Source organism: Oncorhynchus clarkii, chromosome 23 (assembly GCF_045791955.1).
Source record: "Oncorhynchus clarkii lewisi isolate Uvic-CL-2024 chromosome 23, UVic_Ocla_1.0, whole genome shotgun sequence".
Lineage (NCBI taxonomy): Eukaryota > Metazoa > Chordata > Actinopteri > Salmoniformes > Salmonidae > Oncorhynchus > Oncorhynchus clarkii.
This window is the reverse complement of record NC_092169.1, coordinates 18,265,993-18,338,081: the sequence shown is the minus strand read 5'-3', so window position 1 is coordinate 18,338,081 and position 72,089 is coordinate 18,265,993. Positions and strand designations below refer to the sequence as shown.

Genomic DNA, 72,089 nt, shown 5'->3' with positions numbered 1-72,089 from the left:
GTTTGAGTTAAGTAATCGCTGTTCTGATGTCCAGAAGCTCTTTTCAGTCATAAGAGACGATAGCAGCAACATTATGTAAAAAAACGAGTTACAAACAATGCGAAGAAAACAAACAAAATAGCAGTTTGTTAGGAGCCTGTAAAATGGCAGCCATCCCCTCCGGCAACCATTATCAGATCGCAATGACTTTGATAGACATTTCAATTGTTTTTTTTGTATGTATATTATACAGAAGATTTATGGAGAATTGCTATGGGAGTGCTATTTCTATCCCGTCTATTACTGACCATTCATCCATACTGTGTGTCCCCCATCATTGCAGCTTTGGAAATAAATGATCTATCCATCCATTGCTCCTTCCTGTGTTGATTTACTGACATGAGGGACAGGACCAGGACGGTCACATTACATCATGTGCTTTCTGTCCTGTTTCCTTCAGAGGGAAGAACTAGGCAGTTACACCAGCAAATGGATACACAAATTGGAGGAAACAGGCACAGTGGGGTGAGTTACATAATCATGGTTTGTCTCTCATTCCTTTCCTCATGTTTCCTCTATCCTTATGTTAAAAAAAATCTAAGTAATGTAAGGTACGTTATTCAACTGAGAATAGTGTTGACTAAGCAGAAACGGACTGGGTATGTTTTGACAATCTAAAAAAATTATTGCAGGGGGGAAATATTCTAATTTTAGATCAATGGCTAATACAGTGTTATAAATGTGCTTTCATCAGGTGCTTCAGACGTGTCCATGCATCATGAGGGGAAATACCTTTGCTGGCTTTGAAGTGGAGGGAAGGATCAGAATCATACTGCTTCTTATCAAGAAGTCTATTTATTTTCTTCCATATTGTTTTATTCCCTATCTACACTTACCCTGCAGCAATATATTTTAAGTTAAAGCCTAAACCAAAGTTTTAAACTAACTCTGGTACTAGAGATAATGTGTGCAGGCTTTTGCTCCAGCCCATCACTAACACACATTCAAAGAATCATGGTCTTAAAGAGCAACTGCCTTTAAAAAGCAATGAATCCCTTTGAAAACAGCCTTTGTGGCATCGATTCGAGTCAGAAACAACTATTCTAGTGTCAAAATTAACTACAAAGTATAAATAGGATAATTTTGGTCATAAAGTCAGTCTCGTCTTAAACAGAGTTTGGAACATCCGTTCATCACAGCGGGTAAATTTAGGTTGGGTTTTGATTTGATGAAGTCCATTTGTCCACTAACATGGGGTGAACAGCTGCGGTGATTGCTCTCTATCTAATAGCATAGACATAGAGACAGATCTGTCCAGCAGCTCCGACTTTGTTAACATATGACAATACGTTGCACATTTTTTAACTTGAGAAATACTGCACCAAACACCTTAGTTAGATGTACATTTGTATAACTAAAACATCCTCGACAAAAACGAAAAAAGAAATCTGTAATTATTTTGATCTTAGATTCATTCTAGGGATTTTGAGGAAATTAAATAGGCTTCAGTGTCTACAGTGTCTCATGGGGGACAAATATTATTAACCAAACGAGGAATCGGTCAGAAAACACACCTCCAAGACTGAAATCTATTTTTTTCTAATGAGCAACGGAAAAACATACATGCCAATTAGCGTGTTCAGTGGCTTTTTAAGTCTGGTCTATGATAAGCTGAATCAAGTGTGTTACTGCGGGGCAGGAAAGAAAACCTATACAGAGTTGCTTTCCAAGATCAGTGTTGGATACCCCTGGCCTACACACTATTAACTCTGTAATTTACATCTGACAGCTATGGTAGAAAATTACAAGGTTATGTTTTAATTCTGTTTATGCATCGAATAAGGTTTCTCAGTACTCTCTCATCTGTGTCTGTGTGGACTTGGGCCTCTGGGGCTTGGCGCTGGCAATTGATTTATGATGATTTGGTAATAAAACCTACAGCCTGCCTTCCATAGAATGAGTTGGTGTTTGTGTACTATGAGGAGATGTCTCTGGTATGGACAGCTGATAAGAAGAACCTTGTCTTTGGGGCCAACCCCTGGTTTCTATACAATAAGAACAGTCTTCACAGCAAATGCTATATGACTGGGGGGTTATTACTTTCCTACATACAACATTTCACCTTTAGACCCATTACACACATCTGTTGTTTGTCACGAAGATTCAGGAGGACGTAGGGCTTTTAACAATCTCCATTGCGTGACTGTTAATGCTCCATTATTGCAATAAGTATTAATAAAGTTTGATGGTTTTGAAGAAATCTAAAACTCTCTCTTTTGGTTAGAAGAATTCCACGACACAGCTCATGACCAGAAGCTGAGAAAGAGAAAAGGATCTCTGAAGATTAACCTGGACCGGAATACTCCACATCTTGGCATTACTTAGGAATAAAACATTACTTTGTTTGACTGCTTGAGCCAGACCAGAGGTGATGCATTTCCATTTAAGCGTTAACACTGTATTGCCCTTTCCAGAGCTCTTCAATATCAAATTAAGTATTTTGTTCTGTAAATAAATGTACTTAGATTTTATTTAGGCAACACCTTTTCCTTCTTTATTTGGGTTGTTGGAGGTATAGATTGTGATTTGTGAAATAGGTTTGTGTCATTTTTGTTATTGTAAACAAATGCAATATTAGTCAACATAATACAATTGTTGGCTTTAAATTTGATTGTGTACTGTCAATGCATCAAGTACAGTATGCCTATGACTTAAATGTTGTAATTTGATTGAAATATTTTCTCCTTTTAAAGACCAGTGTGCATCCACATGGCGTATATGATACTGCTCTACATGTGAACATTTAATTGATTCGTTTTAGACCTGTTTACACGTTTAATTAAAAGATGCACTAATCAGAAATCTCTCCGCCATTTCCTAGTTGATAAAATGTTAATAGTTCGCCTAATTTTAGATTATGTGACAAAACGAGCATTGTATTTTCAGCTATTTGAACCTGGTATGCAAAAGAAGCAAAAACGGGATGCATAGAAATAGCGCACATAGAAAAGTTCTACCGCTTCTTAGACTTACTTTCAATGGGAATGTCCTATTCCCCCTCAGGAGACTGAAAAGATTTGGCATGGTTCCTCAGATCCTCAAAAGGTTCTACAGCTGCATCATCGAGAGCATCCTGACTGGTTGCATCACTGCCTGGTATGGGAACTGCTCGGCCTCCGACCGCAAGCCACTACAGAGGGTAGTGCATACGGCCCAGTACATCACTAGGGCCAAGCTTCCTGCCATCCAGGACCTCTATACCAGGCGGTGTCAGAGAAAGGCCCTAAAAATTGTCAGACTCCAGCCACCCTAGTCATACTGTTCTCTGCGCTACCACACGGCAAGCGATGCTGGAGCGCCAAGTCTAGGTTCAAAGGGCTTCTAAACAGCTTCTACCCCCAAGCCATAAGACTCTTGAACATCTAATCAAATGGCTACCCAGACTATTTGCCCCCAGCCTCCACCCACTCTTTTACGCCGCTGCTGCTCTCTGTTATTATCTATGCATAGTCACTTTAATAACTCTACCTACATGTACATTACCTCAATTACCTAGACTAACCGGTGCCCCCGCCCATTGACTCTGTACTGGTACCCCCCCCATAGTCTCGCTATTGTTATTTTACTGCTGCTCTTTAATTACTTGTTCCTTTATTTCTTATTTGTATCTTTTAAACTGTGTTGTTGGGTGGGTGCTTGTACGTAAGTATTTCACTGTAAAGTTTACACCTGTTGTGTTTGGCGCATGTGACTAATACAATTTGATTTGATTTGAGATCTATAACTCACATTTCTATGTTTTGTGTCCCAGATGGGTCAGAATGTGTTAATTGAGTCTGACACAATGTTGTCCGTTTATTGGTGTGTCCAAATGTTGATATGGTCTGTATCAGACCTGGACACATTTGGACACTCATGGACATACACTGACTGTACAAAACATTAAGAACACCTGCTCTTTCCATGACATAGACTGACCAGGAGAATCAAGGTTAAAGCTATGATTCCTAATTGATCTCACTTATTGATGTTAAATCTATTTCAATCAGTGTAGATGAAGGGGAGGAGACTGGCTAAAGAAGGATGTTAAGCCTTGACAGTTGAGACCTTAACTGTGTATGTGTGCCATTCTGAGTGTGAATGGACCAGACAAAGGATTGAAGTGCCTTTGAAAGGGGTATGGTAGCAGGCAGAGTATGTGAGCGGAGCTGGAGCAGAGTGAGCAGCTAGGCATGCCCAATTTGACTGGAGCACAGAACAAGTTTCCCAAAGGCTGGAGCATTGGTCTTCTCATGGGCAGCAATCTTTCCAGTAGCGCTTACTTTGATTCACCAGCTCAGGACATGCCCGGCCCAGCATGCATTTGTAGACTACTTGTGTGCTGCTATAGCCATTTGCTGCAGCTACTGTCGTTGAGGTGGCTAAATATTTTAATAAAGAAACAGTTAAAACACACAGGTGCAAAATCAAGGTGACTTAAAAAGATGAGGAGGACCAAGAACAAAAGACAGAGTGCAGTGATGTAATGTCCACAACTAAAGAATCACTATGGAATCTGAAAAAACGCATATCCCGAAAGCATGATGTACTACATGCACATGCTAACAGAAAGAAATGAGGTGGGTAGCTAGCTAAGTGTGTCATTGTAGCAGAATATTTAAAAACAAAAAATCTGATATTTAAAACGTTTAGTTCATTTTCGTTCAATTATCTATATAATAGGCTATCATTGATTTTGGCCCAATAGGACTGACATATTAACTCTTAAATACAGTTTTCTGTTTTGATAGTGTTATTTTGCCTAAAAACCCTTTAGGCCTACACACACACATATATATATATATATATATATATTTGTATATATATTTATATATATATATGTATGCATCCCTGCGTAGTCTGGTAAGAGTGGCCCAAAGGGTGTTAAGCATCCGCATTGGCTCTCCAAGCACGGAGAGAGTATTCTCCACTTCTGACCTGCTCTCCGGCACCATTGTTTCTAAAAGTGAATTCAAAGGCATTGTAGACTGAGACTAATAAGGCATTTTTCATAAATAAATAAATTCTAAGTAAGTCACAGCCTATATGGACAATTTATAGACTATAAGAATTTAATACAGCGAAATGTTGTTCAAATGCTGAGCGCTTAATGTTCCTGCCAGCCTAATGTGTAGCACTTGCAAATGCTTCACAGTTTATTTCTTTGTAGGCTATAATCTTGAAATAATTTCAATAACAGGCTAATCATATAGCCCAAATAATTCCTTTCTACCTGTCTGGCACCTGACCTATTAAGAGTGTTTTATATGATGTTTAATAGCACCTTTTCATGTTGTTTAATAAAATACTTTTCAATCAAATTACATGGTTTGGTTTCAAAACTTTAAAACCAAATGGTAGGTCCAGGTAGTCACAAATAGTTGGGTCTTGGTTAAATTGTTATTTTAATGAATGGAATGAATTTGGAGCTGCACTTTTCTTTTCTGTGAGCAAGGACTGGTTTTAGCAGAAGAGTTGGAAAGCATAAGTGCTCTCTACTGTTACAAGGAGATACAAGCTTAATTTCACTATGAAATCCCCCATTTTCTACTGGGTTCTATTTTCAGTAACCAACAGCGACTTGATAAAAGTCCCCGCCAAACCCGGGCCCCGTGGCAGCCCATTGGTCACTGCAACTTGCCCAGCCTCACAGCAGGCAGTGGGGAAACAAGCTGGCCTTGGAGGACCAAAACCCCCGGTGACACATTAGACTGCCAATATCCATGTTAAGCTCTTGAACCAAAGCAAACCTGAAGGTAAACAGTCCTTTGCTACGGCCACAGCAAGGTTCTGCCCTCTTAACACCCCTAAGGGGGGCAAGAAGGATCGGCCAATCTAGGGCACAGCCCTAAGCGACCCTCTTTTCGGGTTTAACATGAGCCAGCCATCTATCCCCTCTTCAATGGGGAAAAAAAAATTGAAAAAAATATTCCCTGTATAGCAGCGCACTTTCATGACATTGCTCACATGGTAAAATGGAGGATATGCACTCTTACCCCCAAGTGCCATCCTCCCTTGGACTCTCCCCTCTGCATCTTCTAGCTAGGGACGAAACTCAGCATGTGCGCTCTCCCTCCGGTCTCTTATGACATATGGAGCAGGATGACAGATTGCCATTTGCCATCATCCTTCATGGCCCCTTTTGACTGTCTAATGTGCAAGCAAGTCAGTAGAACAGGATCACAAGTGCGCCTCCTCTGAACTACCACCAGGAGGGGCCATAACTCTAGGTCCGTGTTTCCCAACTCCAGCCCACTATAGCACACATTTTTTCGTTGCCCCTGACAAACTCACCTGATTCAACTCATTGATGGCTTGATAATTAGTTGACAAGTTGAATCAGTTGTGCTTGTCCAGGGCTACAACAAAAATGTGGGCAGTTCGGGATCCTTAAGGATTGGAGTTGGGAAACACTTATCTAGGTGAGAGAGGCAGGAAAAAGACCTGACACAATTCCCCGTTCATAAACGATAAACTGGGAAACAGCTTTTTTTGTAATCTCATGGCAACTCTGAAAACCCTTTCTATTGAGCTAGAGGACAGTCAGTACGATATTTCTTTACCATTACTTTTTGGTCAGTTGAAGCCCCAGACAGCTATCTGGTACACGCAATATTTGGATGATGATTTCTACTTCAACAAGTCATACTGCTCACCCCGGACCAGGCCCTAAACCCAGAGATTCTAAAAAGATAAATGTGGCGTAAGAGAGGCCCACGCGCGGGCACCCTGACAACTACGTCGGTGAGTACATAAACCGCCTTTACCCTCTATTCTATTGGCGAATGTACAATCACTGGAGAACAAACTGAACAAGCTCTGTTTGAGACTATCCTATCAACGGGACCTGAAGGACTCTAATATTCTATGTTTCTTGGAGTCGTGGCAGAACAAGGACATGGATAATATACATCTAGCTGGTTTTTCTATGCGTCAGCAGGACAGAGCGACAGCGTCGGGTAAGCTCAAAGGGGGAGGTGTGTGTCCCTTTCTTAACAACAGCTGGTGAGCGATATATAATATTAAGGAAGTCTTGAGGTTCTTTTCACCGGAGTTAGAATACCTCATGATAAGCTGTGTAGACCGTACTATTTAGCAATAGTTTTAATTTATGTTGTTCGTAGCTGTCTATTCACCACCATAAATCAATGTTTGCACTAAGACCTCACTCAACAAGCTGTATAGGGCCATAATTAAATAACAAAATGCTCATCCAGAAATGTCGCTTGTAGTGGCCATTGGATTATAATGCAGGAAAGCTTAAATCAGTTTTAACAAGCATGTCACCTGTGCAACTAGAGACAAAAAAACTCTAGATCAACTTTACTCAACACACAGAACCGCATACAAAGCTAACCTTCCCCTTTCATTTGGCAAATCTGACCATAACTCTATCCTCCTGATTCCTGCTTAAAAGCAAAATACCAGTGACGTGCTCAATACGGAAGTAGTCCGATGAAGCGGATGCTAAGCTACAGGACTGTTTCGCTCATACAGACTGAAATATGTTCCGGGATTCATCCGTTGGCATTAAGGAGCTTACTACATCAGTCACCAGCTTCATTAATAGGTGCATCAACAACATCGTCCCGAGAGTAACCATACGTATATATCCCAACCAGAAGCCATGGATTACAGGCAACATCCGCACTGATCAAAAGGTTAGAGCTATCACTTTCATGGAGCAGGAAACTAATTGGGATGCTTATAAGAAATCCCACTACGCCCTCTGACGAACCATCAAAGAGGCAAGAATCCTACTACAACGGCTCTGACACTCGTCGGATTACAAAGTTAAACCCAGCCAGCGGCTGCCCAGTGACATGCGCCTACCAGATGAACTAAATGCCTCCTATGCTTGTTTTGAGGCAAGCAACACTGAACCATGCATGAGAGCACCAGCTGTTCTGGATGACTGTGATCATGCTCTCTGTAGCTGATGTGAGTAAGACCTTTTAAACAGGTTAACATTCACAAGGCTGTAGGGCCAGACAGATTACCAGGGCGTGTTGGCAAGTGTCGTGCTGGCAAGTGTCGTCACTGACATTTTCAACCTCTCCCTACCCCGTTTGTTACACCTACATGTTTTAAACAGGTTACCTTCACATTCTTGGGCACAGTGACTATCGCCCTGTAGCACTCACATATGTGGCCATGAAATGCTTTGAAAGGCTGAGCATGGCTCACATCATTACCATCATCCCACATCCTGGACCCACCCCAATTCGCATACCGCCCCAACTGATCCACAGATCTCTATTGCACTCCACACTGCCCTTTCCCACCTGGACAAGAGGAACACTTACATGAGAATGCTGTTCATTGACTACAACTCAGCATTCAAAACTATAGTGCCCTCCAAGCTCATCACTAAGCTAAGGACCCTGGGACTGAACACTTCCCTCTGCACCTGGATTCTGGACTTCCTGGCGGGCCGTCCCCAGGTGATGAGGGTAGGCAACATCACATTCGCCACACTGACCCTCAAAACAGTGGCCCCTCAGAGGTGTATGCTTAGTTCCCTCCTGCACTCTCTGTTCACCCACGACCGCGTGGCCACGCATGACTCCAACATCTTTAAGTTTGCCGACGACACAATGGTGGTAGGCCTGATCACCGACGATGATGAGACAGTCTATAGGGAGGATGTCATAGACATGTAAGTGTGGTACCAGGACAACAACCTCTCCCAAAAACATCAGCAAGACAAAGGAGCTGATCTTGGAATACATTCAAATGTACAGGGCTGTAGTGGAGTAGGTCAATAGCATCAAGTTACTCTGTGTCCACATCACTAAGGATCTATCATGGCTCACACGTAACAACACAGTCATGAAGAGAGCCCAACAACACCTCTTTCCCTTGAGGAGGCTGAAAAGATTTGGCATGGGCCCTCAGATCCTCAAAAAGCTCTATAGCTGCACCATTGAGAGCATGTTGACTGGCAGCATTATCGCTTGGTATGGCGACTGGTTGGCATCCGACCGTAAGGCGCTACAGATTGTAGCGTGTATAGCCAAGTGTATCACTGGGGCAGAGTTCCCTGCCATCCAGGGCCTCTATACCAGGAAGTGTCAGAGTAAGTCCCTAAAAACTGTAAAAGACTCCAGTCACCCAAGTCATAGACTGCTCTCTCTGCTACTGCACTGCAAGCGGTACCGATGCACCAAGTTTGAAACAAACAGGACCCTGAACTGCTTCTACCCCCATTCCATAATACTGCTAAATAGTTAACCAAATAGCTACCTGGACTATCTGCATTGACCCTTTTGTACTAACTTCTTTTACTCATCACGTACTCTGCTGCTACTGTTTATTATCTGTCACTTCATTCCAAGTTACATGAACATATCTACCTCCAGTTACCTCGTACCCCTCCACTTCGACTAGGTACTGGTACTGTGTATATACTGTATAGCTAAGTTATCGTTACTCATTGTGTATTTATTATTATACGTTTTACTTTTCTATTATTTTTATTTTTTCTTCCTTTCTGCATTGTTGGGAAGTAAGCATTTCACTGTTAGTCTAAACCTGTTGTTTACGAAGCTTGTAGCCATCGTTACACAGGGATCTTCTGACCCAAGTGTAGCAGGAGATTTGCCACCCTCACCCCGTAACAATGACCCTCTGAATGTGACAAGCCTATCACTCAAGATCATTGACAATCTAGAGTGCCAGTGAGCCTTCTACATGCTCACTGTTTGGAAAAAATAGGCATTTTTGAAAAGTGGTGTGACCTACACAGATAATTCCTTAAATGCTCTGTATCGGAGGTTGCTATGCTTCATTTCAGTACCTTTTTGGACAGGGGGAAGATCTCCACTGCAGAGTCCATCTAGCCACTATTATTGACCGTTACTCAGTAGGGTAACACCCTCTGTTATGGCATTGCTGAAGGGTGCGCTTCACTCCAAGCCTCGTCATTGGGACCTGTCTATTGTGCTTGAGGCTTCCTCGCAGCAGTCTCTTGAGCTGCTGGAAAGCGAGGAGATATACTTCTCCTTCTTTATCGCTTTACCATTTGCCCTTAAGCCTGCAAAGTGAGTGAGTGGGCTCCAAACAGTCAGTTTGTCCAATGTTTGTGCCTACAGTTTGCCCCAGGGTTGTCCTAGGTACCTTGTTAACCAAAACCTGCCTTTATGCCAATGCAACTGTGGTTGTTGCGCCCTTGTGGTTTCCACCCACCGCTCTTCCTGTTTACAGAAGAAGAGGCTCTCCGCCGATTGTGTCCAATATGCGTTTTTCAAATTTGCTTGGATGAATAGGCCTAAAGAGTATTACGTTACAGACAAAAGTGAACTATTCGCTGCTCTCACTCTAGTACGCGATGATCATCACATGAAAAAAATCCTCCTACTGAAATATTTAGTTAACAGAAATAAGGGAAACATTTCTGAAAACCTCATAATGTTCTCCAACTAACGTATCTGGTCCAACTCGTATTGCATTTGGATTGGATATAGATTTTTTATTTTTTATTAAAGGACCCTATCAGGGCCAGGTAGGAATTCAGATCTCAATTTTGGGATCTGAGAAAACCTCTACCCAGTCTTAGGGATGATGTTGTTGTCACTACCTTGGCTTCGGAGAGCATGTCTGCGATACGGCAGTTGACATATCCAATGTGAGTCATCAAATCAACTATTATTTTGGTAACTCCAGTTCAATGATAACACGACTGAGATGTCTCACCTTTTCTCCCTGCTCACAAGAGCTCAAGGAAAAGAGGCATGTTTGAGAATGACCAGGGCAAGTGGCACCTTATAATGAGGAGAAGGGCTCACCTCATTTGCCACTCGTCCTGTCTGTCTCCAACAGATGCTGTGTGATTTGGTTCTTCAAGTCCAGAGATCCGCCAAGAGAATCCCAATGTGAGACATCTCACTCATATTATCATAGAACTGGGGTTACGCAAGTAGCCCTATATTTCCATTCACCCCTTGTTCTCCTTCTCAGATATGTCTATGCTAGGTCTCTCTGTTCCCACAACAACAATACAATCAAAAGCAAATACTTCAGATATTTGGAGTCAAATTCATATGATGAAACAAGTAAATGTGTTACAAAAATTTGAACACATCACATTACGTATACACGCAAATCTCACTTAGGGCCCCCAAAAGGCTAGAGGCGGCACTGCTCAGGCCTTACACAAGGGCTTCAGAGGTACCCTTACCCTCCTGTGTGGCCTTCATCATATCCACAGATCCTTATGGTTGTGGTGCTAGCTTTTAGCCATTAAATACAAGGTGGGCTGGAGGAGCAGAGAGGCAACAGAAGCAAACCAGCAGGGGATGTGTTTGGGAGAGTACCCCTCACTTCTTCCAAATGACTACAGGCTTTATGTTTGTATAGCTTCTTGCTTTCAGCTCTATCAAAGCAAGCACCCATTGTAATGCTGTGGTTTGGTGAGGATTAATTAAGAAGTAGTAGTTGATACATTGGTTGTATGCTTGTCTTCTCTTCTCTTGGCTTTAGTCCTTTAGTACCAATGCAAATTGACTCTCATTGGATTATATTTGGCATAACCAGCAGACAAGTTTTTCAGGTCTGTAGGTGGTTGGCAGTGTAAGATCAGTAGCTTGCTGGTGTATAGATTGTTTTACAACAATGGTCCTTATGTGACATTTCCAAGGTCTCCCTCTCTAGTTATTTAAGATACTTCATGGCCACATGCATTGATGGAGAGCTATACAGAGGGTGAGAAGGAAGAGGAATTGAGAGAAGAGGAGAGGCAGAAGGAACACCGGCTTCCCAGTTCCTCAAAGTCTCAGCTGTTTTCTGCGCCTCTGTTCTTCCTTATTCTCCCAAGTGTTGAAAGATGTTCTTGCACACCGTTTTATTACACAACATTCAGCGCATTCGTGGTTCAGAGCCACAGTGATAGTTCTGTGTGAGCTTGATAAACAAGGGGTTTTCTGACTGCCCTGTTTTCTTGGTTAATTATTATGAGAGATCGAGATTTTTTCTTTTAAATTTAACAACAAATTCAAAATTATCAATAAAAATCAAATCAACTACAAATCACCACTACTTTCAAATCACAAATACAACGTTTTACATTAAATCCAAACAGTTGCAATTCTCATTAAATTCATTCAACATTAAAGTCCTAAACTACCCTAGAGGCACTGGAAAGTCAAGATGTAAAGAGTTTTGTAGGCTACTCCAAAAATTGATTTACCTAGATCGGTACGTAGTACTGGAACCTCGAGCGTTAACCATCCCTATGAAAGGAAATGTTGTCTTGTAATTTTACATTTTAACAAAGAAGTGAGGTAGGTCAGAAGCTTGTGTAATAGAGCTTTGTAAATAGGTAATGAAGTGATCTACGGAACTTTAATGAGGACCAGCAAACCTTTTAATACAGGGGGGGAGAATACCCACAGTCTCTACAAACACTCCTTGAGCAGGGACTGACTGCAGAACCAACACTTATGGCCTTTAAAACAGCAGCTCCCAGCGGCCAACATGACTCACTGCAGCCACAGCCCATCTCCAGACTGAGAGAACTTTATTCACTCAAAGCACAGCATTATTTAGATAAGGCTGCGATAGTCACAAACTAATCTGGGCAGAATTATGGCCAGTGGGTTTTAATTGAGCGTTGTGAAGTCGTGTTTCCATGCAGCTTTTGGTTTTCCCCAGATGTGTGTAAAAGAGGGAAGGTTTAGTCCGGCTGAGTGTCTGTCTGACCACACAGAAACAACACAGCATCTACCCTACAATACAGAGCCAAGCTTGTTTGGGATGCAGCCACGATAACAGCCACACACTCCAGTGTGATGAACCAATTTGTTCCATGCCTATCTCAAACCCTATTTTCCACTTCCAAAGCAGGAAACATAGAGGCCAGAAGAGTGTTTAGAGAACACAGCTGCAGGGTGGGAGGCATGATGTTGGACAAGTCTGGATGATTTAGAGTCCTTTTCTGGAATCAAATCTTTCTAAGTACTCACCGTTGGTGTTACTACAGTGTGTATGTCTTTGACATCTTTGACAATTCAACTGGATGAATAGTAACAACACCATGATGCATGAATGAATGAATTAATTAATTAATTAATTGTTATGTTCGTGTCAAATCGCTAATTGGCAACCCATCCCTTATGGGATTAATTGACAAATAAACAAACATTACAATTATTCACTATGGTAATTAAATGATCATTGTTCTTCAGGTGTTCTCTGCATTATGCATCGCATAAAGAGTGAAAAAAATTGAAGGAAAAAATTAATACATAATAGTAAATAAGGTTGTCCAAAAATAATTATATCCATAGAGCAGTAAAATAATATACATGCATACATACACACTGTATATATATACACATACACTACCGTTCAAAAGTTTGGGGTCACTTAGAAATGTCCTTGTTTTTGAAAGAAAAGCTCATTTTTGTCTATTAAAATAACATGTTGTAAATGACTATTGTAGATGGAAACTGCTGATTTTTAATGGAATATCTACATACAGAGGCCCATTATCAGCAACCGTCATTCCTGTGTTCCAATGGCACGTTGTGTTAGCTAATACAAGTTTATCATTTTAAAGGCTAATTGATCATTAGAAAACCCTTTTGCAATTGTTAGCACAGCTGAAAACTGTTGTTCTGATTAAAGAAGCAATACAACTGACCTTTAGACTTTTTAAAATGTATTTTTATTTTACCTTTTATTTAACAAGACTAGTTGAGTATCTGGAGTATCAGCATTTGTGTGTTCGATTACAGGCTCAAAATGACCAGAAACAAAGACCTTTCTTCTGAAACTCGTTAGTCTATTCTTGTTCTGAGAAATTGGCAAGAAACTGAAAATATCGTACAACTTCTACACAAAGTATATAGAAAGAGGAGTGGGAGGAATAGAAAGAGGAGTGGGAGGCCCCGGTGCACAACTGAGCAAGGGGACAAGTACATTAAAGTGTCCAGTTTGAGAAACAGACACATCACAAGTCCTCAACTGGCAGCTTCATTAAATAGTATGCGCAAAACACCAATCTCAATGTCAACAGTGAAGAGGCGACTCCGGGAAGATGGCCTTCCAGGCAGAGTTGCAAAGAAAAAGCCATATCTCAGACTGGCCAATAGAAATTGAAGTATAAGATGGGCAAAAGAACACAGACACTGGACAGGGGAACTCTGCGTAGAAGACCAGCATCCCGGAGTCGCCTCTTCACTGTTGACGTTGAATTGTGATACAATGAATTATAAGTGAAATAATCTGTCTGTGGACAATTGTTGGAAAAATTACATGTGTCATGCACAAAGTAGATGTCCTAACCGACTTGCCAGAACTATAATTTCATAACAAGAAATTTGTGGAGTGGTTGAAAAATTAGTTTTAATGACCCCAACCTAAGTGTATGTAAACTTCTGACTTCAACTGTATATAACATGTACAGACATATAAATACAGAAAAAAGAAACATAAGGCATTTGAACCCAGTCTGGCACAAAGAAAAGATTCACGCAATCGATATACACATGTGCCATTTACCAATTTGAAGCTAAATATTTTTTACAAATTTAATTATAGGTAGCCCTTTTTCTTTTATTCCAGGCTTTATCTAAATATTTTTGCAAATGGAAATACACAATGGACAAAAAATAAATAAAAATTATCCTCATCACTCAGCTACATAATGCCAGTGTCACGTTCTGACCTTTATTTCCTTTGTTTTGTCATTATTTAGTATGGTCAGGGCGTGAGTTGGGGTGGGCAGTCTATGTTTGTTTTTCTATGATTTGGGGATTTCTATGTTTCGGCCTAGAATGGTTCTCAATCAGAGGCAGGTGTCATTAGTTGTCTCTGATTGAGAATCATACTTAGGTAGCCTGGGTTTCACTGTGTGTTTGTTTCCGTGTCTGTGTTTTTCACCACACGGTACTGTTTTGGGTTTCGTTCCACGTTTATTGTTTTTGTATTCAGTTGTTCATGTGTACTATTGCTTATTAAAAGAACCATGGACATTGGTCCTCCGATCCTTTTCGCCTCTCCTCTTCGGAAGAAGAGGAGGAAATCCCTTACAGCCAGGGTATATCCAATGTGCTTTCTGGAATAAGAGCAAGCGTATATTGTTGTAGAAAGGGCAACCAGAGGATAAAATGAGTTTCATTATCTATTTCTTCGAGGTCACAATAGTTATAGTATTTCCATTTCACCACAATACTGACCTGTTTCAGAGGCAATATCCCTGAATTTAACTGTGCACACAGTGAATTATTGCGTTTTGGTAGGTTATACATAATATATCGCTCACACACAAATTCCCTCTTAATCAAACCAAAGGTTCTCAATTTGGGTTTATGATTACTCTCCTCCACCCATTTTTTTTCCATATTGCATTAAGTTCTTTTTAATCATATCTACAGTATGTCCCACTTAATTTGGTTTTCCTACAGATGTTCAGTCAGACTGTTGATAAAGATCAGACATTTTTGTTTCCCAGGCTCCCCCTATGGGTAGATATAATTTTAAAACTGTACTAGCTATTCTGGCAGTTGACATATCCAACTGTCTATTCCAAAGTCTCACACTAAATGCCTTCCATCTCACCTCACAGGGTTCCAAGCCCATGTCCCCAGTTATTGCAAGTATAGGTGCAAACTTGTGGACACCTACAGTGCCTTGCGAAAGTATTCGGCCCCCTTGAACTTTGCGACCTTTTGCCACATTTCAGGCTTCAAACATAAAGATATAAAACTGTATTTTATTGTGAAGAATCAACAACAAGTGGGACACAATCATGAAGTGGAACGACATTTATTGGATATTTCAAACTTTTTTAACAAATCAAAAACGGAAAAATTGGGCGTGCAAAATTATTCAGCCCCCTTAAGTTAATACTTTGTAGCGCCACCTTTTGCTGAGATTACAGCTGTAAGTCGCTTGGGGTATGTCTCTATCAGTTTTGCACATCGAGAGACTGACATTTTTTCCCATTCCTCCTTGCAAAACAGCTCGAGCTCAGTGAGGTTGGATGGAGAGCATTTGTAAACAGCAGTTTTCAGTTCTTTCCACAGATTCTCGTTTGGATTCAGGTCTGGACTTTGACTTGGCCATTCTAACACCTGGATATGTTTATTTTTGAACCATTCCATTGTAGATTTTGCTTTATGTTTTGGATCATTGTCTTGTTGGAAGACAAATCTCCGTCCCAGTCTCAGGTCTTTTGCAGACTCCATCAGGTTTTCTTCCAGAATGGTCCTGTATTTGGCTCCATCCATCTTCCCATCAATTTTAACCATCTTACCTGTCCCTGCTTAAGAAAAGCAGGCCCAAACCATGATGCTGCCACCACCATGTTTGACAGTGGGGATGGTGTGTTCAGTGTGATGAGCTGTGTTGCTTTTACGCCAAACATAACGTTTTGCATTGTTGCCAAAAAGTTCAATTTTGGTTTCATCTGACCAGAGCACCTTCTTCCACATGTTTGGTGTGTCTCCCAGGTGGCTTGTGGCAAACTTTAAACAACACTTTTTATGGATATCTTTAAGAAATGGCTTTCTTCTTGCCACTCTTCCATAAAGGCCAGATTTTTGCAATATACGACTGATTGTTGTCCTATGGACAGAGTCTCCCACCTCAGCTGTAGATCTCTGCAGTTCATCCAGAGTGATCACGGGCCTCTTGGCTGCATCTCTGATCAGTCTTCTCCTTGTATGAGCTGAAAGTTTAGAGGGACGGCCAGGTCTTGGTAGATTTGCATTGGTCTGATACTCCTTCCATTTCATTATTATCGCTTGCACAGTGCTCCTTGGGATGTTTAAAGCTTGGGAAATCTTTTTGTATCCAAATCCGGCTTTAAACTTCTTCACAACAGTATCTCGGACCTGCCTGGTGTGTTCCTTGTTCTTCATGATGCTCTCTGCGCTTTTAACGGACCTCTGAGACTATCACAGTGCAGGTGCATTTATACGGAGACTTGATTACACACAGGTGGATTGTATTTATCATCATTAGTCATTTAGGTCAATATTGGATCATTCAGAGATCCTCACTGAACTTCTGGAGAGAGTTTGCTGCACTGAAAATAAAGGGGCTGAATAATTTTGCACGCCCAATTTTTCAGTTTTTGATTTGTTAAAAAAGTTTGAAATATCCAATAAATGTCGTTCCACTTCATGATTGTGTCCCACTTGTTGTTGATTCTTCACAAAAAAATACAGTTGTATATCTTTATGTTTGAAGCCTGAAATGTGGCAAAAGGTCGCAAAGTTCAAGGGGGCCGAATACTTTCGCAAGGCACTGTAAAAAAGTAACGTACTGCTCTGTTATGGACATTTAAAATACCTCTTAGCACTCCACACTCCTGCTGAATAGTCCAGAACAGGACACACACGTCTGATACAGTTGGGAATACGCAGCATAACCAATATCTTTGAGTGTTTTTGTTTTTCCTATAACTCCCCCAACAGCTCTGCTTGCTGAGTCGGCCATGCATGTCGATTTGTTGAATGATAAAATGGCTGTCATTTGGAACCATCAAGAGACATGCTTCAATAACAGTAAAAGATGCATTTCTGAACATCTCAAGGCCCCTCACATCACTTACCTCCATTGGTGAAATGTTTAACTTGTGTAATGATTTGGGAACACTTTTCCATCTAACGAGTCTAACATGTATAGGGTGATTTGGAGGCAATTTACAGTGCGAGGAGGAGAGGCCCTCACCTCTATACGCCCAGTGAACAGGAGCTCTGGGGTTCCTGTTTATGAAAATTATATGCATGGAGTAAGTGTTAAAAAGAGCATAGTAAGGTGCATTTGGGAGGGTTATTGTTATGGTAAATGAGGCAACAAATATGGTAAATTGATGTTCAATTATAGAGCAGTCTTCATAGAGGCCAACAGGTGGATGGTAGCTCCTTTAGCATACCCATCTTGTTGATGGACAGCTATAGTTTTGCAAGGAAATATTGTCTCATGACAAAATGTTCATTGCATAAATGCAATGAGTGCTGAACTTTTTCTCTATATCTACTGACACAAATAAGGGATTTCATTGTGTACAGGCTTTAGAAATCACATAGAGAACATGTGGCGTCAACATTATTCCTGAAGGGCTTGACTGACGTGAGCCATCCCCGGGTTTCCAGTGGTGTTAAAACACTACCTTAGTGTTTGAGATGCCACTGCTACACTCATTCAGACAGTCTCCGCTAGCCTCAGAGAAATGATGGTAATTTGAAGTTATACAGTAATTGCAACTGATATCCGTAAAAGGCACCCAAAACTGCAATTACCCAGGGATCCCTTTGTATGTCAGCCTCTCACAGCTATGTCCGAAGTCAACTAGGCGATATGCAGTGAATGAGTGCCTGTCACTGAGATGACAGAAATGAAATTCATGCTCCAGTCTTTTTGTAATGATACAGTATGTCAAATAAACATAATGACGTGAGAAAGATATAAATAATTAAGTTACTGCAAGTGAATCATCTCAAATGGAAATAACAACAACAAGCCTTAAGGGAAGGCTGAGGAAGAAATCACAATATTGTGAAAGAGACGGACACTCTCAATCTATCTATATAAATTACCCAATGGGCATACAGAAAGATGATGTGTGCAGATAAGCTGGAAAAAGGCTCTGAGCCTAAACCAAACACTATAATTCTCATGACGGCTCATTATACTTGTATACCTGTACTTCCCAGAATTGCATTGGATGCCCTAAGAGGGATAGATGAGGCCAGTCGGAGTGAGAAGAAAGTATATTTTCATGCTACAGCTGCACTTAATGTGCTATTATATTTTAAGGGTGTACTCCAACAAATGTGTCCCGGCATTTCCTTTCAGCCAACATTGACTATCTAGGGATGGGAAATTCTCAGGAGATGTCATATTTTTATTTTTTATTTTTATTTCACCTTTATTTAACCAGGTAAGCTAGTTGAGAACAAGATCTCATTTACAACTGCGACATGGCCTAGATAAGCATAGCAGTGTGAACAGACTACAACACAGAGTTACACATGGAGTAAACAATAAACAAGTCAATAACACAGTAGAAAAAAATGAGTCTATACATTGTGTGCAAAAGGCATGAGGAGGCAGGCGAATAATTACAATTTTGCAGATTAACACTGGAGTGATAAATGATCAGATGGTCATGTGCAGGTAGAGATACTGGTGTGCAAAAGAGCAGAAAAGTAAATAAATAAAAACAGTATGGGGATGAGGTAGGTAAATTGGGTGGGCTATTTACCGATGGACTATGTACAGCTGCAGCGATCGGTTAGCTGCTCAGATAGCAGATGTTTAAAGTTGGTGAGGGAGATAAAAGTCTCCAACTTAAGCGATTTTTGCAATTCGTTCCAGTCACAGGCAGCAGAGAACTGGAAGGAAAGGCAGCCAAATGAGGTGTTGGCTTTAGGGATGATCAGTGCTGGAGCGCGTGCTACGGGTGGGTGTTGCCATCGTGACCAGTGAACTGAGATAAGGCGGAGCTTTACCTAGCATAGACTTGTAGATGACCTGGAGCCAGTGGGTCTGGCGACGAATATGTAGCGAGGGTCAGCCGACTGGAGCATACTGGTCGCATTGGTGGGTGGTATAAGATGCTTTAGTAACAAAACGGATGGCACTGTGATAAACTGCATCCAGTTTGCTGAGTAGAGTATTGGAATCTATTTTGTAGATGACATCGCCGAAGTCGAGGATTGGTAGGATAGTCAGTTTTACTAGGGTAAGTTTGGCGGCGTGAGTGAAGGAGGCTTTGTTGCGGAATAAAAAGCTGACTCTAGATTTGATTTTAGATTGGAGATGTTTGATATGAGTCTGGAAGGAGAGTTTACAGTCTAGCCAGACACCTAGGTACTTATAGATGTCCACATATTCTAGGTCGGAACCATCCAGGGTGGTGATGCTAGTCGGGCGTGTGGGTACAGGCAACGAACGGTTGAAAAGCATGCATTTGCTTTTACTAGCGTTTAAGAGCAGTTGGAGGCCACGGAAGGAGTGTTGTATGGCATTGAAGCTCATTTGGAGGTTAAATAGCACAGTGTCCAAGGAAGGGCCAGAAGTATACAGAATGGTGTCGTCTGCGTAGAGGTGGATCAGGGAATCGCCCGCAGCAAGAGCAACATCATTGATATATACAGAGAAAAGAGTCAGCCCGAGAATTGAACCCTGTGGCACCCCCATAGAGACTGCCAGAGGACCGGACAACATGCCCTCCGATTTGACACACTGGTGAACCAGGCAAGGCAGTCATTAGAAAAACCGAGGCTACTGAGTCTGCCGATAAGAATATGGTCGAAAAGCCTTGGCCAGGTCGATGAAGGTCGATGAAGACTGCTGCACAGTACTGTCTTTTATCGATGGTGGTTATGATATCGTTTAGTACCTTGAGCGTGGCTGAGGTGCACCCGTGACCGGCTCGGAAACCAGATTGCACAGCGGCGAAGGTACGATAGGATTCGAGATGGTCAGTGATCTGTTTGTTGACTTGGCTTTTGAAGACCTTAGATAGGCAGGGCAGGATGGATATAGGTCTGTAACAGTTTGGGTCCAGGGTGTCTCCCCCTTAGAAGAGGGGGATGAATGCGGCAGCTTTCCAATCCTTGGGGATCTCAGACGATATGAAAGAGAGGTTGAACAGGCTGGTAATAGGGGTTGCGACAATGGCGGCGGATAGTTTCAGAAATAGAGGGTCCAGATTGTCAAGCCCAGCTGATTTGTACGGGTCCAGGTTTTACAGCTCTTTCAGAACATCTGCTATCTGGATTTGGGTAAAGGAGAAGCTGGGGTTGGCCGAGGTTGGAGTAGCCAGGAGGAAGGCATGGCCAGCCGTTGAGAAATGCTTGCTGAAGTTTCGATTATTATGGATTTATCGGTGGTGACCATGTTACCTAGCCTCAGTGCAGTGGGCAGCTGGGAGGAGGTGCTCTTGTTCTCCATGGACTTTACAGTGTCCAATAACTTTTTGGAGTTAGAGCTACAGGATGCAAATTTCTGCTTGAAAAAGCTGGCCATTGCTTTCCTGACTGACTGTGTGTATTGGTTCCTGACTTCCCTGAACAGTTGCATATCGCAGGGACTATACAATGCTATTGCAGTCCGCCACAGGATGTTTTTGTGCTGGTCGAGGGCAGTCAGGTCTGGAGTGAACCAAGGGCTATATCTGTTCTTAGTTATGCATTTTTTGAACGGAGCATGCTTATCTAAGATGATGAGGAAGTTACTTTTAAAGAATGACCTGTGAAGATCAGAAGTAGTGGTCCAGGGATTACGGCAGGAATCCGGCGTTGTTGTGGAGAGACAGTCCGATACTAGTAGACTGGCGAGTATTATCCAGGCTAAGAACAGGGCTGGTATCTGTGTATAAGGTAAAAGCCGCTAGCAGTGGCTAACAATGACTGAATAGCTAATTAGCTGGTTAGCTTCTGGAGGTTCTTGAATGCATTCTAAAATTAAAAATAATAGCGATACCGTATCACATTGGGTGAGGCAGGTTACCGAAGGTCTAATCAAATAAAAAATCGAAAAGAGATTGAAAATAAAATTGAAATATATATACAAAAAATACGAAAAATACAAAAGTACACGAGACACGAACAAAACAGGTCTGAGCACTAAAACTTCTACACTATTGCATGTCCTCCCCTAAATCTCTAAGCCATTAGTCTAACACATTCATAAATGGCAAAACAGTCAAAAAGTAAATCATAAGGAATACGTTTTTGAAGTGTCTGTCCTATATCTAGGAGATATAAGAATGCTCAGGAATATATATATCCATACTTCCATTCATTTTAACCAGTACAAGGTTACCATTAGACAAGGCCCGTGAGACTTGTGGGGGTCCTAGAACAAAACTGAGAACACCATCGTACTTATGGGAGGCTCTCCTTTCTATGGTGGGTTAGTTTGTAGCCCAAATGGTTCGGACACTATTGGCAGAAGTTGGCACATCATTGGTACTGACTTTCGATGAGGCTTGTGGGGGTCGTAGAACAAAACGGAGAGCACCATATGTTCATGAAAGACTCCTCTTTCTATAGAGTAGTCCATAAAGTAGTCAGACATTGCAGATCATTTCATGAGAAGACTAATTTTTGGTCTCCTGGTCTGACAAACAACACTGTAGCTCTGCCGCTTTCCAGCGCATCGGTGGATTGAGCCCATGCAAAAAAATGATATATCTAGCTTAAACAGACAGAATATTTTTTATATTATGTTAATTAGATTGATGAAAGGGTGCGTCAATCAACTCTAGTGGGTTAAAACTTCTATTGCATGTCTACTTAATTAATCACTGACCAAGCTATGATAGATATTTAATTAACCTTAACAAGCAGTGATATAATTGATTGATATTTTGTGTGTGTGTGTGTGTGTGTGTGTGTTGTGTAAGCATGTGTAAGTGCATGCATGTGTGCTGGGGGTGAGAGAGGTTGAGATGTAGGATGGAGGCCCCCACAAGATATACAGACACAGCTGGTAGTGTCGGCCATAATCTTAATTAAAATCTCCTAGTCACACTCTCCCTCTGTGTGTGTCGGTGTGCGTGTGTGTAGATAAAAACATTTACTTCACTAAGCTCACAACAGATATGTGTGTGTGTTTTTCACCTCAGTGTGTTTGTGTGTGTGCGCGCATACCTTCATGCGTTTAAAAATACATAAGGTTCTTCCATCACTATGTTGAAACAAAAATACATAGGCCTACATTTAAAAAACTAACAAAGATAAACAGAATAAAGTGTGACTTACAGTACGTCTTAGTAATGTGGACACCGAGGAACTTGAAGCTCTCGACCCGCTCTACTACAGTCCTGTCGATGTAAGAGGGGCGTTTTTGGCCCTCCGTTTTCGGTAGTCCACGATAAGCTCCGTTATCTTGCCCATGTTGAGGGACAGATTGTTGTCATGGCATCACACTGCCAGGTCTCTGACATCCTCCTCTTTGTATTTTTCATGATATCCAATTGTGATCTTGTCTCATTTCTGCAACTCCCCAACGGGCTCGGGAGTCATGCATCCTCCGAAAAACATGACCCGCAAAACCACTCTTCTTAACACCCGCCCACTTAACCCAGAAGACAGCCACAACAATGTGTCTTAGGAAACCCTGTTCAACTGACGACCAAAGTCAGCCTGCAGGCGCTCGGCCCGCAAGGAGTTGCTAGAGCGATGAGCCAAGTAAAGTCCCCACGGCCAAACCCTCCTCTTACCCGGACGACACTGGGCCAATTTTGCGCGACCTTATGGGACTCCCGGTAACAGCCGGTTGTGACACAGCCAGGGATTGAACCCGAGTCTGTAGTGACGCCTTAGACCGCTGCGACACTCACCTAACCAGGGCGACACTGGGCCAATTGTGCGCTGCCCTATGGGACTCCCAGCACGGCCGGTTGTGACAAAGCCAGGGATCAAACCCGGGTCTGTAGTGATGCCTCATGCACTGCGATGCAGTCCCTTTGACCACTCGGGAGTCCTGTCGATGCACTTATCAGTCATCACAGGATTCCTTAATGTGGTAAACTCCTCATATTCCAGTCTGTGCTAGCGAAACAGTCCTGTACCTTAGCATCCGCTTCATCTGACCACTTCCGTTTTGAGTGTCACTGGTACTTCCTGTTTGAGTTTTTACTTGTAAGAAAGAATCAGGAGGACAGAGTTATGGTCCGCTTTTGCCAAATGGATGGCGGGGGAGAACTTGGTATACATTTCTGTGTGTGGAGTAAAGCTGATCTAGAGTTGTTATCCCTCTAGGTGCACAGGTGACATTTCTGGTAGAAATGAGGTAAAATGGATTCCAGTTTTCCTGCATTAAAATCACCGGCCACTAGAAGCGCCACCTCTGGATGAACATTTTCTAGTTTGTTTATTGCCCTATACAGTTAGTTGAGTGTGGTCTTAGTGTCAGCCTCAGTTTGTGGTGGTAAATAGACAGCTACAAAAAATACAGTTGAAAACTGTTAAATAGTATGGTCTACACTTTATCATGAGCTGTTCTAACTCAGGTGAGCAAAACCTCAAGACTTCCTTAATATTAAAGACACACCACCACCCCTAATCTTACCGAACTCTGCCGTTCTGTCCTGCCGATGCATAGAAAAACCAGTGAGATGTATATTATCCATTTCCATGTTCAGCCATGACTCCGAGAAGCAAAGTACAGTGCATTCGGAAAGTATTCAGACCCCTTGATTTTTTCTGAATTTTGTTACAGCCATATTCTAAAATTGATTAAATAACATTTTACACACACTACCCCATAATGACGATACGAAAACAGATATTTGCAAATGTATTAAAAATGAAAAAACATATTTACTCAGACGCTTTGCTATGAGACTCGATATTGAGCTCAGGTGCATGCTGTTTCCATTGATCATCCTTGAGACGTTTATACAACTTCATTGGAGTCCACCTGTGGTAAATTCAATTGATTTAGAAAGGCACATACTTGTCTATATACTGTAAGGTCCCACAGTTGGCAGTGCATGTCAAAGCAAAAACCAAGCCATGATGTCAAAGGAATTCTCCGTGGAGCTCTTGGACAGGATTGTGTCGATGCACAGATCTGGGAAACGGTACCAAAAAATGTCTGCAGCATTGAAGGTCCCCAAGAACACAGTGGCCTCCATCATTCTTAAATGGAAGTAGTTTGGAACCACCAAGACTCTTCCTAGAGCTGGCCGCCCGGCCAAACTGAGAAATCGGGGGGGGAAAGGTCCTTGGTCAGGAAGGTGGCCAAGAACCCAATGGTCACTCTGACAGAGCTCCAGAGTTCCTATATGGAGATGGGAGAACTTATCAGAAGGACAATCATCTCTGCAGCACTCCACCAATCAGGCCTTTATGGTAGAGTTGACAGATGGAAGCCACTACTCAGGAAAAGGCACATGACAACCTGCTTGGAGTTTGCAAAAAGGCACCTAAAGTGACTCTCAGACCATGAGAAACAAGATTCTCTGGTCTGATGAAACCAAGATGCCAAGCGTCACATCTTGAGGAAACATAGCACCATCCCTATGGTGAAGCATGTTGATGGCAGCATCATGCTGTGGGGATGTTTTTCAGAGGCAGGGACTGGGTGACTGGTCAGGATCAAGGGAAAGATGAACGGAAGAAAGCACAGAGAGATGCTTGATGAAAACCTGCTCCAGAGCGCTCAGGACATCAGACAGGGGTGAAGGTTCACCTTCCAACAGGACAACGACCCTAAGCACACAGCCAAGACAATGCAGCAGTGGCTTCGGGACAAATCTCTGAATGTCCTTGAGTGGCCGAGCCTGAGACGGGACTTGAACCCGATCGAACATCTCTGGAAAGACCTGAAAATAGCTGTGCAGCAACACTCCCCATCTGGCCTGATAGAGCTTGAGAGGATCTGCAAAGAAGAATGGGAGAAACTCCCCAAATACAGGTGTGCCAATATTGTAGCATCATACCCAAGAAGATTAGAGGATGTAATCCCTGCCAAAGGGGCACTGGCGGATGCGGCGGATTGAGATGCATCTGATGCGTCGATTCTAGCAGAGCCCGTCCTGGCCGTTATGCCGCCCTGGGTGAGACAACAAAAAAAATCACGCTACATGAATAGTCCCAGTAAGCAAAATTACCTTGAAAAGATGTCTAAAATGGGTATTTTTCCAGACGTTGGTGATAGGTTCAATTTAGATTCTGAATGAAAAGTGAAAAGATGTATCTTCCGGACGTTGAAATGAGGTTGCTTTTCGGTTCTGAATGAAAGTTGAAAATAGGTGTTTTCCACAGTTGAAAATACGTATTTTACGAATGTTGAAATCAGGTTCATTTTCAGTTCTGAATGAAAGTGCTTACTGAGGAATGGCCTACAGCAGGGATGGGCAACTACAGTCCTCGGGGGCCGGAGTGGTATCATACCTTTTCCCCATTCCTAGTCAACACAGCTGATGAAACGAATTACATTCTAAACTGAAGATCATGATTAGTTGATTATTGGTGTCATGTGATAGCTGTGGCCCAGGGGATAAAAGTGTGACACCGATCAGGCCCCAGAGGACTGAAGTTGCCCATCTCTGGCATACAGTGTCACCTGAAATGTAATATTAGGAATGCCAATCTGTTTCCTGATTCCTGTGACTCATCAATTTGTCTATCTAAGCTCTGAATATCAGCTACCCAACTTTAATAGGAGGTGTTATCCTGAGCCTATTTGCAATGTGTTTACAAAGCGGTAAATACAGAACTATGATCAGCTCGTGGAAAAATGACAGGTATAAACTTGAAACCACTGATCATGACAATTTAGACCACGGGATGAAACTCCTTGACAGTCGTTGTGAGTAGCCTGATTGTGCATTCCATATTGTCCATTTTACTTCGACCTGTCATGTTTTTAGGATATGTTGTTTGATAACATGTCAGCTCCTTTTTTATTTGATTGGGTGCCATTTAGGTTAGCCTATTTGACTGTAGAAACCTGCATTATGTAAAAGATCTCCAGCCTGTAGGCTACAGAAAAGGCCACATACTCTTTCTGCCATAAGCTATATCTGCTACGTGATTTATGTTAGATCACATTTTTTTTTACAAGTGCCACAGCGATGCATCTCTCCAACAGCACCCTGGAGAGGTGCGCTGGGAACAGTGGTGCGTATTCATGGATGTCAACGGAAGCCAGGCTTCCCCAAATATTTAATCAAAAAAAATATATTCGTAAGTGGTTGAATTTCACCGGAGAAACTCCTCTGTCTAAGTATGTGTAGCCCATGTATCTGATGCTGTCTGGACCAAAAGAGTATAACATGTTGCTGCCGTAGCATTTGATTGATTGATGCCAGCAAGCATTTGGCCTCTCTTGATAAAACAATGATAAAATAAATAGCCAATCAGCGTTGAGCTGAGCTCAACTGTGGGTTGTCCTGGTGCAGCAAAACTCCCCCAAACGCAAGCCAGTTTGGATTTGGCCTCAGACCAATCAAATCACTTCTGTTACAAAACGTCATTTTCAGAAAAAGATGTCTGTTTCTGGTCTGCTTCTGTTGATGTCCTGCAGTAGCTAGCACGTTAAATCCGCCTTTTCCTAAGCCATGGATGGACATGGGGATTTGAACTTGTGGTTTTGACTTAATTCTCTGAACAGGCCAATGATTATGACAGCGATTCTGATCTAACCACAAATGAATACAGTGCCTTGCAAAAGCACTCACCTCTTCGCGTTTTTCTATTTTGTTGCATTACAACCCGTAATTTAAATTGATTTTTATTTGGATTTCATGTAATGGACATACACAAAATAGTCCAAATTGGTGAGGTGAAATTTAAAAAATTAAAAACGGAAAAGTGGTGCGTGCATATGTACTCACCCCTTTTGCTATGAAGCTCCTAAATAAGATCCGGTGCAACCAATTACCTTCAGAAATCACATAATTAGTTAAATAAAGTCCACCTGTGTGTAATCCAAGTGTCACATAATCTGTCACATGTATATATACACCTGTCCTGAAAGGCTCCAGAGTCTGCAACACCACTAAGCAAGGGGCACCACCAGGCAAGTGATACTATGAAGACCAAGGAGCTCTCCAAACAGGTCAGGGACAAAGTTGTGGAGAAGTACAGATTGGGTTGGTTTATAAAAAAATATCAGAAACTTTGAACTTCTCACGGAGCACCATTACATCCATTATAAAAAAAATGGAAAGAATAATAAACCTGACAAGAGAGGGCCGCCCACCAAAGCTCACGGACCAATAGTTATGCACTCTCAAGTTCTGTTTTTTTGTCTTATTTGTTGTTTGTTTCACAACAATTTTATTTTTAGCATTTTCAAAGTGGTTGTGTAAATCAAATTATACAAACCCACAAAACATCCATTTTAATTCCAGGTTGTTAGGCAACAAAATAGGAAAAATACTTTCGCAAGCCAGTGTTTGTTGTGCCACTGGCCTGAGACAACTGAAGTTCAATATGTTTTATATGCTTTTAGAATGACATTAACTAGCTAGCTAGCTAACTTAGCTGGTTCATTGTTGCCCATGCAAGGAAGTTAGACTAGGAAGCGTTTTAGCTAGGTAAAATCGTACTTACTGTATGACGGAGCCATAGACCGTTTTGCCAACATGAAAGCGAGAAGGATGGCATTGATGTTCAACTAGTCTACAAGTAGGGTTTGTCAACATTTTTTTATTTAATTGCGCGCATGCACACACACAAATCGGTACCATGGACACCCACATGATATTTAGCAACGTTGATTGGACTAAATTGTTTTTGGTATCTTTAAGTTTGTTTTCAGTGTATTAAACCAAGTATATATAGTCATGTTGATTTGACGATGATTAAATGTTTAATTTTAAATAATGCTGGAATAGCGGAGGCAATGCTCCTGTTGTCTTTGTGCAGACTTGCGATAATTCTGTGGTTCTAAATCTGTAGTTGTTTAGTAAACTATCGAAAACATTAACTTTCTTGACCATGCTGCAGGTGGTATAACTGTTTGTATGCAGTATTTGCTTTGTGGACTTCACTGGACAGATGTTTCTTTGTGTTTTGTGTAGTTGAATTTATTCCTCCACTGTGTGACTGTTGTCTTTTTGTTGTCACGGTGGCGTATGAACGAATGGGTTATAGAGCAAACAACGGAATTATCATAACAGGTTGTAATATGGCTTTTTTACTGGCTTGGCTTGGCTTCCTCAGTGATTTTACCCACACACCGCTACTGGCTGGGAGTGGACAAGATAAATATTTAGCTTCTCTGCCTTCGACAAAGTGGCCACTACTTATCATAAGGCGGCATCAGCACTCACCTAAAAAGCCCATATGCCACTGGATGAGGGAAATCGTCACTGTTGTTGGGCAGAATTATGTGAGGTTTTATGTATTGTTGGAGGTGCGTCTTGGTCAGTGTAGCTTAGAAAATGCCGCCCTTGTCAGCCACCTAATTCTGCCGAATGATCAGGCTGGCCCTGGACTCTAGGGGGTTAATGTCCCCTTGATGTGATAGTCTCGAATGGAGCTTGTCCAGTTTATGAGAGAAACTTCTATGCTCGCTTCGAGGCAAGCAACACTGAGGCATGCATGAGCGCATCAGCTGTTCCGGACGACTGTGTGATCACGCTCTCCGTAGCCGACGTGAGTAAGACCTTTAAACAAGTCAACATACACAATGCTGTAGGGCCAGACGGATTACCAGGACGTGTGCTCCGGGCATGTGCTGACCAACTGGCAGGTGTCTTCACTGGCATTTTCAACATGTCCCTGATTGAGTCTATAATAAACATGTTTCAAGCAGACCACCATAGTCCCTGTGCCCAAGAACACAAAGGCAACCTGCCTTAATGACTACAGACCAGTAGCACTCACGTCCGTAGCCATCAACTGCTTTGAAAGGTTTGTAATGGCTCACATCAACACAATTATCCCAGAAAACTTAGACCCACTCCAATTTGCATACCTCCCAAACAGATCCACAGATGATGCAATCTCTATTGCACTCCACACTGCCCTTTCCCACCTGGACAAAAGGAATGCTTATGTGAGAATGCTATTCATTGACTACAGCTCAGCGTTCAACACCATAGTACCCTCAAAGCTCATCACTAAGCTAAGGATCTTGGGACTAAACACCTCCCTCTGCAACTGGATCCTGGACTTCCTGACAGGCCGCCCCAGGTGGTGAGGGTAGGTAGCAACACATCTGCCACGCTGATCCTCAACATTGGAGCTCCACAGGGGTGTGTGTGCTCAGTCCCCTCCTGTACTCCCTGTTCACCCATGACTGCATGGCCAGGCACAACTCCAACATCATCATTAAGTTTGCAGATGACACAACAGTGGTAGGTCTGATCACCGACAACAATGAGACAGCCTATAGGGAGGAGGTCAGAGACCTGGCCAGGTGGTGCCAGAATAACAACCTATCCCTCAACGTAACCAAGACTAAGGAGATGATTGTGGACTACAGGAAAAGGAGGACTGAGCACGCCCCCATTCTCATCGACGGGACTGCAGTGGAACAGGTTGAGAGCTTCAAGTTCCTTCGTGTCCACATCAACAACAAACTAGAATGGTCCAAACATACCAAGACAGTCGTGAAGAGGGCACGACAAAGCCTATTCCCCCTCAGGAAATTAAAAAGATTTGTCATGAGTCCTGAGATCCTCAAAAGGTTCTACAGCTGCAAATACACACCAGGCGGTGTCAGAGGCAGACCCTAAAAATTGTCAAAGACCCCAGCCACCCCAGTCATAGACTGTTCACTCTACTACCGCATGGCAAGCGACAAAAAGGTTTCTCAAAAGTTGTTACCCCCAAGCCATAATACTCCTGAACAGGTAATCAAATGGCTACCTGGACTATTTGCATTGTGTGCCCCCCCCAACCCCTCTTTTACGCTGCTGCTACTCTCTGTTTATCATATATGCATAGTCACTTTAACTATACATTCATGTACATACTACCTCAATTGGGCCGACCAACCAGTTCTCCTGCACATTGGCTAACCGGGCTATCTGCATTGTGTCACGCCACCCACCACCCGCCAACCCCTCTTTTACGCTACTGCTACTCTCTGTTCATTATATATGCATAGTCACATTAACCATATCTACATGTAAATACTACCTCAATCAGCCTGACTAACCGGTGTCTGTATGTAGCCTCGCTACTTTTATAGCCTCGCTACCTTTTACTGTTGATTTATTTCTTTACTTACCTATTGTTCACCTAACACCTTTTTTTGCACTATTGGTTAGAGACTGTAAGTAAGCATTTCACTGTAAGGTCTACACCTGTTATATTCTGCGCACGTGACAAATAAACTCTGATTTGATTTGATTATTCTCCAGAGATTACACATTCGCCAATAGAACAGAGGGCACCGTCTTCGCCTTTTATGAGTGTCTGGGATTAGGGCCTGGTCCAAGATAATCAATAGGTCTTTCGCCTCCGACTCATTGAAGTATAATTCCTCGTCCAAATCAATGTTAGTGATAGCTGTTTTAATGTTTAGTTCATAGGAAACGATGGCGGAAACATTATGTACAAAAAAAGTTATGATCAACGCAAAAAAATACACAAAATAGCACAATTGACCAGGAACCCGTAAAACGTCCACCATTCCTTCCGATGCCATTCTCGTATTCAGCCAGGGTGTGTGGTAGCACACCAAAGGATCTTTTAAATCTGGCCCAGAGAAAGACAGAGGTCCTCTCACTAAATGAAAGTCTCTCTCCTGCTATCTGTTCCCTCCTTTCACTCGTTCAGCCGTAGAGCTCTCTCTCTCTATCTATCTCGTATTCCATAAATCCCTTTTCATCTCTGCCACCTTGCCACTCCATTTCACAATTTTTCCTCATCCTTTGATCTTGTATTCCTTCCTTTGTGTTTTTGTTTCTTTCCTCTAGCCAGCAGTTCCATCTCTCTCTCTTTCTCCCCCTCTTTCTGCATACTCTTCTTGGTTTTCTCTATCACCTTAGTTCTCTCTGTTCTATCTCCCTCTTTGTTTCTCTATTCAATGGCACAATTTGTTTCCTCGGTATATCAGGCTCTTGAGACTTATAACCATGTATCTTCCTAATTCTGGGTTGGCAGGGTGGTGTCATCTGCCAGATTCATCTCTCTCCTCAGCATTAGGAGTTGTTTAGTGAGGACTTCCCAGGGGACAAAATGTGGCACCGTCATAGGATGCCACCGTTCCAACATTTCAATTCATCAAATTTGCTAGAACTGCCCCAGTCAACTGTAAGTGCTGTTACTGTGAAGGGGAAACATCTAGGATCAACAATGTCTCAGCCGCAAGTGGGGTCAAAAAGCCAGGTCCATACAGAAATGGTTTGTCAAGATTGGTGTGGACGAACTTGACTGGCCTGCACAGAGCCCTGACCTCAACCCCATCGAACACCTTTGGGATGAATTGGAACAGGCCTAATCCCAACATCAGTGCCCAACAACATTAATGCTCTTCTCGCTGAATGGACGCAAGTCCCTGCACTAATGTTCCAACATCTAGTGGAAAGCCTTGCCAGAAGAATGGAGGCTGTTATAGAAGCAAAGGGGGGACCAACTCCATATTAATGCCCATGATTTTGGAATGAGATGTTTGACGAGCAGTACATGGTATGCAAAATAGACTCATCCATGAAAGAAGGGTTTTGATGGTTGCCACTAAAAAGAGGAGGATCCCAGCTGCTACTGTATTTAATTCCCAGCTGTTCATTTGAAGCACATGCTCTGCTATTGAACCGGAGTAGCCAACATGATTGAAAAACGCACCAGCGGGAAAGTGACCTCCATTCGCTATTCGAGTGCATATGGATGATGTCTTTTTTTCCCTTGCCCCGACCTAAAAAATGGTTTACATATTACTAAAGATAAGCTTAAATTGAGAATAGTCTGATGGGTGAAAATATGGTCAAGTGATGAGAGAACAGCTGTGCAGCCAGAGGCCACGAATAGAGCACAAGATTTTTATACTACTTTCTCAAATCAACAATAGCTATAGTCACATCAAACATTTTAAGTTTTATCATTCACAACTAAAGTTGCCAAATAGCTGTAAATCTAGTGTATATGACCTGTTTCAAATGATCACTATAATGCTTAACATAGCCACTTTATATGCTCAGGAATTGGAAAATATCCTTTCTATTTCAGTTTGCTAAGTTCATATAAAATCATATAAGATAAAATAATGTCACGGGACTTATAAACATTACTTGTCTACTCAATGAACAAGACTACAGCCTATGGCATGGCGCATAGCCAGATAACATACATTAGGCCAACTCATATTCTGTCTTCTGAAATACATTTTCTTCATTTCATAATGTTTCTTTAGACCTGCCTAAAAGAAATAATGGCTTTATTGTGATGGTGTATATTACATTGATTTTATTATACTTGTTTAAATGTCGATGTGTAAAATGCACGCATCTGCGGCTTGTTTGTGTGGAGGCCTGGAGATGCTAAACATGTTTATGTTAATTAGGTCAGTTACCATGAGACCGGCAGTCTTTTGCATGACAATAACCAGCTGAGAACATTTCCTGGTCACCAATACCCTTACTAAAGTGTAAATACACAGACTCTTCAGTTATCACAACCACTCAAGTTCAATGTGTTCCTAACACAGGAGCTGAAACCACAAGGCCTATAGTCTATGCTGGTATTGTTTGCATGCTTTACATTGTTTAAAATGTGTGCAATCACACAAAGGATGCTTTTCCATTCAGATTGAAAACCACTCTGCACATACAGGTAACAACAGCAAGCAAAGATTTATGGAAACAAAGGGTTAGGAAGGTTTATCGTCTGCCTGTGAATTTTTTTTGAGTGAAAACATTTTACAATAAATTGTGTGTGTGCGTGCATATGTGTGCATGCTTTACTACCCATGATGTATACCGTGTGTATGCTTGGATGAACCATGTTGTAAGGGTTTTCCTCCTCCTCTTCGTCTGAGGAGGAGAAGCGAGAAGGATCGGAGGACCAATGCGCAGCGTGGTAAGTGTCCATGGTTGTTTATTTAAAAAACATAAGCTGAACACTATGAATACAAAAACAATAAACGTGAACAAACCGAAACAGTACCGTGTGGTGAAAAACACAGACACTGAAACAATCACCCACAAAACAACAGTGAAACCCAGGCTACCTAAGTATGATTCTCAATCAGAGACAACTAACAGCACCTGCCTCTGATTGAGAACCATACTAGGCCGAACACAGAAAACCAACCTAGAAACACAAAACATAGAATGCCCACCCAACTCACGTCCAGACCAACTAAAACAAACAAATAACACAAGAACTAGGGTCAGAACGTGACACATGTACTGTATATCTCAGTATGTCTTTACACTTTCAAGTGTTTATGGATGCACACCAGCAGTGTCTTCTCCACTAAAATGGCAGGTGAAATCCCAAGTTTGATTCACTATACAGCTGTGGAATTATGCTTCAGATGCTTGCCACTTGGGGAGGTGGCTCCGTATTCACAGCCCCCGATGCCTTCATAAATCAAGCTGCCTAATGTTCTGTGTGTTCGGGAGAGATCGAGCGAAAGAGAAATGCGCCTCATAGCAGTTTGTGGGTGGCAGTCCCCAGCAGAGCATATTATGTTGCGCTGTATGTTTTCTGAATACTAAGACCTTGACGCACACACACACACGCACACAGCTGACAGCCATGGCCACCTGGTGTTTGCTGCAGTATCCATTGTCATTGTTGGCCTATGAAGACAAAACCGCCCTGTCCACCCCTGAACAGGGTCCCTATCCGCTTTGTGTGTGAGTGTTGTCTGAAATGACTAGGAGCAGGCAGGCAGACTAACAGCACAGGGAATGGTAGAGGAAGTCATTCTCATAATTACATCCCTGTGAAACAGAGCAGAACTAGGGGAGCGGTAAACTTTATGTCTGCCCTATTTACAGTACTGTGGATGGTTTATTTAGCTGGTTGGAGGAGATGTTGTTGCTAAGTCAAATCAAAGGAATTGTTATAAATCCAAGGCAGATTACAGTACACATGGATGGTATAATGACTTTCATGAATAAGGCATTTGACTGGCGTTAGGCTGTTTATATAATTCAATTATAATATTTAATAACCTGTTTTCTAGCTCTGAACATAAATAAAACATGCATACAGAAACTTAATTACAAGATATCAGGAAGAATGGAAAGAAAACAGCACTAATCTGATACTAAAAGCATGTGTTAAAATGTCCATTGGTTGTACATGGAAGATGGGCATGAGTTTCATTCTTTCCCTCTCCTGCAGTAAAGACTTATCATGTTACACATCAGGTAAAGGGATCTGTGTGCCCCCCCCTCCCACCAGAGATCTGGTTAAAACCCCTCACTTCAAAGCACATAGAGCAGAGGGGAGGAAGATGGCACCTGTGTTTTTGTTCCGGTGCTGGATCCAGTATGATGGTGATAGAAGAGGAACAAGGATCTGAACTCTACAGCCCAGCAGGGTCTCTGAGGACTGTATGAACACAGTGACAGGAGTATCGGCGGAGTGAATGACAGAAGGGGGAGGCTGAAGAGCTGACTGTCAGACTCACTCAGATACCAATGTGCAATTCTGGATCACTCTGACACTCATCTGATATTAGGTGACGGGACAAAATAGAAGGAGAGAGGAAGATGTGAACTACATCTCCCAAACATGTAGTGAACTGATAAAAGGGGTTCATGGCCCCAAAACACTAACCTCAGGTTTACCCTGAGATATGTTGGGTGTTTGGAAGCTGTGTGTTGACAAGATGATGCAGCAGATTTTGAGGGACATGTACATCGATCTGGAATTGCTGGCAGAGCTCAACGAGGAGCAGAAGCAGATCATGTTCTATAAGGAGCAGGAAAGGCACTGGGATGAGAGGGAGAACCAGAACCAGGACCAGGCCAAGTAGGGTGAGTCTGGGTGTACTGTACTGAAATCGAACAATGTAGATTTAGACATGATTTTAGCTGTGTCTAAATCATGATTTCACAGGGATGTTTGATATTGGTACTGGTAAGTATGGTTTAAAACAATATTCCCAAAAGAAACTGGAGAGGTTGTGTTTGCTGTGTTTTTTGGTTGTGATTTGGAAATGATTATTATTATTTGACCATGCTGGTGTCATGACGTTGGCCTGGGGGTAAGTTTATGACAGTCATAAATACCACTTCCCCCCTTTTTCCTCTCTCTACCCTACTGATGTTACATTTGCAAAACCCTTGGTTAACATAGAGACTCTGGGAACATCAGAAGGTGGGGGGAAATTAACTATATTCTGGTAATCCGACAAATTTAACATATGCGGTGGTACTTAATGAATATGATGTCAGTTCGGTTGTCATCTGAGACATTCTCATCAATGATAAGATGACATAAGCTCTCCAGTGTAAAGTCTACACATCAGAGTTATCGGATTCACATGGAATTGTTGTTCAATTTAAATGTTTGAATATGACATTATTCGTGATGGGATGAAATGTGATTTTAGCTTCTAAAATGTGAGATTTTAGTTTTCATAAGTTAGGGCTCTGCTCAATCAGTGGCCCGCCCCTGTGAAGGGACATGGGCTATAAAACTTTTCAAACACACCACCCTCCTCTCCCTTCCTATATAAAGCCTTGACGACAATATAACCTCCTGTTCCAAGGATGTGGGGACGACGGTCCGATGTTAGAATGTTCAGATAATAACTACAGAACGAAGCCAACATCAGCGTGAGCTTTGGTTCCGAATGGTATGAACTTTGAATGGGCGGTAATTTAGAATGCATAAGATACTGTATTTACGATAGCACAGCTTTGCCCTTTGTTCCTCAGTCTTCCCGCTCTTTCACTCAAACCCAGCCCTTTTCTTTTGTGTAACAAGCTGTCATATCTTGTTCCGCCAGATAGGGATGTTTTCCTTTATGGCGTACTTTGTAATCAAGTTGATTAGTTATGTGTATATGTAATTCTGTGTGATTAGTTAGGTATTTAGTAAATAAATAATTAAACCTAATTTTGTATTGCTGATTCAACTTGTTAGCCAGGGTTCGTGCAGATAACCAAGAATTTATAACTTTCAGATGAGACTGAATTAAGGTGACGATTAATATTGACTGCTATTGATGTAAAATATTACTAGGTCTTTAAGAGTTTATTCGGAAGATAACAGCTCTATAAATATTATTTTGTGGTGCCCCGACCCCCTCTAGTTAATTACATTTACATGATTAGCTTAATCAGGTGATATTAATTACAGAAAAAATATTTTATAGAATAGCATGTCATATCACTTAATCCGGCATAGCCAAAGACGCGACACTGGTCATCTATGAACATTTGAACATCTTGGCCATGATCTGTTATAATCTCCACCCGGCACAGCAAGAAGAGGACTGGCCACCCCTCATAGCCTGGTTCCTCTCTAGGTTTCTTCCTAGGTTTTGGCCTTTCTAGGGAGTTTTTCCTAGCCACCGTGCTTCTACACCTGCATTGCTTGCTGGGGATTAAGGCTGGGTTTCTGTACAGCACTTTGAGATATCAGCTGATGTAAGAAGGGCTATATAAATACATTTGATTTGATTTTGTTGTTGTCATAGACAGTCAAAGGTGATGCTGACATGCTTACCTCACTGTACCCGCTCAGGCAGCAGGAGAAGTATCCAGTAGCTGCAGGGCAGTGATGGGGATGTGTGTGGGTGATGGGCGACGCCCCTGGAGATGAGCCTTATGATGACATCATTAAGGAGCTGATGGGGGGAGAAAGCCAGACGGCAGGCTCAGTAGGAGGCCAAGGAGCTCTGGTGACTGGGGAGGAGAAAGGATGCCCAGATAACCCAGTGCAGGGATTTGAATGCCAAAGGTAAACGATTGTGTTAAATGTTATGGAAGGGAAATGTGCCAGTGAGAGATTATATTGTAAGAGGGATGAGAGGGGCAGATAAGGAGATATCTGTTGTGTGTTATAGAGCCATAACTAGACAGAAACTCTCCAAACATGTCTTATACATAACAGCATGCACCTTGATGCGAAAAGACCCATGCCAATTTGGGCTTTGGGTAGGTTTTTCACCCATTCCGTTCACGACAAAAGTATATTTCAACAACCCTCCTGCTCAGACAAATCAAAGAGGCTGAGATTGAGAAGAAGTTCTGGGATGATATGCCGAAGGAAAAGGCCCATTTTGTTGCAGGGAAGTGGAAGGAAAAAACAGGGGACAGGCGGGCTGCCAAGCAGGAAGTGGAACGCATCCAGGAGGAGCTCAAGGTTGGGCAAAGACCGTGTGTGTTTCTGTGGGAGGGATCTGTGGGGCAGGGGGCAAAGTGATGGGGATCTTTGGTTGTGATTTGGAAATGTGAGTCAGATTACTTTCCCCATACAATCCAAGTGGTCAATGTCTTCTACAGAGATTGTGTTGATGCCCACCTTGAGGGCAAAGCATTTATTTGCTGGACTTGCTTACCAGATCAGTCCCATTAAATATGTAATTATTTAAGCTGCACGGTGCAACGCCACACTACTGTTAGAGAGGACGTCCCCTCAGTCTGCATCCCAGCTCCCCTGCTCTACAGGAGGGAGAAATTTGAGAGCAGGATTGGACGATCAATACTAAATCTGGGAAGCACACTAGCAGAGAGAATCATCCTTATTAGAGGGATCTGAGGGACAGGGGCAAAGTATTTGCCAGGGAGCGCACTGCACAGACCAACACTGTGCGTGTAGAGATGGCATATATGTATATGAGGATGGATCATGGAAAAGGATTTGTTCTCTATGAAAGGTAATAATCTTATACCTTCAAAGTAGAATGGGGGGATCTGAGGGGAGCTGGATGGGAATCTCTGGGGGGTGAGATCACCCATAGAGCCCCATAGAGCCCTGTTGGAGCATCGAAAGTCCTGGATGATGTAGAACCCGGACGAATGAGACCTACTTAAGAAACTCAGCAGAGCTCGTTTATCATTGCCCTCCTCTGTTGAGCTCGCCTGAAGGAAAAGGGCTGAGTCATTAAACGTTTCCCCGTCTGAAACTCTGGAAAAAGGAAGACAGACACAAACTGAGACAAAAATATGAAAAATTGAAGAGGCCAAAGTTGCATCACTAGACTATCTGTATCAAAATTAGGTCATTACTCTTCCACCAATTCAGTTTTCAATACAGTCAATTCACAACCCAATTCACAACAAAATCTTAAAAGACAATTTAACTGTGTCACGTCCTGATCTGTTTCACCTGTCTTTGTCTCCACCCCCCTCCAGTTGTCACCCATCTTCCCCATTATCCCCTTGGTACTTACACCTGTGTTTTCTGTCTGTCTGTGCGAGTTAGTTTTGTTCCTCAAACCTACCAGCGGGGTTCCCCTTGCTCCTGCCTTGGTTATTTTCTAGTTTTCCCAGTTTTGTCCTTTCTGCCTGCCGTCCAATACCTTTGCCCCACAACTCTGGATTACCGACCTCTGCTTGACCTGACCCTGGGCATGCCTGCCCTTGTACAGCTGCAGACGGATGACTGCCCGCTGGCCCCTGGTCGTCTTCCACAACATCCTCGACGTGTCCTCCTACAATGCCTTTGTTATATGGCGAGAGATCAAGCCTGACTGGATGCCTGGCAAGCGGAACAAGCGCAGGGTGTTCCTCGAGCAGCTGGGAAAGGCACTCGTGAAGCCGCTGATCCAAAGGCAGCAGCATCTCCCCCGCACCAAAGCGGCGTCAGCGCTTGTCAAAGTCCTACAGAGTGCTACGGCGGCGGCGGCTGCGGCGCCTCGTGATCAACAGCGCTCGTTGCCCCGGCCACCGGGGCAAGTAAGAGGAAGAGGTGTCAGCTCTGCCCACCCAAGAAGGACTCCAAGACACACAGGGTGTGCTGCAGGTGTAAGAAATACTTCTGCAAAGGCTGTTCACACGCCTACTGTCACACTTGCGCACATTGGGCCTTTAGCCAGGACGGGACAGGGTGACCCGGAGGACGCGGGGACTAGACACAATACCAGGACAACGGAAGGGTTAACATGAGTTTTATGTTTAACATGATTTGACTCACTACCTCATCTCTGTACCCCAAACATACAATTATTTGTAAGGTCCCTCAGCCGAGCAATGATTTTCTTTCTTTTTTTATTTATTTTACCCCCTTTTTTCTCCTGAATATCGTGGTATCCAATTGTTAGTAGCTACTATCTTGTCTCATCGCTACAACTCCCGTACGCGCTCGGGAGAGACGAAGGTTGAAAGTCATGCGTCCTCCGATACACAACCCAACCAAGCCGCACTGCTTCTTAACACAGCGCGCATCCAATCCGGAAGCCAGCCGCACCAATGTGTTGGAGGAAACACTGTGCACCTGGCAACCTTGGTTGGCGTGCACTGCGCCCAGCCCGCCACAGGAGTTGCTGGTGCGCGATGAGACAAGGATATCCCTACTGGCCAATCCCTCCCTAACCCGGACGACGCAATGCGGACCTCCCGGTCGCGGCCGGTTACGACAGAGCCTGGGCGCGAACCCAGAGTCTCTGGTGGCCTTAACCACTGCGCCACCCGGGAGGCCGAGCAATGAATTTCAAACACAGATTCAACCACAAAGACCAGGGAGGTTTTTGTAAGGTTGGTGGCAGGGAAGTCAGGTGCAGGAAAACAAACTTGGTATAAACTGAGTCATTTAATAAGAACTCACAAACTGCAAAAACCAAAATATACAAAAAATAATCAAATGGGTACAAAACCCATCGCGCACCAACACATATTAGCACTAACATACAATCAAACAATCTCCAACAAGGACATGAGGGGAAACAGAGGGTTAAAAACACATGTAATTGATGGGATTGGAACCAGGTGTGAAGGAAGACAAAACCAATAGAAAATGAATCAGTGATGGCTAGAAGATCGGTGACGAACACCGCCCGAACAAGGAGAGGGACCGACTTCAGCAGAAGTCGTGACAGTTTTCCAATGCTTCGAGCACCTATTGCTAGACGGGTAAAAATGAATTAAAAACAGACATTGTGTCAAGTTCGTCGTAAGAATTATCAGACCAAGGTGCAGCGTGATATGGTTTCCACATGTTTATTAACTGAAACGCACAAAAAACAATAAAGAATGAATGAAACATGAAGACAATGCAGTTCTCACTGGCAACTACACATAAACAAGATCCCACAAACAAAGGTGGGAAATATAACTACTTAAATATGACCCCCAATTAGAGACAACGATTAACAGCTGCCTTTAATTGGGAATCCTACAAAAAAACCAACATAGAAAAATAAACTAGAACACAACATAGACATAGATATACTAGATCACCCCCTAGTCACACCCTGACCTACTACACCATAGAGAAACAATGGCTCTCTATGGTCAGGGCGTGACACATTGAATATCCGTTTAAGCATGGTGAAGTTATTAATTACCCTTTGTGTGGTGTATCAATACACCCAGTCACTACAAAGATACAGGAGCCTTCCTAACCAGTTGGGAGAGGAAGGAAACCTCTCTGGGATTTCACCATGAGGTCAATGGTGATTTTAAAACAGTTAAATAGTTTTATGGTTGTGATTGGAGAAAACTGAGGATGGATCAACAACATTGCAGTTACTCCACAATGCTAACCTAAATGACAGAGTGAAAATAAGGAAGCCTGTAATGAATACACATTTTCCAAAACATGCATCCTGTTTGCAATAAGGCACTAAAGTAAAACTACAAAACAAATGTCAAAGAAATGAACTGTATGTCCTGAATACAAAGCATTATGTTAGGGGCAAATCCAACACAACACAACACTGTTGTTGGAGGTGCCTGAGTTGGAGGTGCCTGCATCATGTTATAGGTGTGTTTGTCATTTGGCAAGGATTATGGTGTTTTTTTGGAGATAAAAATAAATGGAATAGAGCTAGAGTAAAATCTGGTTCAGTCTGCTTTCCAACAGACACTGGGAGACAAATTCACCTTTAATTCACCTTTCAGCAGGATAATAACCAAAAACACAAGGCCAAATATACACTGGAGTTGCTTACCAAGACAACGTTGAATGTTCCTCAGTGGCCTAGTTACAGTTTTGACTTAAATCAGCTTGAAAATCTATGTCAAGACTTGAAAATAGCTGTCTAGCAATGATCAACAACCAACTTGACAGAGCTTGAAAAATTGTTTTAAGATCAATGTGCAAATATTGTACAATCCAGGTGTGCAAGTCTCTTAGACTTACCCAGAAAGACTTATGCAAATGTGATATTTCTGTATTTAATTTTCAATAAATTAGCAACCTTTTCTAAAACATGTTTTAACTTTGTCATTATGAGGTATTATGTGTAGATGGGTGAGAAAAAAATACATTTGAATTCAGGCTGTAACACAACAAAGTGTGGAATAAGACAAAGGGTATGAATACTTTCGGAAGGCACTGTAGCTTGTATTTGGTCGCAGGTGCAGGTATGGCTTAAAGATCACACAATTTACTTAAAGCTATCTGTGCAAATAGCACTGTTGGGTGATTTGAAAAGGCATAGTCAATCAATCAATATTATAATAATACTCTTAGTAAATATTTTCAGATCTAATTTGCAATCTGTAGAAACTATGACAATACAAAGGTTCAGAACTTTCGTGAAACATCACAGCAAAATTGAAAAATATATGGCAAGTAGAAAACTGGATGGTTTTCAAAACTGGATGGCTTTCAGAGATAGATGGGAGGGTTAAAGGGTAGCAAACAAACTAAAAACTTAAAAAGATCAACCGAAAATATACTGTGTCCGTGTACAATGTCCATAAAATGTATATAATATGTAAAAGCTGGGAATAAAAGCCTAAGTGTTGTTGTCCGTTGGTTTACTCCAATTAGGGGAGGGGTGTAAGGGTTGGGGGAAAATAATAAAGAAGGAAAATATGTTTTTTTAAATGAGAAAAAAAATATATGGGGGATTGGAAATGATGCAGACAAATACATTGATAGAGCCCACAATTTATATTCAATATTAAAACTGATTTACCCCACACCCAATAAAAAATGTATTATCATAAAAAAAAGTAGTTATAATAATAATAATAATAATAATAGTAATATGATGGGTTACATTCCCTATTGGTTACATTCACAGAAGAGTAGCCTTTGACCTAGAGAAACCCAATTGCTGTGCACATGTGGTGAATGCTTGCTTTGCAAAAAAGAACCCTGTGTGGTCTGAAACTCTGAATATGTTCACTGAGGTTCTATACACTGTATCTTCTTTCCACAGCATCAAACAACCTCAATTATCTTGCTGTCACTCACCAGTCTCCAGCAGGGGGAAAAAGCATTTTATCTACAACAAAACATAACAGCTAACAATTGTCCCGGTCAAAAGCTGCCTGTTTTCACTCTACAACTAAATGGTAATTACCTCCATGCAATGAATTACAAGGCCAATTTATTTCCCTGGAAATAAATTATTCAGTAAATTATTTCCACTTCAGTACAGATGATGAGCTAAATGCTTGTGTTCATCACAAGCAGTGTGTATGGAATATCATACTGGAGAATGAGGTCATTAATGTAGTCAATTAGAAGGTAGCCAAGTTGGACTAAGGAAGGGAAAGGGAGCAAACCCTAAATATTATAATAGGCCTACATTTCTCAGCAGGCCAAGGTACATTAGAAGATGCAGCAATCATGACAGTCAGGGACTTACAGGTCCTGTATTTACTGCCGACAGTCCTGTACAATTATTTTTGTGTTTTGTTACGAAATGATATGCAAATGTGTACGCCCACCTGTCTTTTGTTCACAACTCTGCACATATTTCTCCTCTGACAGAAACGCGAGGAGGAGAGACATCAAGGTGAGGAGATAAAACGTGCAGAGGAGAAGAGAGCGAGGGAGCTGTATATCTCCCTAGAGCAGGAACAAAGGAGTGAGAAGGATGAGAAGGAATGGGAGGCGCAACGTAAGTCAAGTCTTCCCTGCCTTTTCTCTCTACACCTGTTTTCCTTTCCATTGATCACCTCCTTCTCCATCCCTCATTTTTACATGAACCTCTTTTATTAATTTCTGTCCCTCCCTAAATACCAACTCCAAAACTTTTGTTGTTAATCCTCAAACTTTCCTACACCTGAAAACATTAAATGACCCCGGAAATCGATAGAACATCACTCATGGATGCACAAATAATATATAATATTCAAAATTGGTGAATCCAGTCTCCTTTTTACCTCATTTAACACCTGATTTACAAAAGTCACATCTCAATAGGTGGTTCAGATAAGTCAAAATCAAATCAAATGTATTTATATAGCCCTTCGTACATCAGCTGATATCTCAAAGTGCTATACAGAAACCCAGCATAAAACCCCAAACAGCAAGCAATGCAGGTGTAGAAGCACAGTGGCTAGGAAAAACTCCCTAGAAGTTTTTTTTAAGTCATGACATACCACAAGTGGAGGGCTGGGCCTTTCCTTGTTTGTTCCTTATTGTTTCTCAAGCAAAGAGGGGAAGGCCGATGACATTACAACTTCCCATCCAACCAACTATTTGAAAGCCCTACTCCTTGAAGTATGCAGTTGTGTTTAAACACCACAATCCTGCTTTATTTGAAGTACATCTTATGAAGGCTTCATAAAGCCTTCATATATATTTTATAACCACTACATAAATGGCTCACAAATCATCTACAACCTTTTTTCATGCTCTATAAAGGATCAAAACATGTGAACAAATAAATTAGATGGTTGTCACACAGTTATGCCACATTATGAATCATTCTAGAGCATGAAATACAGTTACAGATGATTTATGACCCATGTATCTACTGCTTATAAAGCCTTCATAAGTTGTAGGCACGTGTCGAGTACAACCCTGCAGTCCCTGTGGGCAATAGAGAAGGGACGTGTGGCGGTGCCTCCCTCAGGAGACACAGCACTGTGCTAGAGTCATCCTCCTCGACCACCCACAGCACAGAGCGTACCCACTGCCCCAGTCTCCAGCCTGCTGCTCCTCCACTGTACCGCCGCGGACAGTGCCCGAAGACACAGCCTCACTGTTTCACAGCCACTGATGTACAGGACAGATACAGAATTGGCCTACTATTCATGAATATGTACATGGATAGACATAGCATAATTACTATGCGGCACCCAATCCATATACAGATAAGATGCATAGAATGGTGATGTAAAAAAAAGTATATAATATATATTGAGAGATACACAGAAGCAGACCCGATAGACCCGCAAGGCTTTTTTTGTGCCTGGAACTCATCTAAAGCATGATGCACCTTTATCACGTCACCATTAAAAGGCCTTGGGCAATCTTATATATTATGTATTTATTTCTTATTATAATATAATGTGATTATGCATGCTTCACTTTTCTATCTTCTACTGTCTCGCCTGGGTGAGAGCTCCCCGGCTCAGCTCCAGAGAATGTGTTCTGCTATGGTTCAAAGAGGAGCAAATGCCCAAACAGGCTGGCTATGAGTGCAATAGCACCACCACTACTGGTTCCACGGTCAGTACTGGGATGTTGTCTCGACCAAACATGGATCCCTCCTAGCTTCCCCTCTTGCACCAAACTACTTCTCTTCACTACTATTACCACATGCAAACTATCTAACTCAAAAGTATTCCTCAGGAAAGGAGCATTGAAAAAAAGTGAGTCTGTTCGTGCATGTTAGTGTGTGTGGCTGGAGTGTGTGTGGCTGGATTTTCAGTACATCAGTGATCTTTTCATATCACAACTGATGTAGCAACAAATCACATACACGGCTGACCTGCGTTATCTTCAATAATACTGCTGTAACCATGGAAACATATGCGGAGGCTGACAGAACTGAATGTTTGAACTGTGTGTGAATGTGTGACATTAGTTATATGCTAATTTGAAAAGGAGGATCTTGGTCTTGGAGAAGGATCTTGCATCTTGGTTTGCAAGAATTCACATGTCTCTTTTACATTACACATACAGTATAACATTGTGTACAAATACAGATAAAAAGCATCTGGAGAATGCCGGGGGGAGGATGCTGATAAACAGTGTGAACATAATTCACCACAGATCACCACATTGAATCTGGAAAATCATAACATAAAACCATCCAATTACTGTAGAGCTACATAACATGCATGCAGCCTACAACAACAGACAAAACAACAGCTGTTGATAAGAATGTATAGCACAAGCATATCTAAGACCAGGCAGCTGTAGGCTATGTACTGATGACCTGTCTGTCTTTCTTTAGGAAGAGATGATCACCACATCAGGAGAGCTTCTGCAGGAGGCATGCAAACGGACAGACTCAGCCACGGACTATGGGAAATCTTCCAATGACCCCCTCAACACCTTGTCAGTTCACTGTGAACCCCTTTGTGCTCCCTGAGATGTCACTTTGACCTCACCCCCTTGGATTCACACAGAGGGAGCTCAAGAGCTCAGTCTTTCTCCAGGCGTGGAGCTATGTCTTCAGACTCCTTCAGACACCTTGGATTCACACATAGGGAGCTCAAGAGCTCTTCAGACTCCAACCGGACCACAGGAGTCCATAGACATCCATTCCCCCAGTAGCATCTCACATGCCTCACCCCCATCTGTATAGCAGTGAGGACTGTATAACACAAAAGATGAGTGAGCCATTGAGATATATATCGTTTCTGCTTAGGGAGTTACACAAATGATTAGCAACAGTGCGATTCAGGACAAGATCCAGCTTTTAGGGAAAGAGCAGACTTGTGTACACAGGTAAGCAGACAGACACCCAGACACCGGAGGCAACAGGGAACCGAGGTGGATTGATAAAAGTGTCTAGCATCTGTCAAATACTCCAACTGACACAATTTATTTTTGAATGCTAAGATTATCACTTTGTTCCTTAAGCAAATTTATGGTAAGATGCTAAATACAATTAGACAAAACAAAGGTCTCAGGGTGTACTACAGCTTTAACGTAGAGTCATAGAGAACATTGAACTTGTTTTTGTGCACTCATCCCTATAGGGAATCTGTTGTCATCCTGACAGGGCTTTGTTCCTGGGCCAGACTGCAGTTGAAAGAGAGCATTTGCAAAGAAATCAAACTACGTATATCGAATGAATGCACATCCTCCCCCATAGGTTAAAGCTACTATGAGAAGGAATTAATCATAATGCAAACAGTGCAATTATTCACTGAGATCCACCTTGAATGAATCTCTTGAATGAATGGTGCAAGTGCCCTCCTGTTCAGGATATAAGACTATTGCTGCAGTAGCACTGACAGCTTTTTCCATGCAAGTGATAGCCTCACTGGTCCCGAGTGTGTAACCAGAGCTCCTCTTTTCCAACAGCCAGTATCATTCAGCAGTTAAGACAGCCAATAGTTGTGTTAACATCATCAGCACACACCCCCACACACCCCAAAAACACACACAGACACATATTCAATCATAAGCTCAGGTTTCCACAACACTGTAAAGAATGCATTCCTGGCTAGTAGAGATGTGCTGCTGTAGTAAGCAGCATGAGGGATTGTTGTGTGGCAGGCAGCTCGATTTGTCCAGCTTTAGGTATCATTTACTGGCAGTAGACCCAGCATGAGTCAGTTAGCCAGGCAGTCAGTCTGTTTAGAGCAGCCAGTAGTCAGCCACAGCCACACAGCCATTAAGTTACATTAAAGTATCACTCTGAACATCAACCTCATCAAAAACACCTCTCGCCCAGTCATAAATTGTATGCAGCAGAGGACATTTTTTTTACCCTTTAGTATTGGTGATTGGAATGTAGCTTTGTTACAGAGACATTTGCTGCCCAAAAACACTTTAGTCCAAAAGGGAACACTGGAACAATATTCCTAACATCCGAATGTGGGGAATGATGAGAGATGGTCTATGGAAAACGAATGTATATTTTGTGATGTCATTAAAAATTATAATGAAAATATTGTAACTTGAACAGTATACATATTGTATATATCAGGTTTTCATCCTTTACGTTGTGTAGGAAATATCAAAGATAATGAGAGTATTTTTGTTAAGAGAGGAATGTGATTTTAGTTTTCTAGCGAGATCATAGTTTTGATGATACTTTGCCCCAGTAAGTAGCCAGGCCCGAGGGAGCTCAGAGTGTGTCAGCATGATGGAAACGCCCCCTTTTTACCAGAGTGTAGAAATGATGAGTTGAGACTCAAGCTGCAGCTTAGGTCTCCATTGTTTACAACCCTGAAAATCAACTTTCTAACAATCAAAAAAAAATATCCTAATGAGTTAATTGTTATAGTGATTAATTTAATTGAGTAACAATTAAACCTAGTTAGTTGATTCGATACATAAATCATCAGATTAACGCTTAGTTCAAGTCACGAGAACTGTATATACAAAAGCATGTGGACACCCCTTCGAATTAGTGGATTTGGATATTTCAGCCACACCCGTTGCTGACAGGTGAATAAAATCAAGCACACAGCCATGCAATCTCCAAAGAATGGCCTTTCAACATGGCACCGTCATAGGATGCCACCTCTCCAACAAGTCATTTCGTCAAATGTATGCCCTGCTAGAGCTGCTCCAGTCAACTGTAAGTGCTGTTATTGTGAAGTGGAAATGTCTAGGAGCAACAATGGCTCAGCCGCAAAGTGGTAGGTCGCAGAAGCTCACAAAACAAGACCGCCAAGTGCTGAAGTGTGTAAAAATAGTCTGTCCTTGGTTGCAACACTCACTCCCGAGATCCAAACTGCCTCTGGAAGCAACGTCAGCACAGGAATTGTTAGTCTGGAGCTTCATGAAATGTCTTTCCATGGCCAAGAAGCCGCACAAAAGCCTAAGATCACCATGCGTAATGCCAAGTGTCGGTTGGAGTGGTGTACTCTCTGTTGGACTCTGTAGCAGTAGAAATGTGTTCTCAGGAGTGATGAATTACGCTTCACCACCTGTCAGTCCGATGGATGAGTCTGGGTTTGGCGAAGGCCAGGAGAACGCTACCTGCCCCAATGCATTGTGCTGACTGTAAAGTTTGGTGGAGGATGAATAATAGTCTGGGGCTGTTTTTCATTGTTTGGGCTAGGCCCCTTTGTTCCAGTGAAGGCAATTCTCAATGCTACAGCAGACAATGACATTCTAGAAATTATTTCCAAATTTGTGGCAACAGTTTGGGGAAGGCCCATTCCTTTTTCAGCATGACAATATCCCAGTGTACAAAACAAGGTCCATACAGAAATGTTTTGTCGAGATCGGTGTGGAATAACGTGACTGGCCTGGACAGAGCCCTGAACTCAACCCCATTGAACACTGTTGGGAAGAATTGGAAAGCTGACTGCGAGCCAGGCCTAATTTCCCAACAATCGGTGCCCAACCTCAGTAATGCTCTGTGGCTGAATGGAAGTAAGTCCCCGCAGCAATGTTTCAACATCTAGTGGAAAGCCTTCACAGAAGAGTGGAGGCTGTTATAGCAGCAAAGGGGGGAACAACTCCATATTAATGCACATGATTTTGGAATGAGATGTTCGACGAGCAGGTGTCCACATTCTATTGGTCATGTAGTCTACCTTATAATACTATAAATCCTCCAAGATGTATGATAAGTCTTTCTCTGAGATCAGGTTGCTTGCTGCTCGTAACAACAAAGGAGAATTATAGGGAGAGTTTATGTTTGTGGTTGGATGAACTAAGGACAAAGGTTAGGATTGCTTTGGATTACTCCAACCCATTCTCCCTGACCAACCTCTATACTTTCGTTTTTCTGGGGGAGGACTCAGTCGGGGTGTCAACTTACTGTTGAAAGTTAGAATAAGGTGCAATTTCAAAATGTGGTTTGCATCAGCAGTTTTACTGTTATGTCAGTCACTGACAGTCACTCAATTAGCCCATATCAGCTACAATTTTTTAATTGGTAAGTTAGTCTTGTGGCCAGATATCTAAATGTATAATAATCATAGTTGATTTACCAACCGGGGGGCCCCCCCATTGATCATCAGAAATCATATTAAAAACTGCAAACATGGCAAATGTGTGGAATTGCAGGAAAATTCCCGTAAAACTGCACATTTTTCTCACTGCCCCATGGCAAAATGTTCACAATTGCAGCAAACTTGCTTTAAAACTGCTGAACGTTCTCTACATCCCATGGAATAATGTGTAGAATTGCAGGAAATGTACTTTAAAAAAATTATACGCTGTCATGAGGGGCCGCTAAAATGTTTTGCTCACAAGGTCGCACCCTTGTGAGCTGTTGCTGTGGTTTTAAGATTTTTGTGGCCCCAACCCCCATAAACGTTGCACATCCCTGGTCTAATGTAACTAGACCTTTAGTATGTATCATGTCTTGGAGGTGCTCAGGAATATGTAAAGTTTGTTTCTTATGGCTCTGTGGCCAGGCTGAAAAAATACAATGCTGTCAAAGTTGCAAGACTCTCTCAATGTGGCAATAGACCTACTCCTAGTTATTTTAAAACAGTCAGCCATGAAGGTTGTTCAGGGTTTCTATTAACTTCCCATAATTAACACAAGAGGGCTCTAAAAGACAGCTTCGACCAAGGAGGCACAAAAGCATGTAGTAGCCTTTGCACATTTCAGAATATCCAACAACCACCTTGTAAGTGTATGCCTGGGGAAGGTAATTTGACTAAATGATATTGTCATCTGTGATGTTTAACAAAATGGACAAACATACTTTATTGTTTATAAAAACCTATCCAGAATTAATTAAATTCACATTTACAAAATGTCATTACATAAAACAGAACATCCCTTTTGTTAAAAACACTCATGATTACATGGAAACAATCAGTAACACACACAAAACAAAGAAAATTGTCAAACTACATGACAGACATTCACCAGCAGATCTGCAGTTGAAGGCCTGAATGACCGTCAACTCCATTGCTTTCAATTGCGTCTTTTTATCTTGTAACTTATATAGCGCAACTCTAGCATTCATGCAATATAAAACCCCATAAAATATATCCTCAATCAACATTCCATAACCCGCCATAGATGCCTCTGTAAAGCTCCCCTTTCTAGTACGAGGACAGCAGAGTATCTTTGGACAGGATGGCAGTAAAGCAAGCTCAATGTATGGAGGGACTGGCAGTTAACTAGCATGAGGCAAATACCTCTGCCAAATATGCATTCAGAACGCTTTGAATAATGTTAGGCCAGTGGTCACTTGGATGATTGCTGGGTGCCTTGAGGTATATAGTCTGGACTGAGGAGAGATGTTGATGGGTTGGGCATCAAGTACAGTTGTAATTGTATATCTCTATAAAGTTCAATCGGGCAGCCGCATCAACACAACAGCAAAATAATTAAACTCCGCTACTCTGATGGCTAACTACTAACTAATACTTCACTTACAGGTCATCTAACACTGATCAAAATAAAACATGTCAACTATCTACATACGCATTGCATCCACAATTCACTTTCCCTTAAGGAAAGTAGTATGTATCGCAATGATCAAAACTCAACTTCTGCTCAGAAGCATTTGATGCACGTTGTGGACTGACAAGTTATGAGACATGACTTATAGAAAAGACATGGCTTGACTGACAAGTCAGAGGTTCAGCAGTGCACATGTGGGTTTGAACAGCTGCAGACTGATTCAAATGGTTAAGAGCTAGCAGAATTTTCCCAATGTTTAGCTGAGAGCTAAGGGACAATGGTGGTTTCAGTTCAAAGCCTGTCCTAACCTCGTCCCCAGGGTCAAATTGCTGTTGCATAGAGCCTAGTAACACTGAGCAACAAAGTGGGATTTGAAAGGGGTGTGGATAAAATCGAGGTGGGAGACAGCGAGCCTGATACAGCGGTATTAGATGAGACTGAAATATGGCAAAAATAGCCAATCAATATAAATGTTCTATCACATAGCCATATTCTTGAGCTCAATTGATTTCAGAGTTTGGGATTTAAAGTTTATATCTGAAAAAATATTTCTCGAAGTGTACTTTCAGATTTTCTGAACTCACTTGTTTAAATCACCTGTGCTGCTCGAGCTTTAAAGTGCTCAATGTAGGGGGAGGTTCTAAGGGTTATGCTAGATGGTGATAGATTAGCCAATTAAAACAAATGGTTGTTTCGTCCGTTCCTGCCATAGACGTTCAGTCGAGTCAAGTTCTGAGGCGCTGTGAAACCAGACGGTTCGACAGAGAGAGAGCCGGCTTGTGGACGATAATAGCCATCACACAATGCGGTGCTGAGATCGTGTTGATTCAGAAAGAGCTCTAGGGCAAAGTCTCATATTGGAGCAATTACATCTTCACTGATGTGGTAGACAACTCTTACTGCTCACACAGTCTGATATTCTACAATTCTCGTCATGAAAAGCTGCAGGCCAGAGAGCACACCGTTTAAACAATTGCGACGACTTCATTGTTGTTTTTTGATCATTGTTGAGGTATGATGAATTCACCCAGGATTCTACCTGGGTGTATTGGTTAAGACACTGTTCCCGGGAAAGATGTTCAGAGTGTCTTAGGAAAACAATACAAGAATGTACCAAAAACATATTTAAAGGGAAACCCAGAGGCTATTTTTAAGTGGTTCGTTGAAGTCTGACTGCAATCCTGTGAGAGAAGGCACATACGAGTCTAGTTGAATAAGGCAGCTTCATGTCCACTGTGCAGGCTCTGCAGAGGTATTAGTCTTCAGAGACTGACAGAATAGTCCAAAGATAATGAGCCATAGGTATGGAAGAAGTATTTTTGTCCTCTTCTCTCATCCCTTGCCGGGCCTCAGAAAGGGAGATCAGAGAAAGGGCGGAATGGATGGTGGACAGTTTCTCTCTCAGTACAGTGCCCCGTAGGCCTATGCATTCCACCACACCCCTCACTAGTAGTTAAACCTGACCTTCTCAATGTCGACAATCAGTGTCCGAGCCAAGAAGATGCCCATCATCTGAAAAGGCGGAAGAATTCACAGCATTAGCCAACAATAGATATGAATCCCATCAGCATATAAACATGTACTCTCATTTCAATATAGATATATTTACCTGAAGCAGAGATATAATGATGAATACTCCAGCTACTATGTAGAGATTCCGTGGAAGCCATTCCTCTAAGGCTGGGATGCAGCCCTTGATGTAAATATAGTTGATCCAGTCCCCCTGAAACAGGAAATGAGAGCTATATGGAATGCTCTCCCATAACTTTGTATATACCGGCTTACTCAAATCACCTTACACTAAGTACAAGTCTTGGTGTACTTAATGTATCTTGTAGGGATAGATCAAACATGATTGTTTTTTCAAATACCAAAGAAGATATGACACCAAGTGTTTGTTGCCAAGAAGTTTCCCGACTTAGAATATATATATTTTTTTAAGTCAAAAGGATGCATTTTGCTATTGTGTAGCTATTATCTATGACAGCCTATGACAATATCTCAGTGAAATTAATATTGACCATCACAAGGGGCAGAGGAAAGGTCAAAATTAGCAAATAGATAGTTCTTCTGCAATTAATGGGCGGCAGTAACAGAAAGGTCGCTGGTTTGAATACCCGAGCCAACAAGGCAAAACATATATTTGTGCCCTGGAGCAAGGCACTTAACCCTAATTTGCCCCAGGGGCGCCATACTACTATGGCTGACCCTGTAAAACATATTTCACTGCACCTATCCTGTGTATGTGACAAACCAAAAAAATATGAAAAATTGATGAGTCATCTATGATGAATAGTGAAACTCAGCTCTTCCATTTCAACATAAAAACTCCCATTTATCTAGAAGCATCTGCTCTGTCTAAGACATTTTTCCTGATAAACAAAGAAGACAAATCAGTTTGCCTCATAACTTTGAATAACAATGAAGATGAATAGTTCCTTCTGAGCCAGGGGACCAGAACCGATGTAAAACAGGGTGGATTTGCAGAAAAACAAATTTAAGCCCCAGATTTGAGAGCGACCACTGGAACACTAGGCCAAAAAATAGATAAAGAATAATTTATTTTCAGCCTGCCGTTCTTCGTAGTGACAAGAGATTAACAGGGACAGGAGGGAGCCTACCTTTCGTTCAGCAGTGATAACACGAAATTTGTGTTTCTCCCATTTGGGTAATGGGAAGAAAAGGCACTGTCGATACAGCTTAAATGACCTGACACTAAAGCCTGTATTATCTACCCTTAAGAAGAAATGGAAGTTTACTTTCTGCACTGAAATGTAATCTATTACTTTACAATGTTTACCTTTCACAAAAATAGTCTTACTACAGCTAGTAGAGGTGGATTGTTGCAAACAATAGACTTGGATGCATATATAGGCCATATAAACATACAGTTAAGACATGCAGTAGGCTATCATATATACAAATAGCGATTCCTACAGATCATGTGTGGTTATCAAAAGTCGCTTTGGATAAAAGGGTCTGCTAAATAGCATATAGTATTATATGTATACATACAGTTGAAGTCGGAAGTTTACATACACTTCGGTTGGAGTCATTAAAACTCGTTTAACCACTCCAAAAAATTATTGTTAACAAACAATAGTTTTATCAAGTCGGCTAGGACATCTACTTTGTGCATGACAAGTAATTTTTCCAACAATTGTTAACAGACAGATTATTTCACTATCACAATTCCAGGGGGTCAAGAAGTTTACATACACTAAGTTAACTGTGCCTTTAAACAGCTTGGAAAATTCCAGAAAACGATGTCATGGCTTTAGAAGCTTCTGAGAGGCTAATTGACATCATTTGAGTCAATTGGAGGTGTGTGTACCTGTGGATGTATTTTAAGGCCTACCTTCAAACTCACTGCCTCTTCGCTTGACATCAAAAGAAATCAGCCAAGACCTCAGAAACATTTTTTTAGAACTCCACAAGTCTGATTCATCCTTGGGAGCAATTTCCAAACGCCTGAAGGTACCACATTCATCTGTACAAACAGTATGCAAGTATAAACACCATGGGACCACACAGCCACCATAATGCTCAGGAAGGAGAACTGTTCTGTCTCCTAGAGATGAACATAGTTTGGTGCGAAAAGTGCAAATCAATCCCAGAACAGCAGCAAAGTACCTTGTGAAGATGCTGGAGGAAACAGGTACAAAAGTATCTATATCCAAAGTAAACCGAATCCTATTTCGACATAACCTGAATGGTCGCTCAGTAAGGAAGGAGCCCCTACTCCAAAACAACCATTAAAAAAGCCAGACTACGGTTTGCAACTGCACATGGGGACAAAGAACGTAGTTTTTGGAGAAATGTCCTCTGGTCTGATGAAACAAAAATAGAACTGTTTGGCCATAATGACCATCATTATGTTTGGAGAAAAAGGGGGAGGCTTGTAAGCTGAAGGACACCATCCCAACCGTGAAGCACAGGGGTGGCAGCATCATCTTGTGGGGGTGCATTGTTGCAGGAGGGACTGATGCACTTCACAAAATAGATGGCATCATGAGGTAGGAAAATTATGTGGATGTATTGAAGCAACATCAAGACATCAGTCAGGAAGTTGAAGCTTGGTCGCAAATGGGTCTTCAAAATGGTCATTGAACCCAAGCATACTTCCAAAGTTCTGGCAAAATGGCTTAAGGACAACAAAGTCAAGGTATTGGAGTGGCCATCACAAAGCCCTGACCTCAATCCCATAGAAAGTTTGTGGGCAGAACTGAAAAGGCGTGTGCGAGCAAGGAGGCCTACAAACCTGACTCAGTTACACCAGCTCTGTCAGGAGGAATGGGCCAAAATTCACCCAACTTATTGTGGGAAGCTTGTGGAAGGCTACCCGAAATGTTTGACTTAAGTTTAAATTGTTTAAGGTAATCCTACCAAATACTAATTGAGTGTATGTAAACTTCTCAGCCACTGGGAATGTGATGAAAGTAATAAAAGCTTAAATAAATCTCTACTGTTGTTCTGACATTTTACATTCTTAAAATAAAGTGGTGATTATAACTGACCTAAGACAGGGATTTATTTACTAGGATTAAATGTCAGGAATTGTGAAAAACTGAGTTTAAATGTATTTGGCTAAGGTATGTAAACTTCCAACATCAACTGTATATGTGATGTGTGCACTGGATAGAGTCATACCTTTAGATGTTTACGGACATCATAGCCACACTGGGTGTTTAAAACGGAGTCCTGCAGAGAGAGAGAAAGAAACATCTCAAATTAGTCCGGTCAGTGTCAAGGACTAACAAGAGGCATACCTAAAAATGAGCATGCCAGTGGCAGTTATAACAACTAGTACAGAGTAACTTATTCAGAGATGGATAGTGAAGGAGCAACGACACCAAGAGAGACATGGAGATAAGGGTAAGCAGATTACTCACTGCAGGGTCACTAAGGCAGCAGGAGAAGGGCACTCCGCACCTCTCTCTGCTGGGGTTGTTGTTGGTGCAGTTGAAGTAGACGTTCAGGTTCCAGTCATCAGGCTCCTTGGCTCCGCAGCAGTGGTTCTAGGACAGACAAGAGGGAAGTTTGAGTCAGATGGTTCTAATGAACCCGAACACACCAACTCCTGAGGTGTTTCCATACCATACATCTGCCAGTGTAGGACTGAGCACACATTACACAGCCACTTAGAGGACAGTGGTTCAAGTATCATCAGGTCCGTAGAGACCAACGGGCCATCGTAGCAAGGCTTGTGAAAGCAAGCACACAATTATACACCAACACTAGGATGTATGAACCATCTCGGGAAGGGGTTAGGAGGAAAGGAAGGAAACAATGTGACAGAACCGATGTGAGGGACAGCAGGTTATTAAGTAACTTCGTGTCTCACATTCTCCCTGCCTCTATATCCCATTACCCACCCCCCACAGCAAAACTCTGCATAGCTCTCGCTCTCTGCCTCTCACCAGCTTTTGCAGGGAGTCAATCAGGTTTTGCAGGTCGATGTCCTCTCTGTAGGCCTTGACGTTGGCCAGGAAGAAGTCGTTGATCCACTCTCTGACGTTGTCCTGGAAGACGAACGCCAGCACGGCCGCAGTCAGTTCCAGGAAGAAGATTAACCCGATCACCCCTGAGAACTAGAAGAGAAAAACAAGTTAACTATACGTGGTGGGAGACTGATAAGAGAAGCATCAGTAGTGCTCTGCATGGGTAGAAAAAAAACAGCTTAAAGATAAAACTATTGCATGCCCTAATTAATGAAGGATGTGGTGAATGAAAAAAACTGTCTCTCATGAGGACCGCCACAGGAAAGGAAGAACCTGAGTTACCTCTGCTGCAGAGGACAAGTTCATTAGAGCTAACTGCACCTCAGATTGCAGCCCAAATAAATGCGTCAGAGTTCACCTCAACATCAACTATTCAGAAGAGACTGCGTAAAATCAGGCCTTCATAATGGAATTGCTGCAAAGGAACCACTACTATAGGACACAGATAAGAAGAAGAGACTTGCTTGGGCCAAGAAACACAAGCAATGGACATTAGAGTGGTGGAAATCTATCCTTTGGTCTGATGAGTCCAAATTGGAGATTTTTGGTTCCAACCGGCGTGTCTTTGTGAGACGCAGAGTAGTTGAACGGGCGATCTCTGCGTGTGTGGTTCCCACCGTGAAGCATGGTGGGTGTGATGGTGCTTTGCTGGTGACACTGTCTGTGATTATTTTGAATTCAAGGCACACTTAACCAGCATGGCTACCACAGCATTCTGCAGAGAAACGCCATCCCATCTAGTTCGCGCTTAGTCAGACTACCATTTATTTTTCAACAGAACAATGTCCCAAACACACCTCCAGGCTGTGTAAGGGCTATTTGACAAAGGATAGTTATGGAGTGCTGCATTAGATGACCTGGCCTACACAATCACCCAACCTCAACCCAGTTGAGATGGTTTGGGATGAGTTGGACAGCAGAGTGAAGGAAAAGCAGCCAACAAGTGCTCACTCAGCATATGTGGGAACTCCTTCAATACTGCTGGAAAAGCATTCCTCATGAAGCTGATTGAGAGAATGCCAAGAGTGTGCAAAGCTGTCATCAAGGCAAAGGGTGGCTACTTTGAAAAATCTAATATATGCTTTGCATGGGAAATACACATGTGGATATCATCACGGTAGATAGAACCAAAAATCTCAAATTTGGACTCCAGACAAAATTTCAACCAGTCTAATGTCCACTGCTCGTGTTTCTTGGCTCCAAGCACGTCTCTTCTTATTATTGGTGTCCTTTAGTAGTGGTTTCCTTGCAGCAATTCGACCATGAAGGCTTGATTCACACAATCTCCTCAGATGATGTTGAGATGTGTGTGTTAGTTGAACTCTGAAGCATTTATTTGGGTTGCAATTTCTGATGCTGGTAACTAATGAACTTATCCTCTGCAGCAGAGGTACTTCTGGGTCTTCCTTTCCTGTGGTGGTCCTCATGAGAGCCAGTTTCATCATAGCGCTTGGTGGTTTTTGTGACTGCACTTGAAGAAACTTTCAACGTTCTTGAAATGTTCCGTACTGACTGACCTTCATGTCTTACAAAGTAACGGACTGTCGTTTCTCTTTGCTTCTTTGAGCTGTTCTTGCTAATATATATGGTCTTTTACCAAATAGGGCTGTCTTCTGTATACCCCCCTACCTTGTCACAATGCAACTGATTGGCTCAAACGCATTAAGGAAAGAAATTCCACACAGTAACTTAAGGCACACCTGTTAATTAATGCTTTCCAGGTGCCTGCCTCAAGAGAGAATACCAAGAGTGCAAAGCTGTCATTGAGGCAAAGGGTGGCTATTTGAAGAACCTCATAACATTTAGATTTGTTTAACACTATTTTGGTTACTACATGATACCGTGTGTAATTTCATAGTTAATGTCTTCACTATTATTCTACAATGTAGAAAATAGTACAAAATAAAGAAAAACCCTTGAATGAGCAGGTGTGTCCAAACTTTTGACTGATACGGTATATATATATATATATATATATATATATATATAAATGTTTTTCTGAAACGAACAGCTGACTGAAGAGTCAGTTTGAGCCAGTTTCTGTGGTAACATGGACTCTTAACATGAAACTTTGTTGCTTCTTGCTGAAACAAGCAAGGCGTTGCCTAGGTAATGCCCCCCTCCCTGCACCAGCAGCACAGAAAAATAGAATGAATAAAAAGTGCTTGGAACTTCTAACCCTGGCAATTTGACCGGTAATTTCATGAACTCAAACATTGTTGCCTGGTATATTCATGCAATAACTTCCATGGTAAAGTAGAATGTATGATGTTAACTTATATGGCTCATACAATGGAATACATTTTTTGCAAAAAGTCACTTGAGTTGAAATCAACAAACCACAACACATATTGATGGGTATACTTCCTGCCTTGCTACTATGGGTAAACTTGCAATGGCCACCAGTCCACCCCATATACCATCACGCTTGAATGGGTATGCCCCTTCTATTCATGATATTTCTACGACAGCACATGCAGTCAAGAGGAGAATGATTACTTTTTTTCTACTCAAACGGTTATTACAGTTACCTCAGTCATTTGGCTGACCAATGACCATCACAGCCCCACTTGTAAGAGCAGCTAAAATGTGTACCAGTATTCTATTGGTATGCTATGAGACCCCCAAGAGAGAGATCGAGCAAGAGCAATAGAAGGAGTATTGTGGTGGTGCAGTACTCACAAACTTGAGGAGGCATATGTTCTCCCTGAGTGCTCCTACACATCCTGCAAAGCCCAGGATGAAGGTGATCGCTCCCACCAGCAGCACCAGCCACACGGGGTCAAAGCCATGCAGCCGTGTCACCTGTGTCAGGTCCAACAGTACTCCCTACAGGAGTGAGAACAGTTGAGTTAACCGTTGAGCTAACAGATCCCCAGGGTATTGGCACATGGCGACACAGGAATTACATAAAATACTGTATGACCTTTCAGACATTGATGAGAAGCTGATACCATTTCAAGCAAAGCATCAACATGCAAGTAGACAGTCATTCCGAGAATAATGAATGCCACATTATAAAGAATTAAATTATTTAATATATTGAATAAATTACATGGGATATCTGATTAAAAGCTGGCGTGTTATCCTGTAACAATATCTCCAATACGCATTTGAATAACCTCTAATGTAGCGGTTCAACCCTACAGAACAGACGATTAAAATGTGTTATCAGCTTCAAGCTGTGTGTAACAATAGGGGAAATTAACTGTGAATTTGATGATTGTGAATGTTTTAAAAGATGTGATGGCAGTGATGACAAGTGACAAGTCTGTGGGCTGAAGGTCTGGCACAAACACAAATACACAAATAGAGTCAATGAATAAGCAGATAAGCTGTCTGTACAGTGGTGAAACATTTACAGGACAATGGGAGAAGCTGCTCCCTCACCTTCTCACTCCAGGCCCAGAACCCAATGGCGATGAATGCTGCTCCAGCCAGCTGAGGAAGGAAGCAGACCGACTTTTTTTCAGATGTGTTCACATTTTTTGCTTGGTGTGTTCAGTTGTTTACTTTTATTTTTACATTTTCACATAGGCATTAGGGAAAACTCTGCCACTAAATAATATTAAAGCATAACTAGGTATAAAAGAGGGAGCCTGCTAATAACGAAAACACTGACAATGTCTTTAATTTAAAAAGGGCACCAAAATTCAAGAAATTGCAACAAAAACAAAACAGGAAGAGATGGGTCATAAGTGGTTATTGCGCATCTTTGAACTCAGAATACAGCTGCCCTATCAAGAGATGAATTAACGAGCTTAGCCAAAATCCAAAACAGAAGCGTTTCTACATTTCCTGTTGACACAAACAAAGAGAGGAAGCTAGCAAATATCTTAGTGAGTCTCCTGTTCCCTAGCTAAAACAGGAAGTAGGGGCTCTGAAGGTTATTTCTCAACTCTGGATATTGGAAGGACATTAGAGATGTAGGCTAAAGCAACGAAAGAAAAGCTCACACCCTTCTTTAATTTAGAAATAAACAGAAAGAGGCTGTTACCAGTGGAGGATGTTCTAGAGGGAATGGCTATTGAAAATGTGCTCTGTGTGGAAAGATTGTGGCAGGGGGCACCAGGTCAGCCAGCAGGGGCTGCCATCTGCCCTCAGAGGTGAAAAATGGTTTTAGTAAATCAATGTGTTCTCTATATGGGCTTCCCAGACATTCTTGCCTTAAAAGAACACCATATTACTCACTCCAGGATTTTGGGATATTTGCAGGCAAAAATGTGCAGTGATTGGTTGAAATTGAGCCCAATTTTGTACCACGGTGATGGGTCAGTTGTATGCAATAATATTGTGATGATTTGACTGACAGAAATAGTGCAGTGATTGGTCAAATCTGCAAGCCCTCGCATAATATGCAGGAAATTGTTGATTTTGCTAAATATGTTGCGATTACAAAATCCTGGAGGGACTGCTATATGCTCCATCTCATGCCGGGCGTAAACTACACGACTTTCAAAATCCTAACATCGCTGAGCCTCACATTAAACAAACGTCTTTCTTGTATTTTTGTTATTTTTTTTTGTTGTTGTCTTGCCAAAGTAGTGGTGTGCACACTAAACGATGTGGCACAGACTGGGGGTCACACACTACAATATTCTTCACTTGGTCGTGAGGATTCTCCATACCACGCTATCTCCTGAAAACAACGAGTGATTAGATTGAAAACGTAGCTGGAACAAGCGGTGGCTAAAAGCAGCCACAAACACATTTAGCCAGCCACAAACACATTCAATCAGAAATTCACACTTGCCATACAGAGTTGAATCACCCAGCCTACACATTTTGAATTGAGTAAAATTGCTTGTGAACTTCAGAGCTGTAGTGGTTTGACACTGGCTTAGGTTAAAGACAAGTACAAACACATACTAGTAGTAATCGCTCTGGCTCGACAGTGGACACATTCTGGGTGTTGCGATACATCATCATCTCACTGGCTTTTTCTCTGGCAAGCTCTCATTGCTGATCAGCGTTCTCAAAACATGCCGTTGCACATCTCACTACAAGAGCACTGCAGATTTGTGCTGATAAAATGTGTTTGAAAATATGGGAACACCTGGGATGGCCCAAAGACGGGATCGATAGCCCTCAGATTGCGTCGGTGACAGCCACGCACCCCGCGTAGGCAACAACATGGTGATTTTGTCTCCAATCTCAAAAAGATGTAGTGTATGCCTGGCTTTAAAGTTGCAGTATTCTTGAGTATCTGATTTACTGCTCATGGCTGACTCTAGCAAACTAAACTCCTTCACCAAAAGAGTGGAGCAGAGACCAGGCTTTTTGGAATCTAGCTCAGACAATATCAATTCACTCACGGGCAATACTTCAAAAAATGTTTTATCATGAAATGCCTACCGTGTACCTATGTTTGTCCTCTGTAGTTGCGGGCCTTGTTTGCAGAAATCCATACTTTTTCAATAAATGTTACTAAAATACAACCACTGACGTTTTGCTCATGTCTGTTTCTCAAAGATGGCAATTTAGCGTGAATGTGCAAGTGTCAATTGATTATCTGATGACGTAAGCCCAGTGCTCCAAATACTCATTGTCCAATCAAATCACAGATGCTGTGCCGACCAGTCAAATCTCGCAGATCATTACAGGTGCCAGTAAACCCAAAATTTGGCACATTACTTTATTGACTTGCAGCATTTTCGGTCCAGAGATGAGGAAAAAAACAAGAGAGAAATCATAAAAACACACTTTTATTTGACATATTACAATAATTTTATAGCAGGGGTCTACAACAGGTCGATCGCGAGCTACCAGGAGCTTGCAGCCCACCTATGAGTAGCTCAGCAAACAATTCTGAAAGTACATTACATTCAAGTGTCCACTGCAATCTAACAAGTATCAGATACTGTAAGCTCCCCGCTACTGTCTAATCAACGCAATATTATAAACTGGGTGGTTCAAACCCTGAATGCTGACTGGCTGACAGATGTGCTATATCATAGGTATGACAAAACATTTATTTTTACTGCTCTAATTACATTGGTAACCAGCTTATAACAGCAATAAGGCACCTTGGGGGTGTGTGGTATATGGCCAACATACCACACCTCAGGCCTTATTGCTTAATTATCCCAACCCTGGTTAGCAACTATTGGCTTAAAAAGCCAAACCTAACAATATCTCCCAATTAATTTCCATAAACATTGCCCGTCTGTCTGAGTGGTGCGCACGTTTGTCTATCACTGTGTTTAGCCAGTTGACGTGATAACGGTCTTGTGGGTTGACAGAAATACTTCCCCAAAACCGTCTCAATTAAATGTTACCTGCAAAGTAGGTGTACATGGCAGAAGTATATTATGAGTAATTATAAACTGAGTTGTTCGAACACTAAATGATGATTGGTTGAAAGCCGTGGTATATCAGACCGTATACCATGGGTATTGACAAAATATTTATTTTTATTGCTCTAATTATGCTGGTAACCAGTTTATAATAGAATAAGGCACCTTGGGGGTTGTGCCGTGCTTAAGAACAGCCCTTAGCCGTGGTGTGTGATACCCCACCAGGCCGTATTGCTTAATTATGACACTTGAATCTATTATTTGCTTACTTTGACATGAAATGAGCAGCAGCAGTACGGAACCATGGCTAGACCTGCACATTAGATGCCACATTCCTCACCTCGCTAGATGTGCAAGTAAAGGGACAGGTGCAATAGAAGGGGAATTACATGTTTTTTAAAATATTTGTTAATTTTCTTCCATACACCAAACCCCCCCCCCCCCCAGAAAAAATGGTCTTCACATAAACAATATGTTGTTTATCTATGAACAATTGTACATTTTAGAGTAAAAAAAACAAAACAAGTAGTGTACTACTTTCTCTTGTACACTAAGGAACCAGGGAAGAATTGCAGGCGAGATGAGACAAATGAGTAGCTCACAACATGTTTAATTTATTATAAGTAGCTCTCATGCTAGAAATGGTTGGCAACCCCTGTTTAATAGCCTAGATTTAATTTACAAATGTCAGAGATTCAATTGATGGAAGTTGCCATCTTCGAGAAACAGAAACGAGCAAAGTTGGTGGCTGTATTTGATTGTTTATTGAAAAGGTATGAATTTCAGCAATAAAAGAAATGCACGCAACTAGAGGTCAAACATTGGTACAATGTAGGCATTTCAGGATTTACCTTTTTTAAAGTATTGGGCAAATCGATGTAGTCTGTGCTAGATTCCACAAAGTCTGGTCTCTGCTCCACTCTCTTGGTAAAGTTCATCATAAACTTCCTTCACCATCGAGTGGAGTTTAGTCCGCCAGGCAAACTCAGGCCAACTATACAGCATATGCATAACTACATTCATAGCATAGCACCAAATGAGACAACGGGGTGCCACAGCATGTCTGCATTACTCATTGTTTACAGGGTTACCTACTGCTTTTGCTACTTACCCAAAATATGATGTTGTAGCTGAACATGAGGTACTTGTAACAGAAGCTGACTTCTGCATTTTCATAACGATAGTAGTGCATATTTTCCCCTGTGTTGAGAGACAGGAGCGAGACAATGACAGTTAGCACACAGATGGAACAAGATGTTAAAGGTTGACCTACTAGCTAGTTAATTATCTAACGTTATTTGTTTATCTAGCTACATGTTCATAAGGCTATCACTTAGCTAGCAACATAGTTCGCTCACTAGCTAACGTTAGCTAGCTCATCACTGAATCAAAGACTGAAATAGTAGCCAGAAAAATCCAGATAGCTAACTAACGGCAGTTTGGCCAGTTAACAGCTAGCTAGCTATCCATCATTCGATTTGCTGCACACTGTCAGAACACCAACAGCTAGATAACAATAGTTGCTAGCAGAGTTAACGCTACTGTAGCTAGCTAACGTTAGACAGCTTTCTAACGGATTCGTTACCTGGCTAACGTTAGTTGGTCAACACAATTCATTTATACGGTGGCTAGATAGTATCTAGTGATAACCAGCTAGCTATGATACAGATGGAAACACAGCTAATTTCACTATGGCTAGTACTTAGTTGCTATCCGGAAAATAAATATATGCTTGTAAACAGAAGCCATTTACTAGTTAGCGAAAATAGCTAACGTTAGTCAAAGATTAGGACTCAATGTTAGCTTCGTTGCTAGCTAGCGTAGCGATTAAGACAGTGTTCGTTTAACTAGCTAGCTAGCTTGCTCAAAAACAACAAATTCGTCAAACTTCACATTTTCAATATAGATAAAGTAGCTATGTTAAAAAAAACAAGTTTTTATATTTATTTTATTCGTTGCGACCTATCAACTTTCCAATTATCAACAACTCACCGCGGCTTTGTTTATCGCTGCACTGCCTGTTGGCAAAATATATATCTTGATTGAGTTTCGAAAACTCTTTGGAGACTTTTTTTTACTCCACTTCCTGTAAGGGCAGCAGGCCACGCCCAATTTTCTTCTATGTTTTTGTTTTCGTGTTACCAAAAGGTTACGCGTTTGAACTTTCATTGATATTTGATTGGGTAATAATATAAAGTTATTTGTTTATCCAGCTACATGTTCGTAATGCTATCACGTAGCTAGCAACATAGCTATGCAAACTCAACAAATCAACTTTAGCTAGCACTTAGCTATGCAAACTCAACAATTCAACTTTATGGAAATCCAAAAAACACTCAAAGATGGACACATCACGAATTAATATGGTCAATAAATGACACTGATACATCAAATAGTTTATTTGTCATTTTCACAGTTAAGCAGATGTTATAGCGGGTGCAGCGTAATGGTTATGTTACTAGCGCCTAACAATGCTGTAAAATGTCAAACAAGTAGAAAAATAATTTTAAAAATATTTAAAAAACAACACTGAAATCAAGATGTTGTAATGACCTGACTAGATCATAAAGGAACAATTGTCCAGACAGAGGTTTGAGTTTACGAATTTACGGTTTATTAAACCAACTTTACACAGGCTACTGTTTGGCCTAGCCCACGCCAAATAAATGAAAGATAACCCACAAGCCAATCATGACCTCTTGTGAAGCCCAGGCATAAGAGAGAGAACAAAGGCTAAACCTCGTCTTAACTTACAATGCTCCATCCCCCTGCCCAACCCCCCTCCACGCCACTCCGCCAACCGCCAGGATCTTCGGCATCAGAACATTCCAGGCATTTCCGTGATTGGCAGATAGCAGGTTGATTGGCATGTCGGACCCTGCGAACACTGGGTACTGGTAAGTACAACACAACCACCTACTAGCCTAACACATAACACACAGCTGTCTGTACGGGTCGCTACACAGCCCCCCCACCTCAAGGTCCCTCGTCGCCGAGGAAACAAACAAAGTCTCTGAAGCGACCCAGAGGTCTCCTTTACCTGCGTGGCCGTGATGGTCACAGAGTGCCCCTCTGGGAACCAGGGGATGAAGGCAGGGATATGGGGGACAAGGAAGCGGGAACGGGTAATACAGTCCGTGGCTCTGGGGAACCACGCGGTGACACAGGTGGGGAGACAGGGGGAGTGGGCTGTCTGGAGCCTTGTCTGCGGCACCTGGGGGTGGGTGCCTGGAGAATGTCATTGCCAGAGAGAGGAATTGTGGGGGTTCCTGGGGTTTGGGGAGAAGAGGCCCCTCTGTATGGGGTTGACCTGTCCCGGTGCAGTGTCACCTTTCTCCCCCTGGGAGGAAGCTGCACCCGGTAAACAACCTCCCCTAACCTCTCCAGGACACTGCAGGGTCCCACCCAGTGACTGTCCAACTTGGGGCATCTGCCTTTTTTTCTTAGGGGGCTGTAGACCCAGACCAGCTCCCCAGCCACAAAGTGCCTTCCCCGGGTGTGCACGTCATAGTTCCTCTTCTGCCTCACACCTGCATTCACCAGCTGCTCTCTGGTGAAGGTGTGGGCTGTCTCCAGGCGGTCCTGGAGTCTCCGGGCATACTCCGGCCCCGAGGGAACATGAGGGCTATCCAGGGGCCGACCAAACGCCATCTCTGCAGGGGTGCGTATCTCTCTCCCCAGCATGAGGAGGGCAGGAGGTGGAGTCTTGGACAGCGGAGCGGAATGCCATGAGGACCATAGGCAGGTGTCCCAGTCACGCTGGTGTTTGGAAGAGACGATGGCCAGCTGCTGTCCAAGCGTTTTGTTGAAGCGCTCCACAAGGCCATCACTTTGAGGATGGAGAGGGGTAGTGCAGGTCTTGTGCATACCCAGCCTCTCACACATGGTGGCGAACACGCGGGACTCAAAGTTTCTGCCTTAGTCACTGTGGATGGACTCTGCAGCTCTAAACCTGCTGAACATCCCCGCTGTCAGGGCGTCGACGATGGTCTCTGCCTCCTGGTCAGGCAGAGCATAGGCCTTGGGCCAATTTGTGAAATAGTCCATAGCACCCAGCGGTTTCCACTGTCTGTGGTGGGGAACGGCCCAACTACATCCACTCCCACCCTCTCCATGGGAGCCCCCACTGGGAACTGTTGGAGCTGGGCATGAGAGCGGCCTGGGAGGCCCTTTCTCGCTGTGCAGTTGTCACAGCGGCGACAAAAGTCCTCCACATCCCTCTTGTGCTGCCCCCAGTAAAAGCCCTGACGGAGGCGGCGGAGTGTTTTTCTGACCCCAAAGTGTCCAGTCCCCACCCCCCCATGAGTACTCTGGAGCACAGCCTCCCGCAATGCTTTTGGGACCACCACCTGCCACCTTTCCTCTCCCGTAGCTGAGAGGAGAGGAGAGGTGCGCTATCGACAGTGCCGCAAAAGCATGCTCGAACGGCAGAGTCGATTTCCGCGCTTATAAACCCAGGGTCGTTACAATATGTTCAACGAATCCATTTAACAAGCCAAATAGCACAGCAATCCAAATGCAATATATACAGTTGAAGTCGGAATTTTACATACACTTAGGTTGGAGTCATTAAAACTCGTTTTTCAACCACTCCACAAATTTCTTGTTAACAAACTATAGTTTTGACAAGTCGGTTAGGATATCAACGTTGTACATGACACAAGTCATTTTTCCAACAATTGTTTACAGACAGAATATTTCACTTATATCACAATTCCAGTGGGTCAGAAGTTTACTTACACTAAGTTGACTGTGCCTTTAAACAGCTTGGAATATTTCAGAAAATGATGTCCTGGCTATAGAAGCTTCTGATAGGCTAATTGACATCAATTGAGTAAATTGGAGGTGTACCTGTGGATGTATTTTAAGGCCTACCTTCAAACTCATTGACTCTTTGCTTGACATCATGGGAAAATCAAAAGAAATCAGCCAAGACCTCAGAAAAAAAATTGTAGGTTCATCCTTGAGAGCAATTTCCAAATTCCTGAAGGTACAACGTTCATCTGTACAAACAATAGTACGCAAGTATAAACACCATGGGACCACGCAGCCGTCATACCGCTCAGGAAGGAGACGCATTCTGTCTCATAGAGATGAACTTACTTTGGTGCGAAAAGTGCAAATCAATCCCAGAACAACAGAAAAGGACCGTGTGAAGATGCTGGAGGAAACCGGTACAAAAGTATCTATATCCACAGTAAAACGAGTCCTATATCGACATAACCTGAAAGGCTGCTCAGCAAGTGTAACAGTATAGCTTCCGTCCCTCTCCTCGCCCCTACCTGGGCTCGAACCAGGGACCCTCTGCACACATCGACAACTGCCTCCCACGAAGCATCGTTACCCATCGCTCCACAAAAGCAGCGGCCCTTGCAGAGCAAGGGGAACAACTACTTCAAGGTCTCAGAGCGAGTGACGTCACCGATTGAAATGCTATTAGCGCGCACCCCGCTAACTAGCTAACCATTTCACATCGGTTACACAAGGAAGCAGCCACTGCTCCAAAACCGAAATAAAAGAGCCAGACTACGGTTTGCAACTGCACATGGGGACAAAGATCATACTTTTTGTCCTCTGGTCTGATGAAACAAAAGTAGAACTTTTTGGCCATCATTATGTTTGGATGAAAAAGGGGATGCTTGCAAGCCAAAGAACACCATCAAAACCGTGAAGCACGGGGGTGGCAGCATCATGTTGTGGGGGTGCTTTGCTGCAGGCGGGACTGGTGCACTTCAAAATAGATGTCATCATGAGGTAGGAAAATTATGTGGATATATTGAAGCAACATCTCAAGACATCAATCAGGAAGTTAAAGTTTGGTTGCAAATGGGTCTTCCAAATAGACAATGTTCTCAAGCATACTTCCAAAGTTGTGGCAAAGTGGCTTAAGGACAACAAAGTCAAGGTATTGGAGTGGCCATCACAAAGCCCTGACCTCAATCCCATAGAAAATGTGTGGGCAGAACTGAAAAAGCGTGTGCGAGCAAGGAGGCCTACAAACCTGACTCAGTTACACCAGCTCTGTCAGGAGGAATGGGCCAAAATTCAACCAACTTATTGTGGGAAGCTTGTGGAAGGCTACCCGAAACGTTTGACCCAAGTTAAACAATTTGAACGCAATGCTACCGAATACTAATTGAGTGTATGTAAACTGTGATGAAAGGAATAAAAGCTGAAAGAAATAATTCTCTCTACTATTAATTCTGACATTTCACATTCTTAAAATGAAGTGGTTATCCTAACTGACCCAAGACAGTGAATTTTTTACTAGGGTTAAATGTCAGGAATTTTGAAAAACTGAGTATAAATGTATCCGGCTAAGGTGTATGTAACCTTCAGACTTTAACTGTATGTATATAGCCTACACCAGATGAGAAGAATGAATGATATGAACAGCAGTAGATATGTGAGCTATGTCCAGTATATAAATACATAGTACTTTACAAAACCCCATGACAAAATGGATAGAATTGCAGGAAATTAGCTTCCTGAGTCCTGACCAGAGTCCTGAGTATAAATATATATGTATGATAATAGTGTGTATAGACAGTATGGACAGTATGTGAATAGAAAAGGTATGTACAGCAGTATTTACAGTACATTCAGAAAGTATTCAGACCCCTTCATTTTTTCATATTTTGTTACATTACAGCCTTATTGTACAATCAATGAAATCGTTTTTTTCTCCCTCATCAATCTACACCCAATAACCCATAATGACAAAGCAATAAAAGGTTTTTAGACATTTTTGCTAAATATCACATTTCCATAAGTATTCTGACCTTTTACTCAGTACTTTGTTAAAGCACCTTTGCCAGCGATAACAGCCTCGAGTCTTCTTGGGTATGATGCTACACACTTGGTACACCTGTATTTGGGGAGATTCTCCCATTATTCTCTGAAGATCCTCTCAAGCTCTGTCAGGTTGGATGGGGAGTGTCGCTCATAGCTATTTCAGGTCTCTCCAGAGATGTTTGATTGGGTTCAAGTCCAGGCTCTGGCTGGGCCACTCAAGGGCATTCAAAGACTTGTCCCAAAGCCACTCCTGCGTTGTCTTGGCTTTGTGCTTAGGGTTGCTGTCCCGTTGGAAGGTGAACTTTCTCCCCAGTCTGAAGTCCTGAGCGCTCTGGAGCGGGTTTTCATCAAGGATCTCTGTATACTTTGCTCCGTTCATCTTTCCCTCGGTCCTGAATAGTCTCCCAGTCCAAGCCACCGAAAAACAGCCCACCATGCTTCCCCACAGGGATGGTGCCAGGTCTACTCCAGATGTGACGCTTGGCATTCAGGCTAAAGATTTCAATCTTGGTTTCATCAGGCCAGAGATCTTGTTTCTCATGGTCTGAGAGTCCTATAGGTGTCTGTTGGCAAACTCCAAGTGGGCTGTCATCTGCCTTTTACTGAGGAGTGGCTTCCGTCTGGCCACTCTACCATAAAGGCCTGATTGGTTGAGTGCTCCAGAGATGGTTGTCCTTCTGGAAGGCTCTCCCATCTCCACAGAGAAACTCTGAACCTCTGTCAGAGTGACCATCGGGTTCATGGTCACCTCCCTGACCAAGGCCTTTCTCCCCCGATTGTTCAGTTTGTCCAGGCAGCCAGCTCTAGGAAGAGACTTGGTGTTTCCAAACGTCTTCCATTTAAGAATGATGGAGGCCACAGTGTGTTCTTGGGGACCTTCAATGATGCAGACATGTTTTGGTCCTTTCCCCAGATCTGTGCCTCGACACAATCCTGTCTCGGAGCTCTACGGACAATTCCTTCGATCTCATGGCTTGGTTTTTGCTCTGACATGCACTGTAAACTGTGGAACCTTCTATAGACAGGTGTGTTTCTTTCCAAATCATGTTCAATCAATTATATTTACCACAGGTGGACTCCAATCAAGTTGTAGAAATATCTCAAGGATGTTAAATGGAAACAGGAAGCACCTGAGCTCCATTTTGAGTTTCATAGCAAAGGGTCTGAATACATATGTAAATAAGGTGTTTTAATTTTTAATACATTTTCAAACATTTCATAAACCTGTTTTCACTTTGTCATTATGGGGTATTGTGTGTAGATTGATGAGGTTATTTAATTAAATCCATTTTAGAATAAGGCTGTAACGCAACAAAATGTAGATGAAGTCAAGGGGTCTGAATACTCTCGGAATGCACTGTATATATGATGAGCCATGACTAAAATACAATATATACATATAAAGTGGGTAAAGCAGTATGTTAACATTATTCAAGTGACCAGTGTTCAGTGACTGTGTACATAGGGCAGTCTCTAAGGTGCAGGATAGAGTACCGGGTGGTTGCCAGATAGTGACGGTGTCTAAGGTTTAGGGCAGGGTACTGGGCGAAGGCCGGCTAGTGATGACTGTTTAACAGTCTCATGGCCTGGAGATGGAAGATGTTTATCAGTCTCTCTGTCCCAGCTTTGATTCACCCGTACCGTCTCTGCCTTCTAGATGATAGTGGGGTGAATAGGCCGTGGCTCAGGTTGTTGAGCTCCTTGATGATCTTCTTTGCCTGCCTGTGACACTGGGTGCTGTAGATGTCCTGCTGTAGACACACTGCAAGGGTCTACACACACACACACACACACACACACACACACACACACACACACACACACACTCTCTCTCTCTCTCTCTCTCTCTCTCTCTGCAAGGGTATAGTGCAACAAAAAAAAGACAGGTCAGTTCCCTTAAGCTTTCTCACAGCCGGACATATTGGCTATTTGCACATATATAATGTATACAATACATATTGCAATATATCTAGTAGTTTAGGCTACACTATCAGCCGATAATGGAATGATGACTTCTCATCATATCTGGAGCTTGCCGCCATCTGCTGGCATTGTACTATCCACACATCATTCTGCACTATTATGCACTCACTAACTATTTGAAGGGTTGAGTGCAATATGTGGAATCTCTAATTGTAACTAAAGTGTAAGATTCTTGACAGTTAAGTAAGATTGGCCAAAATGATCTGCTGACCACTATAATTATCTTCCACTGAACTCATGAGGATACAAAACAGTAGCGGATATGTTGAATAAAATTCCAATGTGAGTTTGGGGTCATGAGAGAATATGCTCTTGTGTTGATCTCCTGACGTGCCCTTGCAGTTCCATGGAAAAGTCATGACCTTGAAAAGAGTTATGACCCTCCATTGAATAATATTCTTGTCTCCAACACCATTGTGAGCATGACCTTTGTGTGACTGGGGTTACAAATGTGTCCAGGATATGCTTATTGATGAATTGCACTTCTGCTACAATGAATGGGCTGATGGGAATTCAGAAATAAATCACTATTAGCGATTTGCCTCAACCATATGGTGGTTTCTATAGTGTGAGATATATTGCATAAAAAATACATTAGAAATGTGTTGCATTAGAAATGTTTTGCTGTTGCATCACACTCTTTATGAATCACATTCAACATTTTGGAAAGTGCCTTGAGACTAGAGTCTGCATAAGCCTACAGTATATCAGTAATATCTGCAATAATTCAGCAGGTGTAGCTG

General features: G+C 42.3%; 1 protein-coding gene and 3 long non-coding RNA genes across 4 annotated transcripts in view; 3 read left to right on the top strand and 1 right to left on the bottom strand.

Moving 5' to 3' along the window:
- Positions 1 to 2,841, top strand: part of LOC139382035 (uncharacterized) — a 19,812-nt gene extending 16,971 nt beyond the window's left edge. Inside the window, exons 2-3 of the long non-coding RNA XR_011628615.1 lie at positions 440 to 504; positions 734 to 2,841. This is a non-coding gene — a long non-coding RNA (uncharacterized lncRNA). The remainder of the gene's footprint in view (positions 1 to 439; positions 505 to 733) is intronic.
- A 32,015-nt stretch (positions 2,842 to 34,856) lies between these two features.
- Positions 34,857 to 43,640, top strand: LOC139381944 (uncharacterized). The gene is made up of 3 exons (XR_011628600.1): positions 34,857 to 35,383; positions 37,101 to 37,316; positions 43,248 to 43,640. It is a non-coding gene; the product is annotated as an uncharacterized lncRNA (long non-coding RNA).
- Positions 43,641 to 44,067: 427 nt separating this feature from the next.
- Positions 44,068 to 46,806, top strand: LOC139381945 (uncharacterized). The gene is made up of 2 exons (XR_011628601.1): positions 44,068 to 45,079; positions 45,667 to 46,806. It is a non-coding gene; the product is annotated as an uncharacterized lncRNA (long non-coding RNA).
- A 3,227-nt stretch (positions 46,807 to 50,033) lies between these two features.
- On the bottom strand, positions 50,034 to 64,678 carry LOC139381362 (tetraspanin-14-like). The gene is made up of 9 exons (XM_071124833.1): positions 64,561 to 64,678; positions 63,680 to 63,768; positions 59,663 to 59,713; positions 58,955 to 59,101; positions 56,192 to 56,362; positions 55,664 to 55,789; positions 55,422 to 55,472; positions 52,381 to 52,494; positions 50,034 to 52,283 (listed from the first exon to the last, which is right to left on the bottom strand). The coding sequence occupies exons 2-9, from the start codon at positions 63,758 to 63,760 to the stop codon at positions 52,218 to 52,220; spliced, it is 807 nt and encodes a 268-aa protein (XP_070980934.1). The 5' UTR covers positions 63,761 to 63,768; positions 64,561 to 64,678; the 3' UTR covers positions 50,034 to 52,217.
- Between the last annotated feature and the right edge of the window lie 7,411 nt (positions 64,679 to 72,089).

What these genes read in the sequence shown, in the direction of transcription:
- LOC139381362 (XM_071124833.1), bottom strand. Translation starts at nt 63,760, where the DNA reads ATGCACTACTATCGTTATGAAAATGCAGAAGTCAGCTTCTGTTACAAG. An exon ending in GCTACAACATCATATTTTGG is followed by an intron (nt 59,714 to 63,679) that starts GTAAGTAGCAAA and finishes TTCCTTCCTCAG; the next exon opens with CTGGCTGGAGCAGCATTCAT. An exon ending in TTGACTCCCTGCAAAAGCTG is followed by an intron (nt 55,790 to 56,191) that starts GTGAGAGGCAGA and finishes TGTCTGTCCTAG; the next exon opens with AACCACTGCTGCGGAGCCAA.